Source organism: Diuraphis noxia, unplaced genomic scaffold, assembly GCF_037042655.1.
Source record: "Diuraphis noxia isolate RWA-SAM2 unplaced genomic scaffold, SU_Dnox_SAM2 contig0003, whole genome shotgun sequence".
NCBI classification, from domain to species: domain Eukaryota; kingdom Metazoa; phylum Arthropoda; class Insecta; order Hemiptera; family Aphididae; genus Diuraphis; species Diuraphis noxia.
The window spans coordinates 8,458,451-8,530,539 of NW_028301713.1; the positions used below are offsets into that span (position 1 = coordinate 8,458,451).

General features: G+C 31.4%; 4 protein-coding genes and 1 long non-coding RNA gene across 8 annotated transcripts in view; 1 reads left to right on the forward strand and 4 right to left on the reverse strand.

Annotated features, from left to right (window-relative positions):
* Positions 1-12,886: 12,886 nt before the first annotated feature.
* On the forward strand, positions 12,887-21,771 carry LOC107163512 (uncharacterized). Its single transcript, XM_015510976.2, has 3 exons — positions 12,887-13,338; positions 16,485-16,543; positions 21,029-21,771. The coding sequence occupies exons 1-3, from the start codon at positions 13,177-13,179 to the stop codon at positions 21,543-21,545; spliced, it is 738 nt and encodes a 245-aa protein (XP_015366462.1). The 5' UTR covers positions 12,887-13,176; the 3' UTR covers positions 21,546-21,771.
* A 5,878-nt stretch (positions 21,772-27,649) lies between these two features.
* LOC107170613 (uncharacterized) lies at positions 27,650-29,491 on the reverse strand. The gene is made up of 4 exons (XM_089223144.1): positions 29,150-29,491; positions 28,842-29,088; positions 28,297-28,769; positions 27,650-28,180 (listed from the first exon to the last, which is right to left on the reverse strand). Exons 1-4 carry the CDS (start codon positions 29,489-29,491, stop codon positions 27,650-27,652), a joined length of 1,593 nt encoding a protein of 530 aa, XP_089079270.1.
* Positions 29,492-41,583: 12,092 nt separating this feature from the next.
* On the reverse strand, positions 41,584-50,286 carry LOC107163520 (uncharacterized). 2 transcript variants are annotated; one of them, XR_016191135.1, is made up of 4 exons: positions 50,097-50,286; positions 49,972-49,986; positions 42,803-42,841; positions 41,584-41,837 (listed from the first exon to the last, which is right to left on the reverse strand). It is a non-coding gene; the product is annotated as an uncharacterized LOC107163520 (long non-coding RNA). The 2 variants fall into 2 exon arrangements; XR_001506014.2 differs by having other exon boundaries at positions 41,587-41,837; positions 49,972-50,286.
* A 3,581-nt stretch (positions 50,287-53,867) lies between these two features.
* LOC149056664 (uncharacterized) lies at positions 53,868-58,963 on the reverse strand. Of its 2 annotated transcripts, XM_089224665.1 has the most exons (4): positions 58,918-58,963; positions 54,382-54,434; positions 54,215-54,325; positions 53,868-54,132 (listed from the first exon to the last, which is right to left on the reverse strand). In XM_089224665.1, exons 1-4 carry the CDS (start codon positions 58,922-58,924, stop codon positions 53,905-53,907), a joined length of 399 nt encoding a protein of 132 aa, XP_089080791.1. In that variant the 5' UTR covers positions 58,925-58,963; the 3' UTR covers positions 53,868-53,904. The 2 variants fall into 2 exon arrangements, with proteins under 2 accessions (XP_089080791.1, XP_089080790.1); XM_089224664.1 differs by lacking the exon at positions 58,918-58,963 and having other exon boundaries at positions 54,382-58,056.
* A 10,613-nt stretch (positions 58,964-69,576) lies between these two features.
* Positions 69,577-72,089, reverse strand: part of LOC149056665 (uncharacterized) — a 6,202-nt gene continuing 3,689 nt past the window's right edge. For both annotated transcript variants that reach the window (XM_089222055.1, XM_089222054.1), the window contains one exon: positions 69,577-72,058. In XM_089222055.1, the coding sequence (XP_089078181.1) occupies positions 70,602-72,058 (1,457 nt within the window). In that variant the 3' untranslated portion in view covers positions 69,577-70,601. The remainder of the gene's footprint in view (positions 72,059-72,089) is intronic.

Here is a 72,089-nt window from a genome sequence, read left to right on the forward strand (position 1 = left end):
AGCATGTGTCGTCACTGTTATTATCGCACACGAATTATACATTTTATAAAGATTATATTCTTATTTTCTTTATATACATACTCTACCGATATAATAATAATAATAATAATAATAATAATATTGTAAAGCGAATAAACGACGACATGACTGCGGATGGTGAGCGATTCTCTGAGTAAACGCGTGTAGTTTTATATATTATATCAACCCCTATTTTTTACAAAAATTCGTACAACACATATTTTAATGTATACCATGAAATAATGCAGAACCGTGGGGAGCTAAAAAAAATATTATTTAAAAAAAATGTGTATAATGTATTCTGTACTGCCTATTACTATCTATCTAGCAAGTAGTCTTATTTTATTAGTATTCAGTAGGTACTCACTTCTCGAATCCGTAGTGCACACATTTAATTTCGGATTACACACTTTGTGTCGGGGTTCACTAAAAAATAAGGCCGGTATTATATTTTACGTATCTTCGCGGTGGACTTAACGTTATTAATATTATTTTATTTAAATAATATATTATGTGATGTGTACGAATTGATTTCTATTGTAAGGGGGGAGGGGGTCAAGTTAAAATAAGTGGTAAAGTGGATATCAGATTACAGTATAGGTTACAAGTGGGTAACTGTAATGGATGTCCTAATTAAATTTGAATCCAACAATATTATATCATTGTATACGAAAAACGATTCTGAGCAGAGACGGTTTATCTGTCTGGGATATATTATTATAGATATAAAATATACTTATTAAAATATTTGACTTTCCGATGGATATTTTTTTATTTATTTTTTTCGATAAAGGTAAACAAACTTATAAGGAATCTTGTATTTAATTTTCAAATTTTAGATTTAAAAAGAAAATTTTTTATGAATTTCTATCTAAGATAATTTGAACTTGGCCGTAATTTTTACGTATTTAGTCAAAACATGAACTTTAAATGTTTATATATAAAAAAAAAAAAAAAAAAAAACGTGCCTTTGTATCTTTAATATTTTTCAATTGCTATTGAAATAATATATTATGTTTGAACCCTTATGTTAAATTTTGAAGCTTTTTGATCCAACCAATAAGATTTTATTGACATTAATAGAAAAAAAAAACTAAAAAAGTTTAAAAATTAAAATGCCAGTAAACAGCTCAAAACTAATCAAAACAATTTAGAAATCTTATCAAATATATAAAATGCCTATACATTCAGTGGAAATTTCAAGTATCTGCGGTCATTTGTTTTAGAGTTACACCGAAATAAGAAATGTCCCGTATGATACAGGAATTGATTAAGTGGACTGTATATATAGCACATTCCGTTAAGTAAAAGAGGGTTGTTATAAGTTCGTGTTTGACTAGGTACACATATAATCACATGTTATGTACTATATGCTTGCATTTTTTTTTTTTACTTATAATATACCTATGTAGGATAATATGCAATTTTTTATAAAATAACAATTTTTTAAATGATATGCAACATTATTTTTATTTCTATTATATTATAAAATATGTTGGGGATATTTTTGCCGCAATTCACGCCTCCCAACGTCAAACGTGCCCGCCTCGTAGCGTTTATTCGTGACGATCGACCAGTCAGAGTGCCGATCGACTATTTTCCGTGTCTCACGCTGTTATGCAACGTATTTTGGCCAACGGTCCCATACACAACATATTATATTTGATTAGTAATATACATCACGTTAAAACAGACCGTGACAACGGCACCGGAAAATACTTCGCGAACACTTAGATTTAATTCCGGTGTAAAAAGAAAACCTTGTCTATATATGTTACACTTCATTGTTGTAATATGATTTAACGGAGTAGCGATGATAAGTTTCTGAATATATTACGTACGCCGCAGCCACCGTACAGCACAGACTCTCGTAGGTGCATAAATAATAATAATAATAATAGGGATATTGATGAATTTGTCATTTTTATGGAGTCAAAAAAATGTTTCGGAAATAAAACGAACTTTTCATCATTTGCATAATAGTATATATAACATACATACTAATTAGGTGATAATTCTATAAATATATGAAACAGAGGTGTGCTCTAATAAATCGCTTTTATACAGTTACATCGTTTTTAGCGAATTTCAACCATCCCCACACCAGCTCTATACGTATACATTTTCATAAAAACAATAATTATTGTAATACAACGTTCGTAAATTAAATCCAAATAATATTTTTGCCTTTGTGTTAAAACAAATAACACACAATGAATAATATATTCTATGTTTTATACAATAAAGAAACCTAATTTTGTCGCGTGAATTGTATACACTTATACAATGATGTCACAATTCGACAAAATACATAAATAATGTAGAGGAAATATAATACAAAACATATAATGTGAAAATATGTATGCTAAAATAAATACATATCACTTAGGTGCTATATTTAAATTTAAATTTAAAATTATAACGTGGCGAAATAATCTAAGTACCTACATACGAGTATCATAAACATGAGTGTCTCGTGAGGATACACCCATTAGTGGAGGACTTGCCGCCCGGACAGAAACCAGTTGTTCGCTGTTTTATCCATAAACTATGAAAACTATTGAAACCATGAGATTAATGAAAATACAATTTTGAAAGGTCAACATTTTCAGCAAAACAAACCCTATAAAATACCTATTTAGGTATCTTTAATTTTTCAAAAATTAAAAAATCAGAAAACAATATTTTTTTTTACAAAAATGTTACAAAGAGACATTTTTTTAAATGAAGTCGCATAGAAATACATTTACAGCTTCTCTTAAGATTCTCTCGTAGTTCGCGCTTTTTAGCTGATATAATTACAAGTTGAATACAGTATGCACACGAGCTCGAGTCTGCCTTGTAATTTAAATTATAATGATTAAACGCATGGACTTACCTAGATTTGTTTTATAGTGAAGATTTGATAAACATAGGCTGAACAACGCATATAATGTCAACAGTGTTTAATAATTTGCAACAAACAGGTGGACATCAATTTATTTAAACGTGTAGGTATACCTGTGTGAATGGTAGTTTTTTTTAAATAAAAAATATGAATGTTCTTCTGAGAGTTTCAAGAGTTACAACACTACAGCAGTTGAACATAGAGTTATTTATTTATTTATTAATTTATTATATAGTTAGTATTTATGTAAAATGTAATATGAACGTTCATATTATTTTTTTATTTTTTCTAGAATTATGTGTTTGATGTAACTTAAGAGGACGTTTCACCCGCATGTGTTGTCTCCGTCTTACAAGTGCGTAACATTGCAAAAACTGTTTCGCGCGGGAAAGAACCGAGAATGATATAGTTATAACTAAGAAATGAAATTTTCATCACATAAAAAGGAGAATTTTGTCTGTGCAATATCGTTTTTATTTTTTCGATATCAGAACTACAAAAAAAGTTATTCATGCTTAAAAAACGCAAAATTAATGTATTATAAAACAATAAGAATTTTTTTTGTATAAGTGATATCGAAAAAATAAAAACGATATTGCACAGAAAAAAATCTCCTTTTTATGTGGTGAAAATTTCGTTTCTTAGTTATAACTGTATCTTTCTCGGTTCTTTCCCGCGTAAAACAGTTTTTGCAATGTTACGCACTTGTAAGACGGAGACAACACATGCGGGTGAAACGTCCTCTTAAGTTTCAACAATTATACTAATTTGATATACACTACAGAATGCTCGTACAGCATACGTGTCAATCGACAAATGATATTATATTTCGATTTGTTGTTGTTTTTTTATTTGAAATATATTCTTTTTTTTCACTTATTTAAAAAAATTGTTAGTCAATAAAAAGCTATCAAATTATTAAAAGAAATCACAGAAATCAACAAATGTTCGACACTTATAATAATTGAAATTCATAGGGTTTAGTGATATCAATACATTTACATATATTTATATTACACAATGTCACGACAATTTTAAGATGTAAAAATAATTAGTTATTATATTTATAGCTTATAAGGTATTTGCTATAGTTAGTTTAAATAAAATTCTTTTTAACTGACCATCATAATTTAAGTAATTGAAAGTAGATTCAATAATATTTTATAGATTAAAAGAAAAACAGATTTCCTACAAAAATGTGTGATACATATAAAAATTCAACAAGACAGTAATATATTTATGTATTAAATTAAATATGTTTATAAAGTTTTCATACCCTTAGAGACATTATTATTGCATATTATATTAATTTATTTTTTTTCGTTGTTATTATTCTATTTTTAAATTAAACTAATATAATTTTGAATAGCTGGGATTTATTGTTAAAAGAATCTTGTTTTGATTAAATAGTACAATGCATGAAGAATTTATAAAATTATGTTACTCATAATTGGCTATGTATAATATATTATTTTATGTAAGAACAATTTGATTGGAAGATAATTCTTATTCATGCAAAATTATGCCAGTGATATCAGTATAATCTGAAATCTTGATGTAAAATATTAAGTAAATGAAATGACTTGGTTGTATAGTTATGTAATACAATATATGACAAAAAAAATTCAAAGCAACTCATATATGAATACAGATTTGTCTGTGTTTAAAAAATAGATACCATCTTTTTCAATACACATTAAAAACTAATTATTAAAAAAATAGTATTTTTATTTTATTATTATTATTAATTTAGAAAACTATACAATCTATAATGGTTCAATAATCATAATGAATGTTTTAAACAGCGTGGTTTGAATGATGCTAGTGAAAAACCATCATGTGAGCCGTGAGGTAGGTATTTCAACATGAACTTACAAATTATTTATGAAATTTGTGTGTTAAGTCTCGAGGATATTAAAATAGAATAGTATGATAATGTTGTTCGAAAAGTTTAGTCAGCGACTTTAAATTACGAATCATTAAATTTCATATTTAATTGTCCAATATCCTAATTATAAAAAATAAAATAAATAAACTCAAACACTAACTTCTTGTCAGGTGGCACTGCTGGGAGCCTTCCTTCTCTGTAATAAATGTTATTTTTTTTCTTTTTAAGTCACCACACTTACTTATTATACACTGTATGTATAGATTGTAAATAAACTTTTATCTTCAATAAAAAAAAAAAAAAAAAATTGTCCAATAAGAAAATTGTTTGTGACCGTGAAAATAAAATACATAAAGATTCCATTTTAAAAGCTATTTCATTACCGACATCGACAAATGTTTAATATCAATGTTTTTCGTTTCTATATCAGTATCAATTCCAGTAAACTTCTAATAGCGATACAATAAATCCAAACTTTTAGATAAGTAAGAAAAAATGTAGGTACGTATAACACAATACATAAAATACAAAAATATTGTTGGATACGGTTTTGTAAAAGTGACTCAAGTGAATAATCATTATTTAAGTATACAATTGCGATTAATAAGTGTATTTGGTTGTCAACAAAATAAAATAATACGCTTAATATTGCCTTGAGTGAAGTTCGATTAAATATTTTTTTTCGTATAGTGTTGCAGTTTCTTATATTCCTAAAGGGGATGAAAAATGTTTATCAAACAAAATAGTTGGAGAATTGTTCGTATTGGCGTTGGCGGCGGCAATTCATAGGTTTATAGGTACATAAAAATACTCTGCTATTATACGGTTAAGGATTTCAATAAAAGTTCTAAATGGAAATAAAAATAAAACTAAATACAACTAAAATCGGTTTAACGAACACTAATTATCATTATTATTATTATTCTATCGAACTTTCCATTAACTAAATATTGTCCTATACAGGGTCTCCACAGAGATCTGACATTCTGACAAATGAAATAACTTTTGTTCTAATCAATATTTTTAAAAAATTTCTTTTAAATATAATTCATAGACACTTGCGCTACATTTTTAGAATACATTTTTTATTTTTTAATACTGAAAATAAAAAACTTAAAAATTGATAAAATTTTTTTTCAAAATATTCAATATAGCCAATTTGTAAATCTGATTTTTAGAAAAATGTATATGGTAAAAACACTTATTTAAGTCAAATAGCTGATTTTTTACAATTTTTAACGTGACGATTAATATTGGCTGTTAATATTTATTGATAAGGTATAACAATAATTTTGCGCCGGGAACGGCTGCGACGTTTGAAACATCCCCATAATACCATGTCGTTTGTCCTGGACTGGACCGTAACCATTGTTGCAGACGTCCGAGGTAACCGTCGCAAATGTCCAGCCATCTAAATTAATAACAGTAGGTACCTATATCGTAGGTACCTATCCATCGCCACCGCGCTAATTGGACGACGACGCGGTCCTGGGAGACCCACGGGATCATTACTCACACTCATGTTTAATGCCCACCGGTAAGTCATGGTGGTCCGCAGTACAGTCGTGTATTGTCAGGATTATTATTATTATTATTATTATTATTAATAATAATAACGAGGATAAGAAACTTGATGTGCGGGCGTGGTGAAAGGAGGGAGTGAAGGGGGGTACGCACGACGGCGGTCGACTTAATGTTTAGCCCGCGTGACGATTGTGGTGCGACGGCGGAAAAGGAATACGGGCCCTCGGGGAATTGTTTTTCGTTTCTTTTCCTACCCAACGGACGCATCGAAATGTTTTTCGAATCTTTTTATCCTTGTAGATTGCGCAACCATTTTATACACTCGCGTACTTTGTATAAATCGAAAAAAGTTATACGATTTTCGAACGGTTATCGTGATGTGCAACAGCAGCAGTAGTTGGAAGTTGTGCTCGGCTGTATATACATAAGACTTGCAGTTATTTATTGATCAGCACTGAGTGAACGCCGCAGTTATATATACGGTCCAATTAAAATCTTATTCGATCAAGTTCTTAAAAAGAGTCGACGACGAGATTGAAATTCAAAAAGTTATCCAAAGTTTCGACGCAACGGGATGGATAAACGTCAACACCATTCGAAAAAAATCAGAAATCTATAACTTATAGATTTCTATATCAACGGGCTTAAGGGATGAACGACAAGAGAAATGAAAAACAAAAATATTCGTTTTAATTATTATATATTACGTCAAAATGCCATGTGTCGCGTTTCACGTTTGTATTCGTCTGATAAAAAATAAGTGTCATCTTATTTTACCGTAAAGATATTATCGAACTGCACAACTGGCGTTGCAGGTATATATGTGACCTTTAATGTGTGTTTCTGAAGATTTCGAACTTTTATCTAACGTACAGTTTTGTACGATACTTATATAGAAATAATATATTAGTATATATATATTATATATATAGTGTGTTTTGTTGGTTTCCCTCGTAAACGTATAGTTTTATAAGTATATATATATATATATATATACTAATATATTATTTCTATTATATATATATATATATATATACTTATAAAACTATACGTTTACGAGGGAAACCAACAAAAACACACTGCCTATACTACTGATAAACTATTTTACTCTACGAGCGTGTTGTTAAACTTTAAATAAAAATGGCGAGTAAAATACACAGGATAGGTGCACGCACTTACCGTCTGTGTGGCGTAATAGCTATAGTATACCGGATGATCGATTTAAAACGAGACATTATACTCATCGTTTCATTAATATCCGATTGATAGTTTTGAAAATATATTTTTTTACATAATTTTTAGTCATTTAGTAAGTATAATAACACAATTTAATTACAAAATGCATTTTTAATTCGTTTTCCCTAAGCAAAATATTTTGTGGAGTACTTCAACCTATAACCTGCTGAAATAGATATTTCGATATTTATTATTATGAAAATCAAATTTTTTGACGAATGGGTACCTATGCTTTTGATTTATAATTAGTATTTAAAGAGTTTTGATGAGCAGAGAAGATTGGTATAGTTGGTATACTGCTAAACTTAAAAATTAAAATACTTGAATAGTTTTTGGTTTTATAACTTATATAACCATGATAAACTGTTACTCGTCAGAAATGTGGTTTTTATATATCAAAATACTCCAAAGAATATATTCTAATTTTGAATATGAAATCAAAAATATAATACGTTGTTATTAAAATAGTAAAAATTTGTCAGATTATTATACGATATGAAATAGTAAAATATAATTTTTTTCAAAAATGTCATTTTGTAATGAATAAAATTTAAAAAAAAGCATTTTCAAATGCGTTTGTGTTTTCTGAAATAATGGCATAGTGTGTCATGTATATATATATGTATATATGATATGTATTTACATATATCAATGACGTAGAGCGCCATGTATGGTAGTGTTGCTGAAGTTGGCCGACGAATCGGAAGACCGAAACGACCGTAGAGTGCGAGAGCTGCAAGAATAATATAGATGAAAACCACGCGGGCGAGATCGGAAAACTTGTTAATCCGCCGGGATACAGACATACAGCTATAAAGGAATAGTAGGCTTAAACTTGTTCGTCAAGTACATGTTCGAAGTCTGTTCTTTCCGGCGCTGCTACACCATATCCGGGCCCCTCTCCACAATGGCATTATCTGTGCTATACATAAGTTGCAAATCTCGTCGTGGCATTATCGCGTGTTTCGCTGTAAATCCGACGTCAATAATTCGCGTGTGCCAATGCTTCAGACGTTTCCGTCATACATATTGTTATTGTTATTACCTTTACAGTCTTACACACGGTGATGACCTACCGACAGTTTATTCTATACGCGGTTATCTCCTTATTGTCACTGAAAGAAAAAAAAAATCCCAAACAAATCGACTTGATAATACCTATTATTCATGTTCCGATAAACGGGGCACCAGGGGAGGGGGAAGGGGTTGTTACACTTATCCCACATATACATACCTACCTACAATCCGTGTGTTACGGCGATGAGGTGCCTATAATATTATATAAGACGTACCGCAGCTATACAGTCGATATAATATATTATACAGTCATCGGCGCGTGCCGATAATAAGGGTGGGTTTGTAGTTTGTGTGTGCTCACCAATTTAACGTCATCGTTGATTCGTTTATGTTCTCCTTAACTATCTGCCTGATAACACATCGTTAGGTGATATGTTTCGCTGCAAATGACGTATAAATTATTATTGTTATAGAGCGTGGCAATTACGATGTCGTGTGACAAACGACGGCAAAACGATTTGAAAAACACTCGACTGGATTTTTTTCTCAATCTGAAATTCCAAGTGTACAATTTTTCTAATACAATCATTGATTACAATTTATATTATATACGTATAGTATGAGAGTAAAAGGTTTGAACGTTTTTTTTTTTTTAAATTAATTAATATACGTTTTTATTATAGGCGTATAATAATCATATCAAATGGCCACTGCGTACTTTTTTCTACAACGCAATCAACTAATTGTGTTACTTCGTCCTTTAGTTTTACTAAATGAGCAGACACAATAAAGTCGAAAATGCGTCACGCTTTGTACGGTGTATTGAACTTGCATCAGCTTGAAATGTGTTCGGCGGAAATATCCCAAGTTCGGTGAATTTATTAAACCAAATGTTGTGTATAAAATACTAATTATGTTTGTTCGTAACATTTCATTAATAATATTTATGATTATTTGTTTTTACGATTTGTTGGAATATTTTTAGTATGATGAATTTTTTTCGTACATAGTTGTTAAAAAAAGGTTCTAGTGTTCGAATAAATATATTATAATTTGAAATATATACACTTATGTAATGTAATGTAAACTGTGTTTATACCGATTGTGTGTTGTACATAAAATAAACATTTCATATTATATACAGTATAATATAATGAAGTAATGCATACGCTTTTGATAACAAATGGGCTAATAATAATTATTGAAGCATACTTAAAAATGTGTAATGCAATATAATATGACTGTATTATCTCCATCATGGAATTCAATAGGTTTTAAATTTAATTTAGTGCTTTATTCATTCAAACAAATAATTATTTTTTCACATGGTTTTTGTTCTTGTGTAATTACAGTAAACAAAATTAACATATTGCAATGATTTTATTACCATAAATAAATATAAATGATGAACATTATCATATTTGTTAAGGAAAATAAATATGTAAGTATAGGTACTTGTTACTTTTAAATATATTAGACAAACAACTTTTTATGTTAAAATACTTAAATTTGTAATAAACTACATCTTTAAGTTTCTTTAAAACTTCAGTTTATATTGACTTTTGAAGAAAGTTGATGTATAAAAACATAATCACCTCCATACATATTTTGTCAAGAAAGTTTTCATGTAAACGAAATTGTGGTCGAGAGTTTTTAATTTTAATAGTTTGCAATTTGGGCGGCGTGCAATTACAAAAATAACTTTTTTATATATGAAAGATATTATGTGTATACAGTATACCGTATAGGGTATATAGACAGTAGATAATACTCAAAATTCGATCGTTAAAATATTTTCAGCCACAAGTATTCATAGTTTAATCAACGTTTTCTTAATGTAATTTTCAAATCCACCAACCCTTCCCCTTCAGTTCAAGCAGCTGTCGAATCGAAAAGGGCGCTTATATGATTTAATCTGACAGTGTTCACCCCTCTCCTATGCACCATGTTAGAGACCAACAAAAAGGTGCTCGCCAGAACGAGAAACGTCATAAAAGAGACGAGGAATAAAAATGAAAAAGCTGGCATTTCCAATTTTGTTTGCTGCTTTGAATAATTCATAAGAGGATTTTTTTGTAATCAATTGTTACCGGTCTGCATGTTAATGAAATTCAAGTAATTTCATCTTTTTTTTGTTTATTTCGGTGTGTTTTTGGCGTCATTTTGCAAAAATTTGCCAATAAATTACGAGTCGAGGCTCGATGAAACCGTGCAGGTCAGGCTCACCCGGATGTCCGGTTTCTCGTATAAGTTATTGCCCTGTCAGAGGTTTACGTTACAGACCGGGAGAATTCCAATTTTCACGTTTATATAATTTTCATAATTTTCGCACGGGAAACTAAAACGCAATATGTAACTGTTTTGGAATTGTTATTTATTTTACAATTATTGCGAAAATGGCTCAAAGCCCAAAGCTTTGACAATATATCCAACTATAATTAACAATAATTAATAATAGTATTGTTTCATTGTAATATGTGTTGAGTAGGTATTACGCGTAATATTGTTTGTGTGTTTTAAAAACAGCCTGTTTGTCTCGTAAACCGCAAAAATTTACAAAAATTTTGGAAATTTTAAACGTATATGCATATTTTATTTATCTGACTGCAACGTGTGGATAATGAAATTATAACTGTAATCTTTACACGCGATTCGCAAGTTTCGTATTGTTTATGAATAATGATGATGATGTTCGAATCATAGACATATAAAACAACTAGATATAGCCGACTGTGAATTACATTCCCATAAGAACGTTGAAGTCAGTCCACCATATACCAACAGGGCAATGTTTACATAAAAACTCAATAGATAAGATACCTATATTGATAAGTGATAATAAATAATAATTCAAATAATGAAAAAACGAATTTCTTTTCATATTCTATAGTCAAAATGTCAACTACAAATTAAATTACATAAAGTAGTGTTAAGTACATAATATACTACAGTAAAAATATTTATATTAATTTTGTTATCATTAATAAATATTCTTATCAACCATGCGATTTTGTAAACATTGCCCTGTTGGCATATGGCGGTTGACTTCAATATTATCCCGTAGTCGGCTATCTAGTTGTTTTATATGTCTATGGTTCGAATATAATGCAGTGTAATAAATGAATGCCTATATATCATTATTATCCTTTTCAAGGAACGTTAATATTATTTTATGGTAACAACAATAATATTATATATTATTACGTAAGTATTATACTTAATATAATACTATAATACGATGAGCGTAAAAACTTGCCGTAATTTCACGTGTGATCGGGAAAAAAGGAACACCACGGCGAGCACAGAGTTTTCAATCGAATCCTTTAAATTGATTTATTCGCGCGCGATTGTTGACGGAAACTCTTGAATTGAATACAAGATAATAATATACATATATATATATATATATATTATTATTAGTCGAGGACACATCGATTTTATACCCTAGCAAACGGGTATATATAGTGTGTACACACATTCCAATTTACAACGCGCATCGTGTACAGCCACCGCCGTGCTTTCAGTGAGGGTGGGTGTGTGGGACGGAGAGAGTGAGTGAGAGGGTGATGGTAGGGAGGTATACCGTAATTCGTTTAAATTCGGATGGACGTTTGAGGAGAACACCGCCGCATTGGGCACCCATACACAAACGTATAATATGCAGGCCCGTCGCTAGGGTACAAGCAAGCCATGCGTTGCTTTGGGGCGGCATAACATTTAAAAAAATTGAGGCGGCAAATTGTAATATTAAATTTCCAAAAAAGACAGAAATTTAATTATTATTTTTATTCGCTTTAGGGCGGAAAATGTCTTACGACGGACCTGATAATATGTATATAATTAAGGGCGATCGTGATGGAGGGGGACGAGGGGGTGTTACGGAAATCGTGGTCAGAATCACGTCCGCGTTAGCCGCGAGTCGTCGCATCGTGTTTATTCATTACGACTGTGCCTCAGCCAGCTTGACATATTATGATGTGTATAAAGACATAATAATGCGAGCGATCGGCGTGTGTATAGTTATCTGCTGTGTGCCTATACTATACACCTACGCACGAGGAGTACGCCGGCAAAAATATAAAAATAAAAGGAAATCGTGCAATACGTCGTTGCAATATTGGTTAAAATAAATAAAACAGCATCCCGTATGATGCATATAATATATGTATACTGTATAGGTGTGATATATTGTGGTACCTGCACGGTCCGCGACGCTCGAGAGACCGCGGTCGCGGTTACGGCGGTAGACAAGACATGGTGGGAGACGGCGAACGTGTACGCATATGCCTACTTAACATAATGTATAATTATATTGTGTTATAAAATCATACAACCGCCGCATCAATCCGTCCGTTCGGTCGTCGGTAAATGTTGTGGTTGTTGTTGCGCCGTTGTTTGTCCGCTGTTCTCCTTCGTCCCGGAAGTCCGACGCGTGCACTCTTGCAGATTGATAATAATCGTAATTATATATGTACTAATAACAATAATCATAACGATGTGTAGCTTTAAAGTATTATTGTATTCACATATTAATATATAACATTATATATTCTCGAGAACACGATAATTATTATATTATATTCACCCTCCGGCGATCGGCGTGTATATGGTCCGGGACAGCGGTTGCAGCAAACTTCTCGAACAGTGTTTTCCGTTCGAAATGGGCAGCGGTCTTTGCAGGAGTAGAGACGAAACACCGAGGGCTGCACGTCGGGCGCGGGGGTTTGATGGATTGTACCGGAAGATCGTTTTCAATTACGCCAAACAGGTAAATGCTCATTGGTTTGGATTGTTATCAACACGTCGAGTCTTTGAAAAAACAAAAAAAAAAAACAAACGATTAATATTCATTATGTTACGAACATGATTAAGTAGCAAAATAATTAACCAGCAATACAGGCAATGTAGACAATACGATTCATAAATTTAATGATTTATCATAATAAACTCTTAGGTATCTAAAATCATGTAGTTGTAGATTTTAAAACAAACCTACAAATGGCTGTTGTTAATTTTATTGATATCACACTATCCAAACAATATATTATTATCTATTTAAAAATATAACGAACTAATACCTTAAAACGAGTTAAACTATTTTGCATAACATTTTTTTTCAACTATAATCACTGTTAATATGTTGTATTTTATTTAAATATATATATATATATATATATATACAGAGTGTAACAGGAAGACCTGATCAAAAAAAAAAAATATATATATATGCTAATAATTATGATGAAATATGAATATATGAAAATATATATGAATATAATAAAAATATGAATTATTCATCGTATGAAAATTTTTTTGATATTATATGATTAGTAAATAATTTTTAGAAATATACTCATGTCAGCAAATTATCAAAAATCATTATTTCTAAAAAAGTTTTTGCGTTGCATGCAAATTAATTTAAACCAAAAAATTTTTTTTAGTTTTTAGAATCAGATTCACAAATAGGCTATTTTAAATTTATCCAAATGATTTTTATTAAATTAAAATTGTTTTTTATTTTAAATACTAAAAAATGCATCATATATATAGCGATGGGTGACATAATGAAAAAAAAATAATATTAATTCGATTATTTGGAATTTGAATTGGAATAAAAGTTATTCCAAAAGTCAGTTCTATCTGTTACACTTTGTATATATATATATTAGATAACGTTATAATATTATTAATATTTTAGTAAACACAATAAATTACATTACTATCAATTTAAAATATGTTTAGTACCTGCGACCTGCCAATAAAAATGTAACTATGAAACATAATATATCATAATATATTATAATGCACTACTAAGCTTTACATCTGAATTCATCTATAATGAACTAGTCAAAATGTACTTGAATTTTCAATAATCATTGTCTATTATGTACACTGTTTAATAATCACTCATATTGTATAGACTGCTATAGATGAACTATGACGTTTACATTATCTTAAAACTATATAATTGATTGTTTTCATTAGATTTGCTCAATTATCTACTTTTTGCTACTTATATTAACTTAGCATGGAGAGTAAGAACAAAATTATTAATTTTTATAAATAAATATACTTACATATTTTATGCGGTAAAAATATGAATTATTAAATACTTACAAGTATTTTGACAAATCTCAGTAGGTACCTATATGATATATCAAAATAGAGTAAGTGTTATAGATAAACCTGAATGAATAATATTATTGTTCACGATTTTACAAAAGCATAATGTTAAATTTGAACATGTAACTACACTATCAAGATTTTGAATAACAGTTTAGCAATGATATTTTTAGTAATTTTGAAGTTATTGCCTATTGTATAAATTATTTTCGATCATAACTTTAAATGTGAAATATAATAATAATAATTTGTTAAATTAACGTATCTATTATAAAATATATTTTTACTTATATGTGTATTTCACCTAAATAAATTATGTTAAATTGTTTAACGTCATTCAGACTTGGTAAATAATTAATCTTTGTAGTTTACAAATGTAAATTCGAAAACGAAAAATACAAATTGTAAGTTTAAATTTATCGCGTAAAGATATACCTAAATATAATATTTTTTTAACATATTATTTATATTAATACTAATTTTATTTATAAAATATGAAATTATGTTTGAACCATAATAGTAAAACGTAACTAGTTTTGACATTTAATACGAGTGAACAAGTCCTAATTAAAAATTCTAACAAATAATAAATAAAAATCATGTTTAATAAAATTGGTGTTCAATTAAATTTCAATATGCTAATTACACTTACACCTACACGGCAACACACAATGAAAAATTTAATAATTTAATAAATTCAGTAAATCTAAATTTAATTTATATTTAATTAACTATAGTGACATTCATTTATAATATTATACATAATAATAATAATATATCAATTCACGATAGTGTATTCATACGTTTATTGTAATGTGTAAATAAAGTTTTTAATATTATTTCATTTTAACGTATTAAGTAATATATAAATTGAAGAAAAAAAAGTGAGTAAAAATGTGTCTGGAAATTAATGGGTATATTATTATTATCGTCATTATTGTGCGTTCACAAATTATTTACGTCATGTTAAATTATTTAAATTGGTTACGCTTGTATGAAATTTTACAAGAATACAAAAAAATTAGTGTTACTGATTTTTGGTGATGAATATAGTTACGAAAACCTTGAATCTTTATAGACGGACTCTTGAATGTGAATTTCCATTAAAAGAAACTTCTCTGATGTTACGCGTATAAAATATAAAATATATGTATATAATATATAATATATATATATATATATTTTTTATTGTAAACCCCTCGGTGCGATTATTTAATATGGAACATCTGCCAAAAAAAAATTAATCTCCCGCTTAGACTCCTAATGACGCATAGTCTAAGGTCAATTGATATTAATGCACTCGTGTAACAATGCAATATATTATTATGACACTATATAATATGCACATTACATTATTACATATGTGTATAACTATAACATATAATAATATTCTGTCGAAATAATAGCACTAACTATTGTAAACTATACCATATTTTAATTCTATATATTATAAATTATATCTTTACATAATATTATTATTATCATGATGACTTATGGTGTTCGATGTGTCGGATTCAGATATTTTTTTTTACAGTTACTTATTGTAATTAATATGCATTACTTATAAATTTACAAAACAAATAATTATACATAACGCGAGTGTGAGCTAAATATAATATATCGATATAAAAATTATGTTTCTTAAATGGTTGGTAATAATACCTTTAATAATATGTTAATTAATATAATAATACAATATATACATTTGTTATACCTAATTAACATAAGGTAAAATAAAAAAAAATAATGTCTGTTCAATGTATTAATCTCATTGCTTATCATGTTTTTCAGTGGACTCAATATTCAGACAAACACAAGAAGAGTGAAAAAAAAAATAACAAACACATTAAGTAAGTTGAATGTTATATTTTTGTAGACGAAAATGAAAGGAATATAAGTTTATTTATATTGCAAATTACCTATAAGTATTGGTACAATTTCGTTGAAATATTACTGATCGAGGCTATGCATAGAACCATAGAAAAATGTAGAATTATAACCTATGTTATAGAATTTGACGGTATTTTAAAGTTTACCGGCGAATAAATATATTTAGTATACAGTAATGTAAACAAAAATCCCAGAATTATATTATTACAATGTATACATTTGCTTTACCTACAAGTTGATCCATTAAATGTCTCCTCTAATTATTTTGAAAAGTTTAAATTTATTTTGAAAATATTTTTTCTTACATTATTTTACGTAATTGAAAACAACATTATTGAAAAATTTGTATTTGTTAATTATCGTTTTTATTTTAATGATAATATGTGTTTTTAATTTCACATTTTCAAGCAAAATAATAATCTTGGAGTATTTCGATGCATAAAAATCGAATTTCAAATGGATATATACCTATTTAAGTAGTTGTAAATTGATAACTGATAGGTATTTCAAGATTAGATGAGCTGAGTAATTTTTTGTTGATAGTACCACACCTATGGTTGCAATTTACTCTGCGTCAATAATTTCTAAATACTTATAATCAGTTAACTAGTTGTTCAAAATTCGATCAATTTATGTATAGAAATAATAATTTCAATAAAATTAAAACTGAAATATTTGGTAGATATTCTAGCTGGTATTTGCTCAACTTTTTTCCTGGTCACATTTCACCACTATGCGCAAACATTGTTGAATCAGATCATTTTTTGTACATTCAAATTCTACCAATGAATCCTTTACCCTATAGTATTTAGAAAACGACGACGTCGATAGAAAATCTCGTATTACGTATAATAATATTCATTGGAAAACGTATGAATTGTTTATATTCATAAAAATGTAATTTTAATAATAATATGTTACTCATTATTTGCTCAGAATTTAAAACTTTAAAACCGCATTATGTATAGAGATGATTTGTATAGAGATCATGTAGTGCGATACAATAAACAGTTAAATTAGTATTGAGTTTTATTTTTTTTATGGTCACGCTATTTGAAAAATATTAATTTCTTTGTTATAACTTATAAAAAATGTGTTAAAATATATACGGGCAGTACAGGATGTAAAAAAACTTTTCGAACGTACCAGAAAACTTTTTTTTTGAGTATTTTTTTTGCAAAAGTTTTTATAGTACTTCTATCCGAAAACGTGATGGTGAACATACTAGAAAAAAAAAATAACGTACACATCATTGTAATCACCAATAGATTCTGAGAAGCACTCGGAATCTAAAATTGAACACGTACAGAGTTAAATGTAATCATAAAATCCATATTCTGGAAGAAACAAAATTCAACAAGAAATCGCTATAAATACAATATTATACGAAGCGGCAAGCTACACATTTATGGTCCATAAAATGTTCATAGGATTTATTATTTGTGTCAATAGGTGTGAAAAAATAAATAAATTGAGATAATAGGATTTGTTATTCTAAAAAAAATGTATTCATATAAAATGTCAATTGTCATTAAAATAGTAAACTTTAAAGACTACATAGATTTAGTAGGTATTTTTGCTGTCTTGCGATAATAGTTTATGTTTAGGTGACTATACAAAAATAAATTCAAATTATATGATCAATAGCCGTATTCGATATAATACCTATAAAACATATAATTTAATCAATTGCGTATAGTTTACATCGCATTATAAAAAATATGCTACTGGGAATTTTCATAGATTCATAAATATAAAATTAATAAACGATAGAAAGAAACAGATAAAAATTACTTAAAGAGTAAACAGATAAAAAAGAAATCAGGAAAGTTGTAGCGTTTACTATAGGAGGTAGGTACGTTTAACAAATCTAATGGATAAGCGAGGGATTAAATTATTATTGTTTCGTGAGATACGTCTTATTATTAAACAGCGAACAGTGTAATACGACATGCAGTGATATATTTTGTTATTACTTATTTCAGTGGCTCACTTACGGGGAAGGGGTGAATGGAGTGAATTCTACCAAATGGTAAAATTTCAACAGTTTTAGGGGCGCAATTTTTTTGAGATTATTTATTATTTTTTTAAACAATATTTATGATTCACTGGAATAGAAGGTTAAACTCCTTATAGCCATACTTATAGAGTCAAAGTTAGCAAATTAACTCCAATATGACGAAGATATGATTGAGTTTGATTTAAAAGTTTGCCCACAAGGTAACAGGCAAGAAAAAAATTGTTTAATAAAATTTATTCATGTTATTATTATATGTATGATTTTTTAATTGAATAAAACGTTTTAAAATTTATACTGTTAAACCCTGGGATATACATTTTAAAATTTTATTTAAAACATGCTAAGGACACATTTTTCATTAATTGAGGGTGGAGACAGAAAGGGAAAGTCTAAGGTTGTAAAGAGTAATGAAAAGTTGGTGTGTGTGGGGGGAGGGGGGCTAATATAGGTCCAATGAACACAATTTAATGGATGTCATGCGATAACTAAAAAATAGGTGTGCAACTATGCAAATAATCTAACGTATTTAACGGATTGGCATAAAATCTTCTTCTTCTTCCTGTCCGCCTCTGTAACCTTCGAATCGAAGCGAGGAATTTTTTGTGAGATACTTCTTGACATTAAAAAGCGACCAGTGTAACACGAAAGTGATATTATAGTATGTTATTTCAACCAATATTACAAACTATACTTTGTATAGTGTATAGAAGACAACAACTATTGGACAGCCAGCAGTGAATAGGTCCGAAGAATGCAATACTACGATGGGTGTCCTGCGAGAACGACAAAATTAAATCCATAAAACTACGCGTGACACGGTTTAGTCATATAATATAATAAGACGCGCTGTAGTCAATAAACTCCGAACCTTTCCGTGAAACCTTCATCTGCGCGTTTTATTATGGACGATCGTTTGCAAAACTTTATGCAGGTATCTTGGGGCTGGGGCTGTTTATTGGGGAATTAAAAGAGAAAAAAAACACAAAGTAAACGTAAAACCACGCACGGGCCTGGTATATATAATATATTATAGGTATTCCCAGAGCTGTTAAAATGTATTAAAAATGTTACAAAGGTATATAACCTCGGCGCGGTATCACATATACTCTTATATATTGACACAACAATAAACTTCATCACTATTATATTATGCTTTATGTCCATTCGGTCGTACGCTTCGTGAAATCGAATACGTCCCGACGGCGGACACGGCTATAATGTATAGCCGAGTACATAGGATGGTTGAAATTTGCAAAAAAATATCATATTATTGTACATGAATATTATATTTCACGACAGAAAGATAATGATATATATGACTATAGACGAACTCACAATGTCAAATTTACACGAAGAGTAATATTTTCAAACCCTACAATAATATTGTTTACATTAGAGCCGAGTAAATACTATACATTATGGGAATTCAGTATTATACGGAACAAATAATTTGTTCCTGATCGGAACTTTATACTATTAACAGTTTTGACTATTTGCCCCGGAACGAAACTTTACTGTAACTTGACTCAAGTTAATTATAAATCCGTATAATTTTGTCTGCTCGTTTACCTAGCCTATACAGTATCGTATATAAAGAAATTCAACATCCATATAAACTGTATAGATATATAGTTCCGTATAGTAGGCACTTTACAGCTGTGTAAACACCTAACGTAGATGGACGAATATTAAAATATTTTATTATTTTAACGATTATTAATATAACGATTTTGAAAGCGACAGATACCGGGGTGTAACCGTGAACATTTGGGCTCTATTGAATTGGCTCCCAATTTTGGGCAAATATGAATTCGAGTCTTGAATTGGCTCCTGAAAAATGTATATTTGAATTGGCTCCCTAAACTGTAAATTATTATTATTTAACCAGGGGTTCTCATATTATACGCGTTTATTTTTAAGACGTCAACCTAACAAAGTCTGGAAATTTCCACTCAAATGTAGTAGTATAGCGCAGGATATACCTATATTATTATATTTATACCTATACATATAATTACATAATGAACTTCAATAATATGCATAAAAATATAATTAAAATTTAATAAATTACTATTATAATATTATTCTACATTACATAAACTTTTATAAAAATGTGCTATACTACTCTAGGACATAATGTCTACCTAGCATTAATATATATAAGTATATAACCTAGCCATTTTGGTAACCAATATATTTTTGAAAAAAAAAATAGTAGGCAGCCAATTCAAAGGTACTTACTAAGGGTAAAATATTGACTGCTTGTATTGGGGAGCCAATTAAATTGCGTCGGAAAATACCTCAATGATATTTTATCTCCGATAAAATTTAATTGGGTCGAAATACACGGTTAGGTTAGGCTAGGTATGTATAGGTAGTTCTTGTGTTCTCAAACCACGTCTATTTTGTTTGATTGCATATGCAGGAGCAGAAGGAAGAAACCTATAATCAGTGGACCGTTTCCGGCAGATCCGGACCGATTGCAAGGCGACAAGTGGCAATACGTGATACTGACGCGGTTGGACACAGAACCGCCACCCGAACGACCGCCGCGAACCAAACGACGCCGCCGGCAGGAGACGGAGACCATCAGTGGCGTCAGTAGCATCGTCCGTTGGGGATCGGAGCGGCGGCGGCGGCGGTCGTTCGGTCGCAGACGGCAGCCGAAGCCGCCGCTGTCCACGGACGAGCCGACTACGGAACCAGTGGCGTCAGGACGGTTCGACGTTGGCGGCGGCGGTGGAAATGTCGAAAGAGCGTTATCGATGGTCGCGAAGAATAAAGCGTCGCCGGCTTTCGACGCGGCCATCAAAAAGTCTTCGATGTGGGTCGTTTTGTGGTCGGGTGCCGTCGTCGTCGGTCGGACGTACGCCGCCCGACAAAACGGTCTGCTCGAATCCGTCGCTCGCGCCTACGCGATGGCCAACGATTTGTCGTCGTAACGTTGACAAATCGGGGGTGCAAGTACCTATACGGTTGTGTATTATAATAGCCAATAGTGTTTATGATACATTTTTGCATAGAAATAATAATATTGTTACCGATATTTTGTACACCACTCATACACAAAATACTATTATGATAATAACATTTTATTGTAAGTAACTTATATATAGGTAATTACTGTAATTCTTTAGTGTACTTTTCTAAAATCCACTGCGAAAAATCTATTTTGTTTCATATATTTACCAGGTATCGCAATTACGTCTTCATTGGTGTATCGTATGAGACCATAGGTACCTATAAACGGCTATAACAAAACGAAATCAAGTGGTTGTCCAAAATCCGTAGTTATTCTATTCAGTTTGCCAGCTATATATATTTCACTTATTAAATCAGCATTCGAAAATACGTCCGATGTTAATTTGATTGTCTGTAGATAATCAGATCTAACAACGGGTTGTATACAAAGAGCACTGCATTAGGTACTATCGTATACAATTATATACAATAATGGTAGGGAATGGGTTCCCGTTATTATAATAAAAATAATTAAACGCCTTATGACTTATACGGTTTTGCCTAAAATTATTTCATTATATTGTTTTGATTTCAAAATTCCAACTATAGGTTTGACATTCGAAAAAAATATTTTACAATAATAATAAAAGGATAAGGAAAACCGTATAACTCTCCTGTCACATTATAAAACTACAGCTTGCCTAACTTGCCGATTTTATGCCACCCAAATTCACGTCGAAGAAGTCGTCTTACTATCGAGTTCAATTTAAGTGCACACTCGACGCATTTGAATGCCATAAAAGCTGAACTTAAAACAGTTCAACGATTTATCCGGTAATAACACGGAGAATGAAATATATATATATATATAAATAAAGTGGCTGTGTAATGCCGAAAATCCTCCTTGTGCAGTGTTTATGACTTCCGCGGCTCGACGGATGATACTTCCGGTGTGTTAAAGGCAAGTCGCCTTGTCATCATTTCAGAAACAGGTCGTTCGATTCGAGCAAAAAGGCAAAGAGAGGGAGATGAAAATAAATATATTTGAAGGTTCGACGTTATGTAATGGTCCCATTCGATATGCGTTTATACTATATATATAGTATATATACGAGTTATATACTATTTTATATGGATCGTAGATTTTCGTTTTCCAATTTTATTCACCATTCTACATGTCCGGTTACTATTGCGACGTCGATAAAAATGGTCCGGTACAATCTGGTAATAATTAGATTATAGTAAGTATACGGTTTGCCGAAGAACATTTTTCATACGAAAAAATTATTGTTGGGTAAATTTTTTTGAATCCACCCGCCATATTATATAAATGGTCGTTACTCGCATACAGTAACAGTCAAAACTTAAGAATGTCTATCTCAGTTTAGTTTATTTTTTCTATTGTATTAAACGAGATGATATTTTTTGTTAACTCAATCAATTTGTAAATTACGTATTTTTCAACAATTTATACGTGTGTGCATATGTAAAAGTTTAATTGGTTTTAAGTTTTAACTGGTGAAAGAATAATATATAATTCAATTTTGATTGTTAAACAAAAATTGAATTGAACTATATTATAATGAAACAGTTTTTAAACTTAGACGATAAACATATTTAATATTATATTACCTACATTTTAAATGTATTGATGTGTTTTTGAATATGTTATTATAATAAAAAAAATATTCTTAGTATATTTGTATAAATGTATACTTTTGTATTTAGGTGGGTACATCCGCTACATTGCTAACTAAATGTATAATTATATTATTGACAATTATTGAGAATAATAATTAAATATAACATTATTTTATTAAATAAATAACATTAATTTCTATGTCAATTATTATGGTGCTAATATTACTATAGTATATTAAGTACATAAATACTTAAAGAGAACAGAATACTTCACTATTACATAGCAGTGTGTCCAATAAGATTTGTCTAAGTATTCATTTGTCCATAAAAATTAATAAAAATACACTTAAAAACTCAAAAAGGCTTCATCATAATTTGCTTCTGGAATTAATGGAATAATAAATGTTATACAATCGTTTGAAATTTTTTTGGATATTATAATAATAATTATACATTACTATATTATAATACGTTATTTTTTGAAATGAAACTTCTTTACGGATGGTACAAGGCCAAAAGCTTGGCAACAAAATTATGCTCACGACACGAAGTTTCCATGATGACAAAATATAAAAATCATATTATAAATGATCTATAAGTTCAATAATAATAATTATTTTTTATCTATTTTCATATTTAATAATTAATGTGAAATAATAAGACAAAGCATATTTTTAATATTATATATTAAGATAAACTACACTTCACGTCGATGGCGACCTCCTGGATGGTAGAAAAAAAACATTTATAATGAAAACAATAATTTTATACTTTATACAGTTTGTAGCCTTGCAGGGTAAAAGTTTCTTTCCGCACCGAAGCCAAATATTTATACGCCGGAAATCCATCGTGTACACGCACAGTGTTTTTTATTTTTATATATATAACGTTATAATTAGGTATTAATGAGAGTTTTTTCATCCTTCAATGACCACTATATAATAATAATAATAATGATAATTATTAACAATATTATGTAATGAATTTAATAGACCCTAAAATAACTGTGGATTGTTATATGTCTTTAAATCAAATTACTCATTAACTATTATATTATAAATTAAATGATATTACCCCTCTGATCCTTGTCTGTTGAAACCGTAGTCAATATCTGAGGTATTAAATGATATGACCAATAAAAACACTTTTTTCTTTAAATTTACAATAATACTTATTAATTAATTTAACCTTTTTAATACACCTTAAGGTATATATATTTTAAAAATTTACAACTAATATATCTTTTTTGTATGGACGATCTGCGTAGTCTTTTAATGCTCGCTTTTGACCGTCTATACAAATAGACAACAATAACGCGTCTGTTCAGTGACTAAAGACGGATCTCTTTATATCTAATATTGTATGTGTGTGTATGTATGTATCTTATCTTATTCTTAATGACTAATAATTATTATATATAATATATTGAATATAAAAAGATATGATGACTTAAGCGCACATCATTACAATTATTATTATGTATATAATATATATGTGTGTATGTATTGGCAGTTTCTTAAAGAGTTTATACGGCGCTTTTGTTTTTGGGGAAGACGTAAAATTCTTATTGAATAATATAACAAAAATTGTTGAATATGCAAAAATATTTACATCGACTCCACGTCCGCTTAATTCAGAATGGGTTTCCATTGTTTTTCCTTTCCATCACCATTTTTCTCCGGCTTTCCCACAGCGAGTGTCCGTCGACGGGTCTCTCGTTTTCGGTCTTCTTCGCATACCTACGTCTAAAACACTTTCCTCATTATCACAACCTCTACAATGGGTCTCAACGAGTTGAAATTATCTTAATTCTCTTTGGATTTTTTTCTGTCTCTCCTACCTTACTCTGTATGTCTGTCTCTTTTTCTTTGTCTGTCTCCCCCCTCCGTCTGTCGGTATGTCTGTCTCTCACTCCTTCTCGCTTACGCTGTATAGTATATACATTATAATTTATAATACAACTGCACTCACTTTACACCGTAAGTACACACTACACACTCTTCAGTAAAGTCGTTATCTCGTTAAACACATACCCTCTACGAGACCGAATACATAAAAATGTTTAACGAAAACTATTTAAAAAAAACTTAACTGATACGATATTAATTGAGAAAACAAACAAAAATATATATAATTATGAATGTTACTAAACAAATAAATAAATGAATAAAAAACATTTTTTTTTTTTTTTTTTTTTTTTAATTTTGATTGTTGTCAAATGGTAACGGACAAAGTAGACGGACTGCCCTTGTAATTTCCCCAAAGTTAGTTTTTACGGAAGCCGACCGACCTACTCCGTCACTTCCCGCATGGATTTGGAGGACCCGACCGAGAAGCCACTGCAAAAGAGGCAAATTGGTATCTCGTATTAGCATCACAGATCCTACCTCTAAGTTTGGCACTTTAGATAGAGTCCATTTTGCACGCTCTTGAAGTTGACTCAAATACTCTGTACTCCAGCGCTTCCATAGAATTTGTGAATATTGAGTTACTCTTCTCCAACGCTCCAACGGAGTCACTGACGTAGTCGTTTCATCCCTTTCGGGTAACGAAGTAATTGCATCACCAATTAAAAAATGACCAGGCGTTAAATAAGGAAGATCGCGTGGATCGGACGACAAGGAGGTAATGGGACGAGAATTTAAACAGGCTTCAACCCGGGGTCAGTACAGTACTCATCTTTTCGTAAGTTAGGCTTGATTCACCTAGCACCTTAAATAATACATTTTTCATGGACTTAACCACCGCCTCCCATAAGCCGCCGAAATGTGGAGACCGTGGCGGTATTAACTTCCACTCAACCCCTTTCTCCGCAAGTGCTGCAAAAACTGCGTTTTGGTGTTGATCGGATTGAAATAAATTGTATACGTCCTGAAGCTGTCTGCGGGCGCCAACGAAGTTTGTCGCGTTGTCTGAAGATATAACCGCACTCCTTCCGCGACGGTCGAAAAACCGATTTAGTGTTTCTAAAAACGTTTTTGTCGTTAGATCACTGACTAACTCTATATGTATTGCTTTAGTAGCAAAGCACACACATATAGATATATATTATATACTATATATTATATAGCCTTTATCGCACGGCGCGTTTCGCCGTAAACTTGATTTTATCATTATGGGCCCGGCAAAATCGACTCCGCATCTCGAGATTGGTCGGCTGCACGTAATTCGATCGGTAAGTTACCCATTATCGGCTGTACTATTATAGGTTTTTGTTTAAAACACGTGATGCAACTATGCACAATCTTTCGTGCTATACTGCGTGCTCCCAAAGGCCAATACCGTTGCCGAATAGACGCCACGAGGGCCTGTGGCCCACTATGTAATACATTTTCATGTTCACTTTGAAACAATAACCGTGTATACTTACTGTCACGGGGAAGTACTATTGGGTGCCGCTGAAATTCACTTAACACAATCGCATTTGCCAACCGTCCTCCGACGCGTAATAGGCCTTTCTCGTCACAAAAGGATCGTATCGTACCAGCACATTGTTACCAGCTACTTGTGCCTTCTGTGATGTAAGATCATTTATTTCTTTTTGGATATGTTTTCTCTGGACCATTTTAATTAGGTGACGCCAAATTGGCGTACTCCAATTCGTTTACGTCTAATTGCCCCACGACACTTGTACGACTCTTTAGCCCGCTATTTCGCCAACGTAAACAATACGCCGTTATTCGGATAATTTGTTTTAATGACGAATGAGTAGTTAACAGTGAAAAATCCGATGATCGGTGATGTAGTGGAGGGTATGCGTGAGTATGCGGCGCATACCGACTTTTCAAATTTTTAAAAGAGAGCATACTAAAGAAAAAAACTTGAGACCAGAAGTATGCGCTGAAAAACATGCGTATACCTACTTCACAAAAATTGTTTTTAACTAGCTGGCAGAAGTATTATTATATTATGTATTAGGTAAATAAATATACTTTATAATAATATTAATTACATTGTTAAAGTTATTATAATTTAAAATCAACTTAATAAAATAATAACTAATTATATGTTATTAATTTATATAATTGAAAGGAGGTGGATGTGGGGGGGGGTTGATGCAGGCCGTAGCCAGACCAAATTTTCTGGTGGGGCAAAGCAAACTTTAGGGGGGGGATGTTATACATAAAACAATGTCTGTCTAATATTTTTAAGGGGGCAACGCCCTTTCCCACCGTGGTTACGGGACTGGGTTGATGACAAAAGCTGCCACATATGTAGCATACTCACAAATAACTTTAGGACTACATGCCTGCCGATGATAATGTGCATATGAAATTAAACGTATTTGATATTACGTTACTCTTTTCTTCGGGCATTTTTTCGATTTCAAATTTATCAGCTTTTGTCGGGTTTGACCACATATCGGCGTCTTTAATTAACCATTCCGGACCGAACCACCAAATTGATTTTTTCCCGATGTCCTCGGCATTACATCCACGCGAAATTATACGTCCGCCGCGTTGTCATGAGTGGGAACGTGTGACCATTCGCTGCACGCTGCCAACTCTTGTATTTCACAAACACGGTGCGCGACAAATGTCTTCCATCGACCTGATGGTGATGTTATCCAAGCCAAGACCACTTTAGAATCGGTCCAAAATCGACGTCGATTAATTTTTAAATTTAATTTTGGTATTAGTTTATTACGCAATCGGGATAGCAGCAAGGCGGCACACAGTTCTAACCGCGGCAAAGACACTATTTTTAACGGAGCAACGTTTGACTTTGCGCATATTAATTTTACATCTATATTTTTGTGTACGCCCGTAGTTCTTAAGTATAAACATGCACCATACGCCTTCTCGGATGCATCCACGAAACCGTGTATTTCAGTAATGACTACTATCTTGTTTGAAATTATTTTTCGTGGTATTCTTAAATTATTTAACGATGGTAACCCGTCTCGGTACCTTTGCCATTCGGCACAAATGTTGTCGGGTAATACATCATCCCAATTAACCTTTATTTGCCATAACTTTTGCATAATAATTTTCGCGATTATAATAACAGGTCCGAATAACCCTAATGGATCAAATATTGTCGCGATCTCGGATAATATTTTCGCTTGGCTATCGGGGCATTGACCTCTACCTGTACTGTATAGAATAACATATCATCATCTGATTTCCAATGCAAACCTAGTATTTTTGTCATTACCTCACCCATACCTCTTATGTTATTGTTATCGGAATGCACGTTGACTATTAACTCTGGGTCATTAGATAACCATTTGCGAAGTTCTAAACCGGCTTTGCTCATAATTGAAATTAGATCATCTCGTAATTGTATTGCACCGGCCTTCGACATTGCACCACCTAGATAGTCGTCCATATAAAAATCTCTAATAATTAATTCGCCAACCTCCGGACAACTATCACATTCCGTATTTGCCAAATTTTCGAGACACGCTGTTGCCAAGTACGACGCCGGCACGGTGCCGTAGGTCAGTGTATTTAGTCGATATACATGTATCGGTTGTGTCGGTTCAGGTCGCCATAACACATGTTGAAAATCTCGCCGATCTTCGGCAACTAAAAATTGGCGATACATTTTCGTGATATCTGCTGTAAACACGTAATAATTATAAGTACGAAATCATATTAATATATATATTAAATCGTCTTGAATAGACGGACCTTTAAGTAAAATATCATTGAGACTAACGCCCGTATTGGTTTTACTTAAGGCGTCAAACACGACCCGTAGTTTCGTTGTAGTACTACTGTCATTACGCACGGCGTGGTGTGGAATATAATATTTTCCTTCTCTGTCTTTGTTTTCGATTTCGTTATCTACGCGTTCCATATGCTCCAATGCTTCGTATTCCGACATACATTTTATATAATCTTGTTTTAACTGTGTATCTCTTTTGTAGTCGTTTTTCTAATAATAAAAATCGCCATTCAGCAATATTGTATGAATTACCCAATTTTGGCGCATTTACTTTAAACGGAAGTCGAACTCTAAATCGACCGCTTTCATCACGATTTATATTGTTATCAAAATGTGATTCGCATTCCTTTTCTTCTTTTGTATACACTGATTTTGATTCGTATTCTTCTAATTTCCAAAATGTTGTAATCGACTGTTCTAAATCTGTTTCTGTATTCTCAGTTATCGATAGATTTACCGCACTCGCGGCCCATCCACCTGAATTAATTACGTTATCTGCGGGACCCGATACTACCCATCCAAAACGAGTTTCTTGGAATATCGGTTGACCAGCTACCGGCTTTAATTGTCCCGTACATAATAATTCGAAAAAATAACCAGCACCAATTAACATGTCAATTTTTCGTGGTGTATTAAACCACGGATCCAGGGCCGTATTAAGGGACAATGTATGGGGGAGCAAACATAAATATGACGTCCCTAATTCAGTATACGCCTTTTTTTACAAGTAAATAACCAAAAAAAAATTTTCTCGCTACGCTCGAACAAACATTAATACTTACAAAAAACTTTATGCTTACCTAATAATTAGTCATCTACTCTTCCTATTGTCTTATACTATATATTTAAACACATGAACCAGATACAATTTATACATATTAATACATTATTACATATACTACATGTCTACATATCATTATTAATTTCAAACTAGGCTGCCGCCTGGAGCATCTGCTCCTTTTGCCCCCCCCCCCCCCCTTGATGCGCCCCTGCACGGATCAGCCAATTTTATATCACGCAGAATCAAAATATTATTTTTTATTAATTTTGACGGCAAATTATTAGTTATACGCTTCACTACCAAACACGTAGCTGTAAATGTAAATTTTCTGTCTTCAGCCGCAATTGTTGTAACTACCGCTGACGATGTCTTTTTTGGCTACCACCTATTCCGCATAAATCATGCTTCACGTGTTTTTTTTTAACTTTAATAGTTGTACCATTTGCTCTGTTATCAAATTACTTTGAGATCCAGAATTTAATAGTACTACGCGACCAGTACGCGTCCCGGGACCCATTGCCCGACTCTCTGCGCAATGACACCATCGCCGTCGACAGTAATACCTTGTCGTCTTGTATTCCCGATGTATGTGCGCTTAACGATGTTGATGCTTCAATAACTTCACTTGTCGATACATTTGCAACTGTTGACTGAACTGCCGTACTATCTTCGATTACTGTATTTCTCCCACCTGGCAAGTGTAATAGTGCGTTACAGTGGCGTAGATACGATTTTTTTCTGGGGGGGGTTTTTAAATATTATATTAATGATACAAAATTACAAGTTATTAGTTAAACTAAAAGTCATTTTTATTGAAAATGCACTAAAATCGTCGAAAAATGCAAAAAAAAAATATTGCTTTAAAATAATCAGTACCTATCACAAATGATAAAATGCCAATATAAAAAGACTTTCGTTTTTGGTGGTTGGGGGGGGGGGGGGGAAACCCCTTACACCCCCCCCCCCCCCCCCCCGTAACTACGCCACTGGTGCGTTATGCGCCTTTGCGCATTTGAAACAAAATTTAGCATTGCATTTTTTACTCTCGTGTTGGCGTAGACAAATCTTACATAACTTCAACTGACCGTTACACGTTTTATTCGCTCTGGTACGGTCAAACTATACAATTTAGGACATTTATAAATCGTATGTGCTGATTTACAAACATAGCATTCTAAATTTGACGTCGACGCAAATAATTGTGATGCTCCTATTTTTTCAAAATATATTTATCGTTTGATGTCATAATTGCACTACCTTTAATATTTATATTTTTTACGGTTTCAATTGATTCTAAAATTTTATACCTTGGCTTTAAAAATGTAATTAATTCTGCAACCTTTGGCACTTCAGTACATTGCGCTCTCGATTCCCCACTCTTTTAATGTAGTTTTATCTAATTTAATTGATATTAAGTGTATTAGTAGTGGTCCCCAATTTGTGGGTTCTTGACCTAGCGCCTCTAACGCACGCATATGTCCATTCGGTGCATCCGTGAACTGTCTTAATTTTTTCGCCGACTCACCGCCCACCGTTTCGAGATCATATATTGCTTTTACATGTGCTTGAACCAACACCTTTTTATTATTGTAACGCGTGATTAATGATTGCTATGCTATGGTATAATTATTAGATGTTGTTTCTAAACATTTAATAGAGCTTAATGCCTCACCAGATAATGATTCGCGATGCAAGAAAAAATTAATTACCCTGGCTCAAAAACATCAGTAAAACGTATTTTACACAATTTTGCACAAGAAGTGTAATGATGGGCGTAGGTTTCTGATGAAGAGAAATGATATCGTTGCTTGCCGGGTAAAATTTTTAAGAAAAATGTACGAATTGAGACAGAATAATGACACAAGGCCGGTAGTTTACCTGGATGAAACGTGGGTAAACTAGAATCATACGCAAGGTTACATATGGCAAAATCCAAAAAACACCGAATGACTCAAAGTACCAATTGGAAAGGGTGCTCGACTCATAGTATGCCACGCTGGTTCACCTTCATTTGGATTTGTGAACAATTCGAAATTAGTCTTTCGATGTAAATCGGGTAGTACGGAAGACTACCATTCGCAAATGAAAGCGGACATTTTTGAAAAATGGTTTGTTGAAATGTTGGCCAATTTAGAAGAACCATGTGTTGTGGTAATGGACAATGCTTCCTGCCATTCTGTTTTAGTCGAAGTTTACCCTAGGGCAAACGCGTGAAAGGCAGACGTTCAAATATGGCTTGAAAAAAAATGTATTCCATATTCATCGGTAGAAACATTGTGTGAACTTCGAGAAAAAGTTAAAATGGCCATACCTAAAGAAAAAAATATAAACTTGATGAAATCGCATTACAAATTGGTCATGAAGTGATAAGACTCCCACCTTACCACTTTCAGTACAACCCAATTGAGTTGATTTGGGCGCAAGTCAAGGGTGAAGTCGCCAAAAAAAACAGCACCTTCAAAATGACAGATGTCGAAGTGTTGGTAAATAATGCCTTAGATGAGATCACTAAAGAGGCTTGGATAAAATGTGGCGCACATTGCAATAAACTCCAAGATGCAGATTACATAAAGGAAGGGTTAAGGGATGAAATATTAGAGCCCATAATACTTACAATAAATCCCGATGACAGTTCGACTGATGAAGACGAAATCGACGAAGACGAATAAATTACGTAATTAATTTTTATTACTACGGTGACTTTGTAACTATTTGTAAATATATATTTTTATTATTATATTTGACTTTTCTTATTATAAAAAGAGTAAAAAAAACAAAAAATATGATAATAGTCTTATGTTTACTTTATTATTATATTTTTTTTTTCGATTATACCGTATGTTCAGCAATTTAGGTAACACTAAATTTCTCGGCCGGAGACTGTTGGAATAAATCGATTATTTTTACAAGCTAATGGTATATAAATACAAATTTTCAAATTTTTAAATTTTTAACCCTCTCGATACGTGCATGTGCAACGCAACTTATTTTTTTTTAATAGCAACTGGTATTCGGATAGACTGAATTTTTTTAAGTCATTTTGACCACTTAACCATGTCTTTAAAACCAAAATTGGCTGAATGAGAGCCATTCAAATTTTAATAAATAATACATTTTTAAAATTCATTATAATATGCATAAAACCATTTATAATTATTTATTATTGGTTACTTTTTGAATATTTTTACGTATACAGTTGTAATCAATTTTAATCAAATAATTTTATATCCATATTATGTTAAAATTATAACACGTATAAAAGAAATATTCAAAAAGTAAGCAATAATAAATAATTGTAAATGATTTTATGCATTTTATAATACATTGTAAAAATGTATTATTTATTAAAATTTGAATGGCTCTCATTCCGTTAATTTTGGTTTTAGAGCCATGGTCAAAAATACCAGTTTCTATTAAAAAATAAGGAGTTGCTTTGCGCATGCATGTACTGAGAGGCTTAAAAATTTGAAATTTATCTGAAAATGTGTATTTATACATATACCACTTGCTTGTAAAAAAATGTCGATTTATTCCAACATAATCCGGCCGAGAAATTCAGTGTTCCCTAAATTGGTTAACACACGGTTACACGATTTGAAATTATATTAGGCGGTAAAACGTTTGAAGACCCATACCGTAAAACAGTCGGTAGGCGCGTGACGATCGCGGCCTACTTTTCGTGGACCGCACTATAGGATTAAATTTAGGAATAAAATGGGAACGCTGGTATATTTCTACTTTACGGGGCACCTTTTTTTTCATAATTTTCATTATTGAAACATATGTAGTTAAGTACACTAAAAACGATGGTGAAGTCAGCATTTGACGCTCGGACATAGTTACGAAGTTATGACACTCCGAAATTAGTAGATATTATGTTAAATAACTTTAAAAATTACTCATTTTGACAGGAAGTCGTAGTCAGCTCAAATAAATTATACGTTGTCATGGTATATGTTCCGAGTTCGATACCGGTGTCAGGAAATTTTTTTTGCACTTTTCCCATTATATTATTACTGTACCTAATAAAATTATATTCTGTGCTAATAATTAATAAATGTCATTATAGTTTATTATATTATTTATTTATTATTATTATTATTATAATCATAGCCCGTGACCTAAACTTATCTTATCACTAAATCTAAATGACACTAGAGTACTATCATAGAATACTATAGAAACGATACTCCCCCCACCACTTCACTTTTTTTCATTTTGGCAGCGGACTGATTGATGTTGTAAGCATAGCGGGTGAACATGAAGTTATAAACAGTCGGTTGCTCTATTATCACTGCAAACTGCGGATAGCACTTATCACTTGCATGATATTACTCGCTATTCGTTGAATTGTTTTGAGCCTATTACATTTTTAAATTCGAATTATTCGATATTAAGTTTGTTTTTTATTGTAATTGTAATTTGTAATTTGTATTGAGTATTTTGATTTCAACTGACTTGTACTTGAAATGCCTAGCTTGTGTTGTTTCTGTACAAAAACACAAGGGAACCTTTATCATGCTGTATCTTTCCATCGATTTCCCAAAGATCCAATTCAGTAAGTATATACTTAAAGTTTATTTTTTCAACCATTTAGAATGATAAATATTGTATTGTACTTTCTTTTCTTGATATCCCATTAAATAGACAAACTAAAGTTATTCAAATTATTTTGAATGGCGGGAAATTATATGAAAGGTTTGATAATATTCTATGATTGATGTTGTGAACACAGTGGGAGAACATGAAGTTATGCACCTTATCAAGTTGATTCAGGCAGAACAAAGGATCTTGGGAGAGTGTCGTTTCTATAGTATTCTATGGTACTATACTATATCAACCACAAATAAATAAACTATAAATAAATAATAATAATAATAAATAAAATTAATAATAATAATAAATAAATAATATAATAAACTATAATGACATTAATTAATTATTAGCCCATATAATATATTATTATTTATATCACAAATCATAATAATAACTTTGGATTGGTGGCGGTGATTAGCTGTCTGTCTAACACACGCGCAACATATTATTATGAATTTAGACATGTTTTTTGTACAACGTACCGATTTATACTGTTATGCGATAATAACTCTGAAAACATATTTGAATTTTTCGTCAAGTCTACTTGAGATCGTCTAGTCCACTTTTCCCAATTTTACGCCCCAACTCCTGTGAATTTGGTTTCAATATTTTAAAATTTAGGAATTTTCCAACGTTAATTATTTACAATTAAAATCAGAAACCTTAAAATGTGGACTGGCCAATATATAATATTATATTATTGGCTAACTTATTGTCTACTATTGGCTACTTACGAAAATAATACTGAATATATTGCCACATTTAAAGAAAACAAAATGTTATAGATACATAAAGTTAAAAAACACAAAGTAAAATACTGTTTTAAAATCAATCAATGTAGGAAAATTACAAGGTTAGGTTATTAGGTACATAAATGTTATGTGGGTCACATATTATACAACTATATAAAATAAAATTGCCTAATAATCTTTATCATAATAATAATAAAATATGCACCGATATTGTATCGTTATTTCATATAATGTGCACCAACACAAAATTGTTTTGAGATAGACAAGGATTAAGTCTTAATTCTATTCATACCCGTCATTGTGCACCTTTTTGAAAAAAAAAAATTTATAACAGTTTTGCACCTATGACTGAATGCGCTAGTATTATATTTATTTTATTTTCGCAAAAGGTAAATAATATAATACGGACAATAGCGATATTTAGCTTATAGAAATACATCCATACACACAAAATATGATACAAACAAAATTCAGACATTTTAACATATCATGAATTATAATTTATATTATTAGGTATATATTATATTATAAATTGTAATATTTTTATATAGTTTTTCGGAGTGGATGTTATTTATAGTTTTATTAGTCTGTCCTGGAAGTGAGTTAAATTTAAATATGTTCAATATATTATCATTTATCATTATATAATAATATTATAATTTATAATAATCCAACTGCAGACAACTATTATATGGTATACCGTATACGAGGGTGTAACTACCTATATATACGACCACAGAATAATGGATTGCATCGATTAGACTTAGATTTAATCTATTTTGTAATACGACCACGTGCATAATAAGTAATCATACATACCTAACATATTATATTATATTAAAAGTTTCCTCTACCATTTTTTTTTATTTATGTATTTGTCAGTCGGGTTTTTACTTAGGTACCGGACCGTTTCTTCATCAAACGTTTTGGTTTAGGCCACGATTTAAGATATACAGGTTGCACAACGAAGACAAATATTGTGACTCAAGAATTGACACTTCAAAAAAATTAACTCTCAACGCTCCTTGCGGGGAAAATTGTATTTCAGTGTCGCCACATGTAGGGAAAATTTTTATTATTATCTAAGGAAATTAGTTTTATTTTAAATTATTATATAAGATTATGTCTTTTACTTATTATTATACATAAAATAAAGTATTCAAGTCCAAGTTCAAGTATAATAATAGAATAAATAGTATAAAATCAGAAGCTGTATTCGTGCAACACTGTCGCTGCGCCGACGTACGTCACGGCGAGTGTCGAACATCCGCGATGTCCGACCTCGCCCCCCACCCTTCTCGCGATTGTGGTACGCCACCAGCCGCGGGTCATCTCCATCAATGGTCAACCAGTTCAGGTTCTGACTTCCGTCTCTACACACGTACGCTCTGTTGTCGATTGGCCATCTTGTTTTGTTTTGCGGATTGTTCGCCTGTTGGATTTTGAGCGTCCGCTATCCGTGGCTCATCGCGTCGACAAACTAGAAAAACGCCACTCGTCCGTTGTACCAATCCGTGACAGCTTGTGCCGTCGTGCCGTTTTTTGGTGTTCGTGTCTGACCACGTTTTGTTACTGCACCCTCCGTCGCGCCACCCCGAAGTTATTCGGCTATTGCGTTTTCGCATTTCCTGCCTTAGTGCTGCTGCTGTGGTTGAGCGCAGCCTAGTCGCTAATCCCCCGTGATTCGCGACCGTTCGGGATAGAACCACGTGGTGTCCCATTGTGGATATCGTTTGTACGCTTGTACGCTGTTACGGAGCGTCGTACTAGTCAGGGGTACCAACACCCTGCTCCCGGCGATACGCCGGTTGGTGATATCAGGGGGTGGACACTTTTGGGCGGCAGGCCGATAACAGATAATCATTCGCCATTTTATTTGAGGTTATTTTTATCAGTTTTAATTCGAGATAAGAAATGTATTCCAAACAACATTACTGTTTACAAAATACAAATTTCTCTTAACGGAAATCTGCATATTTTACTTTTTGTGTTTTCGTATTTTTTATACTTAATTGTGTTTACCGTTTACATTGTACGTTCTGTGTTTAAAATGGTGTTCGTTTGTATTGTAAAAGTGTGTAGGAATTCAAAAGTCAGTACCAAAGTGAAGGGTTGTAAGCTATTCAGTATCCCTGATCAGATCTGTGTGTTAAACCGATAAATATTCTGAACAAGAACTATCGTGTTTGTAATGATCATTTTGAAAATACAATGTTTTCAAATGCTGAAAGGACAAGACTTTTGCCTACTGCTATGCCTACAGAATTTGGTAGCTACATTGAAACAACTGCGCAAGATAGTGCAAACCAGACTATTGCCGATGATTCATTAACTGATGAAATCATTGTTACAAGCACACCGTTAAAACAAGATCAATCAGTGTCTGTTGCCAGTAAGTAATTTTGATAGATTAAGGAATTATTAAATTAATTACATTTAAATGAAATTAAATTGTTAATATAAGTATGGATCTCAATTTAGTAATTAATTTTATGTTTGTAATAGGCAACGCGTTGTCGCCGTGTTCATTGTTTGAATCATCTTCATCATCAACTGCAACACAAACTACTCAAGTTCTTTCTGTAAATACACCAAGAAAACGAAAGTTTAGAGTTGAAGTTCGAGAACTAAGGACAAAATGCGACAAACTGGAGCAAAAGGTTGAACATTTGTCTCAAGAATTAGTTTTCCTGCAATGAATGCACTTGCATATGTGTGTGGATATTTAATAAAAAAATGCATTGAAAAACATTCCTGTGATTTATGTCTAAAGTATGCTAAGCATCAAGATCAATTAGATCAATCATTTATATTTATATTCATTATTCTTAGGCATACCAAAATACAGAAAATTCAACCTATGGAAATTTAAATGTACCTCCCGATCAGTTTATTAATTATATTAACATGTTTATCACAATTCCCCGTACTTACTAGGTCTATGATTGATGTTAAGGTGTGATCACATCCCCCTACTACATATTTGTTGTTAACTGATTTATTCGTGTACAATTAGGTACATTTTGATATAGGTATTAATATAATTTAATAATATTATACAATATTAATTATATATCCACGCTATAATAACATTTTACTTTTATAATATATAAAATAAATAATAATAAAATAATATTATTGATTATAATAGGTTTGAATTATAAAAATAAAAACTTCCTTCACATAGATATATATAATGGAGGGATCCAGATAGGGTCTAAAAAAATTTTCTCGCTTCGCTCGAACTATGACTTTTATTTATCTTTTTGCAATATACTAAATTAAAAACAATTAATTATTTTAACATTTAATAGTCTAATAGCACATCTATTTTACATTTTTTTAAAATTTGTTTTAAGTATTTTCCAAAGGTTGGATTTGTTTTCACTATTTGCAGCAATAGCTGGTTTACATAATTTGGTTCTAGTATCTTCTGCAGATCTATGATTAACCATCCAGGATTTCACATAGTCTTTGGGGTCCCATTTTTCTAGTGGAGGACCATTAATATTAACAAACATTAAATTGGAAATATTCTTCATGGTAAGCCTTGCTCTTAGTTTAGTACATATGTTGTTCATTAAGCTGAACCCTCTTTCACATTCCGCTGTTGAAACAGGAAATGTTTTATAAAAATTATCAAATTCTGGCATAATATCTTTTGGTAAAACTGTTGGATCATGAATTAGTTGCCTGATTCCATTTATTGCATTTTCTTGGTTGAGCATAAAGCGTTTACATAAACGTTTAACCTCGGTTTCTCCAAATCGTATGTCAATATTTTCTGGCCAGTTGGTTATATCCATTATTTGCATAATAATTATCTTGAATAATCATATCATCTTGTTAATTTTCGAGCAATCTAGATTTTAAGTTGTTAATTAGACTAGTAAGAAATTGACTTTGATTAATTCTAATAATTTTTGTATTAGTGAAAAGATGAATATTTTTGAATTTCATAGTATCTTTAATTTTTAAAACTTCAGACATAGTTCTCCTGGTACATTTTTAAAAGAATCTAATACTCTAATTGTTCTATTGATATGTTTTTTTACAAGGCTGATAAGTGATAACCTTGATTTTTAAATGATAATAATTGTTCATAAAAATATAAAATATTCGTTACGTCTTATATTAGGTACAATTCACGCTCAAAATATAGGTATTTTACAATAATTCATATATCATTTAAAATTTCCATCTAGGGTTTACGGTAGATACGGCCGTATACCAGCGTATCATTAATTTGTCATAAGCTATACGCCATGGATACAAATAGCGTATTGGGTATACGCCGTATACCCCCGTATACCCCCCAATACACCACTGATTATATGGTTTGAACTTTTTTTTGATATTTTACGTAATACTTAACTACATACGCGTATATTAACAACAAACAACAACACTATATAATATAGTTTAAAATCCACAAATTATAAAATATCAATGAATAATGAATATCCAAAAAATCCACTGTGGCTTATCTTCTATAACAACTATTACCACTTACTTATTCTATGAATACATGTCATAATAGATATGAAAGATGATATAATCATCTACATAATGTCACAAATGTACTGCAGTACCTACATAAAATTAATATGTAGAGATGTATATAGGTATAGCTAGGTATAATAATTAAATATATTATATTACATATTATGCCCAATGGATGAGTTGTGTTATATAATGGGTATTTTTATATATATTATCATGAACAGAAAAAACTAATAATAAAGTTAAACTTTAAATCTAATCTTAATATCATTTTTTTTTATAATATTAAATTTCTTATAATATAGGTAGTACAATAATATTAGGTTATCAAGTTAATATAACGTTATTTTAAAATATTCTTTAAATATTTTTCATAAATATAATTATAATATTGGAAATATAACCAATTCTAAACATACAAAGAATATGTTCAAAAAAATATTATATTAAGTTGATTACATAATCGTCTTACAATATTATTGTGGAATTATAAATATAATATTATAAAAAAAACATTGAGAGCACATTTTTGTTTATAACATTTCATTTTTAATTCTACAATAATATTATAATAACATTAGGTAATCAAATTAATATAACATTATTTTGAAAATATTTTTTAAATGTTTTTTTATAATTATTGTTGTCGCCAACATTGGTTTTTGAATGTTATTCGTTTGGCGGGTTTTTCGTTTTGTGAATTTCGTGTTGAGGTACCGGTTCGTATCGTGCGCCACCGCGGTGCGGTTGACAACAGCTGTTGTGTGATAACCGTCCGGTGCGTGCGTGCAGCCGTTATCTCATTTTTCGTTTAAAATGTTTTCGTTATTTCGTATCGTGTGTGTGCGGTCGAAATAAATTCGGTTATGTTGTAATGTTTCATGTATTCTTAAAAGTCATTCTCCTCAGTGTCTCCGACAGGTCCATAAGTTCGCGTGTTTTCATTTGTGTAGGTGGCACTGAGCTTTCGTTTCGTACTTCATACTTTTGTTTTTGTCGTAGTGCTCACATTGTCGTTCGTTTTTCTTGTTCTTCTTTTTCCGCCTCTCGAGCTGCACGGTTATAATTCCCAGCCAGTGGTGTTACATTATATACCATTCGTGTTACTACATTAATTAAAAATTCTTTTTAATATACTCATATTTGTTCATCGTTTGTTCATTTTTTGTTGTTAGTCATCATAGTATCAGCGGTTCTGTGAGTATCACAATCATATTATACAAAAATTCTAATTATTATTCCCCAATTCAGGGCGGTCAAGTCACACGGACTTACAGAACCACGTGATCGTCAAGTGTATAATTTATTGTTTTTGGTGTCAAGTTGTTTTTGAGTTATTCGTTGAACTGGTGGCCCGTTGGTCGTACGTTCTCGGGATTGTCACACACTTTATTTTCTATTGTATTATTTTTATTGTACAAGTGTGGGCGTCCCGAGACGGTAGCGTTCTGGTTCGAAGCCGCCAACGGACACCAGTTCCCAGGTAACAGGCTGACGAGCCTCAGTATTATTATTATTATTATTATTATTATTACACTTTTGTATAGCCAACTTAGGCAATCTTATTATATTATACGGTTGGATTGAGCCAGCTTAGGCCAATTATTATATATTTTTCTTTGTATAGCCAGATTAGGCAAAACATATCATATATTTATTGTCAGCCGACTTAGGCCAATCTTTATATTTATATCTTGTTGCATTAAGCCATCAGGCTCAAATTTACATTATTATACTGTCTTATGTATTGATGAGCCAGCAGGGCTACTATTTATTACTTATATTATTGTTAAAATAAAACTCAATTATTACTATACATACTATATTAATTATATCATCCTCTTATTTTTGGTTGGTAGTGCAGCACTTTGGGTAGCCTGCCTTTCTGCCGTAAAGGCGTTTTAATATATTATTCAAGCAATCCATATTAAAGCCGAGTGCGGCTACAATTATAGTTATAATATTGTAAATATAACCAATTCAAAACATACAAATAATATTTCCAATATAATATTATTTGAAGTTGATTTTCTAATCTTATTATAATATTATTCTGGAATTGGAAATTTAATATTTAAAAAAAAACATTTGGAGCATATTTAAGAAATATTTAAATTTTAATGTTACTTTTATAAGATCAGAATAATGTTGTAATTATGTTAAAAATATAACATTTATTATTTAATCAAGTTTTAAAGTTATTATAATATTGATGATATAGAATTGCTGTCTGTATTTTTATTATTTTTATTTTTTTATTTTAAAACTTGGAACATGAGTATAACGTTGACAGTAGAGTTGAAACATATCTCCCGATACATGATTACCTAAAACATGAAGATAAATTATTATTAGAATGGTTGATTGAGTTTATTAGCTAGCCTCACAACAAACCCCCTAGGTCTCGATTGTATATGAAATATGAATACTAATTTTGACCTTTAACAATGCAACATTTTAATCAACACAGACTGATTATAAATATTTTCTATTGGCATAATTTAAAAATTTATTATTAAATATTTTGACCCGATCTGCATTTATAGCATTCAATTGTTGGGTTATACCAGTAATAAGTCTAACATCAATTTAATACAACGTCATCAAAACATCGCACTTCAGACCATCACTGTGAATCCTACCGGTTCGAAATAAACAAAATAATTCGCCGTGATATGATACTGCCAACAATAGCAGATGAAATGAAAATAATGCAAATTTGTAATATTATCATAAAATAAAAAATTATTTTAAATCTCTTGAATTTTAATAATTCTATCAATACTTTTTACCGAGCTGAAAAGATTTTGTTGAACAAAATTTTAAAAAACCAAAAATATATAGAATAATCTATAGTTTCCAATACACGACACCCCAGATTTCTGAATTAATATATTATTATGTCCACATCGGAAATAACCTGTTCTTGATGTGCAATTTATTTAAGCTGGAAAATCTATGAAGATATTTTCTTCCAATAAATTGTTTTTTTTTTTACGTAGGACTGTTACCCATTGATGTTAAATTAATGTTACAACAAATGCCTTGAAATTTGCTACAGTCAAGCATTTATTAGATCCCCAAATAAATATTTTGCATTAAATACAATACATAATATTATGACTGCAGTAATCCAATAACACCATATTCTTATTTTATTATAAGTCATGGCCTCTATGTAACATTGATAATGTAAACACACTAGATAATTAAGTACTATTACGGTATTAAAAATAAAATTTAATTTTCAACACAACTTCATTAGCTATTAGTTATTAATTATCATACGTACTTGGTTTTTCAACATATTCACAATAGGACTCTGTTATGTCTGTAAACATAAATACCTTGTGAGAGTTTTCAATTGTGCTTGGACTAACTATATGACGCGGTCCCGCGTAATAGCCGTTTGAATTCAAACGGCCTGTGCGCGGAAATCCGCGCCGTCTATTCTCTCTGTCAACCGCCAATCGACGGCGGTCGACACCAACACGCGATAAGCGCGCCTGGAGATGTCGACCGCCGGTACCGCGAACCGGCTTGTAGCAAGTTAGTTTTACGACCGCGCTTGAGTGACAAACACCACGCACCGATCGTCCTCGCCCGTGTCATATCCTCATCACACATATCTTTTTTTTTTTGTTTTTTTTTTTGTTTTGTTGTCTCTACTTGTTATACCAATAAACGACAACCACCGCACATCTGCAATAAAGCGAACGTGTTTTCTTTTCTCCCTAACGCACTATCATCACTATCTTTGTGGGATCCGTCCAGGACCGCCACATGTATTCTACATCATAGAAGTCAGAAACACTTTGGATTAAATATTCAATTGAATCAATAAATTAATCATAAGTTGAAACATTTTAATTAAAATTTTATATTTATTCTATATTTAAAACCTACAGGATTTTCCTAAACTATGTCTTTGTTATAAAATACAATTTAAATTAATAAAGAATATATTATTAACAATAATTGTTTCTGTATTTCACCAACAAACTAATATTGTTTTATTTTTTCACGTCGACTGGTAATCATTTATAAAATCGATAATGCTATAATTTATTGTTCTGTAACCGATCATAGTTTAATCACCTCAATATTTAGCATCATTTGTAACATTTGCACCAAATCTGATTTTTTATTTTTCACTGGTTAGACTCAAAATAGAAAAAAAAATAGGAAAGCCATACAATTGCAGGGGTTACCGTCACTCTTCACCAATAATTAAGATCATTCAATTTTCAAGTTTGAGAATAGATTCTGGTAGCAAATGGAGTTTAATTATTATTTTTAGAAGGTTAAAGTAAAATATTATGGTTAAAGCTAATATTTATAAGCAACACTAGTTTTTGGTCAATGGTTTACGCATGTAAATTGTAACGTCACAGAATTTTAGGCCTCTATAATATCATTATCCATTAAACCCACCTTTCCCTACAACAATTAAATTATCATACCTATCGGTCTGCGACCATTACTTTAATGGTCTTTCTATTATCACAATAGCGCGTTGCAATTAAGACGAACAATAGTCATGTTATATCCTCACTTATCCCCCCAACCCCTCCTGAACATAGTGTCCGGCGAACTGTCTCCGCGGATGTGGTTACCTGCGCTGTCGGCGATACGATCGTCTCCACCGGTAAACGCTGACAAGACAGCTGAAGCCCAATAATTATGTAAAATCCCCGCGAAAAGCAACACTGTCCCCGCCCCACTCCATCACATTTTCAACAACGGTCACCATCAAGACGAGCCGTCCGGCGCCCGTTGACTTCTCTCGGCATATTTTTTCTTCTTCTTGTCACGACCGCTGCCCGGTACACCGGTATATGTAAACTTGTCGTCCAGTCTGTCGATCCGTCCATCAACAACCACGCGGTCAATGTTTTATTCATGTATCTCGTCGACGCCATGATGGGCTAATTCTACCATCTGGGGCTGTGGAGGGCCCAGCGACCAATATCCACAACAGTATCCAACGTAACCGGTGCAGATGGGCCGTGCCGATCACGAGTTAAGTTATCGCGCCAAGCAATTAAGCTTATCGCAGGACGCTATCTGCGCGCCGGCGACATCTCCGTTAATATCTACACACCACTCCGTCCTATAATTATTTAAATTATTATAATTTTTATGTGCATTTAGTCTCTTTGTTTTTGTGTGCTGTGTGGATGATTATTGGTCGGCCTGTTGCCTCATTGTTATCATTTTCTTCGTATCACTACATTATGTTATTTTTGTAGTTTTTCTTTGTGTGGTCAACGCTCTTTGTTTTTGTTTTTTTTGTTGTTTGCATGTATATCGTTCTCCCGCTATTCTAGCGAACATTTTTTTTGTCGGTCATAAATTATTATTATTATTATTTAAAATATTGTGTTTTATTAAGTCACATCGTGCGGAACCTATTTACGTTGATTATTTTGTACTACTATATTTTTTGAAGTCACATTGTGCGATCAGTCAACAATAAACTTACCAACCACAAAATCGTGAGTAAATTCTTAGTCTTCTATATTTCTGCACTCATGTCAATCCAGCGTGGATGTATATACCAACAATTTGTTTGTCAGTGAGAGCTAATAGTCACAATCTACTGTGCACACCATTCTCGCCAGTAAGGCAGAATTCGGCTGGTTGCGGGAACTTATCCGATATCGGATTTGGTGACAGCCGTCTTGCGTAAGTCCGCCAGCCACTCAAACGAGTGGTGTATCGACGGCCCACGAGGCCAGCCTATCACAGCCACCGGTTACCAACACCTCAAGACACCAGCTGCAGTCGCCAAGTATTATTATTTCCCCCAAATACCCCTTATTTTTGTCCGATTATATATGCATCTATAATTTTTCTCGTATACTCATTTTTTTTCTTTCTTTCTTCTTTCTCTTTTTAAAGAAATGCCCCGGTAACCGTCATGCGGAGCCGTTGGTCCTCTCCGTTAATTAAATAATGAATATGTATCAATGTATGATGCGTCATATCGATATATGAATATGATTCCTTGGCCGGTAACCGCGTGTCGGAGCCGTAGCTTTATATTTTTTGTTGCAGTATTACATATTATATAATATTATACGAGTATTATATTTCTTCCCTGTATTATGCACTCTGCCATGTGCCAAATTATAATATTATATTATATTTTTTTCCTGTATCATCATGCACTTTACAATGTGCTAAATTATTCTAAAATATATCTTGTTTTTGAGTTGTAATTGCCATGTAAAATACAATCATATCATTACCTTACATGTTGCCACATATTTTCTTTTATTAATATTATTTTTATTTACTGTTTTCCCTTTTAAATAAATCTTTGGGATTCATTTCCCACTGTGTGTATCAAAACCCATAGATTCTACCGACATGTCCAAAAGACACCACGCGGTTCGGTCTATGGGTCATCACATAAGTGTTCCCCTTGTGTGATGGGTGGTCAGTAAGCCCTTAAAAAGGCCGAAAGCTCACAAAATATATCTATTGTATGAATAGTTACACAATTCTGCAGTACTCCTTGAATCCGATATGTAACCGGTTAATTTATTGTTGTTGAGGATTTAAGGTTTAAGTGAGGGGTGTCCAACCTTTTGTGAAGACTGGGCCACATCATATAGGTAGAAGTTTACTTACTTTTTTTAATAATAATACATTAAATTTAACGATTAAATTAAATTCTATAATACAACAATACATTTCTTATAATTTTACTATATCGAATAATAAACAGAAATATTTTTACAAGTATTAATTATTTATATTTCATTATAAGTACACAGAAAAATATATTTGTTGATAATAAACATGTGCATCGGCCTTTACAGTTTATTTGATGTTTTATAATTTTTTATTCTTAAAATAAATTTGTTCTCGTTATATTAATATATTATATACAATTAATTCATGGTTTTTAAATTGAAGTGAGGGCAGCATAAAAATCTACAATGGGCTGCATGCGGCAGGGGTTGGATACCCCTGGTTTAAACGGTGAAGGTAGTCCTACGTTAATTGTATTCTTTCAATCTGATCTAAAACCGGTTGATTTATAGTTGTTGAGGATTGAAAGTCTAAGCAGTAAGGTAGCGATATCGACTTTTTGAGATTCGAACTGTAACTGGCTAATTTATCGTATTATGGTTACTCAAGTGTCAATAGAGGTATACCACCTGAAAGGTGCGTATACGATATTTTCAATGTAATATTAAATAATAAAAATGTAAAAAATGTGGGAATATTTTAATGTTGAGATGGATTAGGTCAGCGAAGGTAAATGTGCTGAGATTACAATAATATTTTACTATGTATTTTAATACAATTAGCTGTGAGTAGCAGTAGGTATCGCAGCTGGCGGCTACAATCATTGAGCGTTAAACGTTTGGAGCGTATAATATGAGCAGACCATGTGATCCGGCGGTCTAAGGTTAGTCCAAGATATTTGACGTTTTGAGAGCAGGGTAGAATTTTAATATTGAAGAATATTTGTGGATTGTTTCTGGGGTGTAGTGTGAAGGTTAGGGTGCCCGTTATTTTTGAAGTCTTAAAATTCGAGTAGTGCAGACCGGGAAACTTTTCCTATGGGTCTAAAAATAAAATCTGCACAGTTTTCGATTTATATAACATGATTAACAGGGCGCGCTTTAAGCTCAAAGTTTAGAGAAAATGTAAATTTTTTTAGTTTTTTTAAATATTTTTGCGCAAGATTTGGTTTTTCCTTAAAAGTTATTAAGAACTTTTTTATAGAATTCGTTATTTACTAAAAAATGTTTTCTTACAAATTTTTCTTACACTCAATATTTTTTTGAAAAAACTAAAAAAACTAGATAAAATCAACATTTTGTGAAAAAATCCCGTTTTAATGTTTTTTGCAATAATTATATCTCTCTAAATATTAAAGATACACAAAAATCGTATATAACTAAAATTTAACCCAATTTATTTTTACTAAAATATATGTAACCATACACTTTTGCGTTAGGCAAACTCTTTTGATTAAATTGAAAAAACATATAAAAATAACTAATTTTTCTGAAAAACAAATTTTATAATATTAAAAAAATTATAACAATAGTTTTATTACAGTGAAAATAAAATATGTTTAAGTTAACAAATATTCTAGTGATAGTTTTATTTTAAATTTAACATGATAATTGAAATAAAAATGATATACCTTGGATTAGACGCTATTAAGTTTATTTTTAGATTAGAAAATCCTTTTTTTTATATCGGCAATGTAATCGCGTTAATTAAATAGATATAATTTAATGTTATCTGTAATAGTTTCGTTTTAACCGAGCATCGTTCAGTATGTCAATATTTGCTTTTTACTTCATTATAAATATTATAGTAGTTTTAAATAGTTACCTATTAGTTATATTATATTATTCATAATGTCATAATCTCGACAAGAAATTTATCTCGTAGGGCATCATAAGCACCAAATAACAGGTAGTAAACTACCATCAAATGGAGATTGTTTACAGGTTTTGTTTTATAACATGCGAATTGTTGGTTTTAACTTAGACACTAGTGCAAATTTAGTCATTGAAGAGTGTAATATTTTTTGGAAAAAAGCTCGGATTCCAACACAAGAGCCCCATAAATGTAAGTCAAAGCCACTTAAAAAGTTGTACGAATTATGGCAAAATTTATCTAAGAGTATTAATAAAACGAGGAGTTTTTAAACTCTATGAATGATTTATTTGATATATCACATCAAAATTCCTTAATAATAATGACCGTTGAAGAAGATAAACAGTTTTTAATCAAACAGTGCGAGAAGGACGTACGGGTTGCATGATTGATATTGATAAAAAAAAGAGACAATTCTGAAAAAATATGACTACAACGATTAGATAGATAAAAAGAGAGAAAACGTAAGCATTCAGACGATCCGACTACTTCAGCTACTGACAGTAAGTTTTTAACATAGCTAAAATAAAATAAACTATTCATTTGATTATAATATTTTTTCTATTTATTTTAGTGAAGTTCAAGATAACAAATTCTGATTCTCAAGAAGATAACAGTCAAAATGAGTACATTCAAGAGCAAGAAACTAATATTTCGAACCCCAAAAAAAGAGCTCGTAAACAATTGTTGACTCCACATTTAGCTGCAGCATTAGATAAATGTAAAATCAGCGAACGAGATTGTTTACACTTAATTATAGCATTCATGGAAGCTGTTTCTTTAGATCCGTCGAATTATGTTATAAATAGAACGTCTATCTATAAGAAACCAACGTAATATTTTTCAAAAAAAAATATACTGAAAAAATTAAAGAAAATTTCAGTAAGCTGAATGCCCAAGTAATCACTGTACATTGGGATACTAAATTACCACATGATATAACAGGCAGACCAGTAGAAAGACTGTCAATAATTGGAACAAGTACAAATATTGAACAATTGTTAGGAGTTCCAGAATAACCAGCTGCAACTGGAAATGACGTTGCGTCAGCTATATACTACACATTAGAAGACTGGAATTTAATAGAAAATGTTCAAGATTTTAGTTTTGACACAACAGCGTCAAACACTGGCAGATTGAAAGGAGCTTGTACTATACTAGAGCAGAAAATAGAAAGGGACGTATTATACTTTGGATGTTGACATCACGTTTTCGAAATTATACTAGCAGCAGTTTTTACAAAATGTAGGAATATTTGTGGACAGTTTCTGGGGCGAAGTGTGAAGGTAGAGTTGAACGAATTCGTTTGGTTTAATTTCAGGCCCCGTTCTGTGACCCCACTCTTAGCTTGTAGGTCAAGATGGGTTTGCATAAAAGAGGCAGCTATGTCTGGGTCAGACTGGCATGCAAGTAGTGCTTTGTTGTCCGCAAAGTCGGCTACTAGTTGGTTGGTCCGCGGTGTAGATGTTAAAAAGGTGTGGTGCAATAACTGCACCTTGCTGAACACAGGCTTCTATTTTAGAAATATTCTAAAAAGTTGTTCCTGAGCGCAAAGATAAGTAGCGAACACTAAGATATGATTTTATAAGTAGGTACAAGTATAGGAGGGAAATTTCTTTAATTTTGTGGAGGAGCCCTTGGTGGCATTGCCATACTCAATAAAATGCCTGTTCAACGTCCTAGTGCACATGAGATTTTCTTCAAGAGAAAAAGAGATCTTATCTACAAGACGGTAGATATGATATATTGTTAAATGATTGTGCCTAAATACGAATTGGAAAGGTATTTTCACAAAATTGACATTTATTTTTTTTATACAATTTGAAATTGTATATTTGAAACATTTTTGTTGTATTTTGTATTGTTTTCATAAATTAAAATTTCCATTTTTACTTCTAATTTAATTCTATAGTTTTATCAATTATTATAATTTAAATAGGTCATCAAAAGCATATTTCAATAATTTTTACTGTGAAAAATTAAACTCGATGATTATGATTATATAACTATTTGACATTGAATTAATTGAATATAATATATACGTACTTTTGAGTATTCTTTCTGTAAAAAGACAAATCATAATAATTAGTTTTGCATCTGATATTATTTTAAATAATGAATGTAAATTCCTACACGGCGAAACAATTATGTTGTACATAGATTATACAAACTTTTTTAAAGTTTTAAAAACTGCATAAAATTTTTAATTTTGACCACTTAAATTCATCAACTAGATTCGCTGTCCTTTCAGGAAAAATACTGAAAACGAAAATCGGAACATTTTTACTACACCAAAAGTTGATGACAGAGAGAAAAAATATGCATATTATCATTTCAAAAGCAAACAATTCACTGAACATTCAGAATAACAGAATCTAATACAATAAAAATAGTTCAAAATACTATATTTTTCTCAATCACTTATAATAATTATAGTTGTACGCATCATTGAATGTAAATATACTGTTCCCTTGTTAGTTATTTTTTATAATATGCTTCAGCTTCAGTTGTCTGGGGCCTTTTTACAGCTGTGGAATTCCCACATATTGAACTGACCCTAAGACGAGCTTAAGCTCTGTATTGTCCATAATTAATAAGCATTTACCGTCATCGGTACAAATACTATCCAACTATATTCATCCTTGGTTTTGTCCCCTTAGTAGTGTGGTAATATAAAGTAACAGTGGTAAGGCTAACTTTTAGATTATGAACGGAGTGATGAATGTATTGATTTTACAATTATGTGTGTTCTTTTTTTTTTTGTGTGTCTGTATACAGCATAACTAGTCGAAATAATGCTTCGATTTCAAACTTTGGGGTGGTTTCCGATGTAAAATTGAAGATCCTTGGTGCATTATAGAGGTCAAAAGTAAACATTTTCCAACAGTTTTCAAAAAAATCGAGGAGAACAAAAAAAAGTGACAGAAAAACGGAAATTTTTACGCAAAACCAGTTTTCGACCAAATTGATTTTTTTTATATGGTTGTAATTCAAAAAATAATCACTGTCAATAGTTGAAATTTTTACCGAATGTTTATGTTAGTGTTATCTATATACAGTTTAATTTTTAAAAAATTTTGAGTTTTTTATAGACCACTGAAATTTTCGATTTTTATGAGAATTTTTTTTGAAGTGTCGGTAAAAAAATTTTGGATGACCAATAGTAGCTATAGAGAAAACTCGAAGCATCACTATAAGAAAAATTTTAAGTGCGTTTGAATTTCAAATTTTTACGAAATAGCGTAACGATAACGATTTATCCTCAAACCAGGCATATGTATATATCTATGATAATATAAGGTATTATGAATTATGATAACTACATGCAATGTTTTTGGAAAAATTGATTAACCATGTCTTATGCAAAATGCGTCCTAATTGAAAAATAAAATATTGGTTTCAAAATAGAATAATATATGACAATATTTAAATTTAATATATCCTAGACTGACAAATCATCTCCGTTCAGAATCGTTTTTCGTATACAATGATGCCTATCATCGCATTCAAATCTAACCTACCCTAGTCAGAGGTCCACCCCACCACCTAATGTACAGCAGAGTGATACCCACTTTCCCGCTTTTTTTTAATACAATGATACCTATCATTGCATTCTAATTTAACCTACCCTACTCAGAGGTCCATCACACTCCATAATGTACAGCAGAGCGATACCCACTTACCCGTTTTTTTTTTTTTTATTTAGATTAATGGACATATTGATCCACTCACATTACCTTCCAATAAAAAATGAAATAAAATAAAAAATACGTACTAGCTTCATCTGAAATAAAATAAAAATTATAGTTTTTAAACATGAAATATTAACAACTGTTCGTACCAAGCAATTAAGCTTCATCTGAGGGTCTACTAGGAGAGCAGTCTTCCGTAGAAATAAGTTAGTTTTAAGTACTGTCCTGGTGTTTTTTGTGAGCTCTGTGGTCATTGCACCAAATCGATTCCACCACAGAGAACCCCTCCCACAACATTAACCGGCATTTTCCTTTTTCCCCATGTACTCCTCCACCCATCCTCTCCGACGTGTGATACGTTGGTTAGTGTCGTTGTGGTTAAGTGAAAGTAAGGTGGCTTTGTCTTGATTCTCAGCGATTGGTTTTTCAGTTGCCCTCCCCTTTTGTGGGAGCATACACGCATCATTGAATGTAAATATACTTTTCCTTTGTTAGTTCTTTTTGATAATATGCTTCAGTGGTTTAGCACCTTTTTACAGCAGTGGAATAATTTCCCATATTAAACTGACCTTAAGCTCTATATTATCCATATTTAATTATCATCGACCACCATCGGCACAATTACTGTCCAACTATACCTAATTTCGGTTTTGTCCCCTTAGTATTGTGGTAATAATAAAGTAACAGTGGTAAGGCAATTTTTTTATTTTTGAGTTTAAATTAATGGACGTATTGATCCACTTTACCTTACAATAAAAAATAAACTAAAATAGAAAGTACGTACCAGGTGTAACTGAAATAAAATAAAAATTATAGTTTTTAAACATGAAATATTACAACTGTTATCGCGCCAAGCAATTAAGCTTATCGCAGGACGCTATCTGCGCGCCGGCGACATCTCCGTTAATATCTACACACCACTCCGTCCTATAATTATTTAAATTATTATAATTTTTATGTGCATTTAGTCTCTTTGTTTTTGTGTGCTGTGTGGATGATTATTGGTCGGCCTGTTGCCTCATTGTTATCATTTTCTTCGTATCACTACATTATGTTATTTTTGTAGTTTTTCTTTGTGTGACCAACGCTCTTTGTTTTTGTTTTTTTTCTTGTTCGCATGTATATCATTCTCCCGATATTTTAGCGAACATTTTTTTTCTGTCGTAAATTATTATTATTATTTAAAATATTATGTTCTCCGCTGGACAGTGGACATCCTAGCGCAAGGGTGGTAAAACCACGGCACGCGTGCCAAAAAATGTTGCTTGTATAAAATCAAAGAAACAAATTATATACATTTTAAAAATTATAATATTCCTATGTATAATCATTGATTATAAATACTATAGATTGCTCACTGGCCGGTTTTTCGGTGGCGTAAAATATTGCTCCCAATAGATGACGATATAGTCGCGCACCCCTGAAAGAATAGTGACACAAATAAAAAAATAAAAATGTTGGGAAATTGACTTCTAATGTTTTATTATGCCACTATAAATAGAATTTTCGTGACCTGTGTATGAGGGCGTACAACCTGGACGCTGCCCATTACTACACCACCCCAGGACTTAGTTTCGATGCGATGTTGAAGTTTACGAGACAAAAGTTGGAGCTGTTGAGTGAATACGACATGTTATTAATGTATGAGAATGGTTAGTATATATTTTTTTTTAAATGTACATAATATAATAATAATCTTATTTACTTCGCATTCGTGGAAAGTAAAGACTTCTAAAAAATTAGAAAAACCTAGATATGTCATAATCGGCTTTCAGACCGATAGGAAAAATAGTTCGACTAAAGCAATGTCTTATTTCGATCATTGCAAAATTAAAAACATAAAGGTTTATTTAAACTCTGAAGTATTTCCCTATGAAGATTTTCAAAGCGACTTCACCAAGAATAAGATTTCGACATTATACCGTGCGTATGCCGAGTTCCAAAAGTCTTACTACGGCCATGAAGATGTCACACCCCTATTGAACCGATCAGATTTAAAAAATAACTCACCAATCATAGTTGTTGACATGAGCAGGCAAAACGACAATGTGAAAATGTCGACTGTGGACCTCAGAATTGAACTTGAAGCCGACGAAGCATTTCCAGCTTCCACTTCAGCATATTGTTTAATATTACACGACCAAATAATAACTCATAATCCATTTAATGGAGAAGTAAGAACTTTGTAAATATTTATTGTAAACCTTAATGTTAATAAATAAAAATACTTTTTTTATATATCATGTTTATTTTTATTTGACATAAATTAATTAATTTCCTACAAATATTAGAATAACCTACGCTTTACATTACGTATTGGCGTTGGGTGTTCGGTGAATGTTGATTGAGATCGTTTGTGTGATGGCGCAGGATGTTCGATGTAAGTTGGTGGTGAGTAAAATCGATTGAAGAAATCCGGTCCGTCGTTTACGTCGCATGACTGTGGAATCTCTTTGGTTGACTGTGGGCCGTTATTTTTGACCATTGCCGGTGGGCCGTCATTTCCGTCTATCGTCTGTAAAAATAAGTAAAATTATTAATATGTTTTATTAGAAAAAAAAAATAAAATAAAAATAAAATATGTTTATATAAATTACCTCTGATTGTCTAAGTGAATCGTATGTATGTGGATCGTCATGCACGGTTGATATAGTGGGTATCGGTGAATAGCTTGGCGATGTCGGTGAATCCATTTCATCATTCTGTAACTATAAAAATTATATTAAATATTTTTTCTACATGTAATAATATATTTATGAATTACCTTATTTAACACAGATTCTGCTAGCTGCTTAGTTGAACACATTTGTATTTGACCTGAAAGGTTTGGAAAAGATTTGATATCTTGATCGTCTTGCATGTTTTTAACGAATGTTGACATTTCGTCCAAATTTACCGGTGGTGACCATCTGTACGCATTTCTCATGTAGGTTTGCCACAAACTCCTTGGTTTGACATTGAATTAATGACACGATGTAAACTTCTTTTCGTATTATAGTTTCTATAATACTCCGCTCTTGAGAAGGGTGGGATAACAATTCCTTATTATGTCAGAGAGGCGCAGTGACATAATGGACTTCTTAGATCGTCCTCGTATCGTGAGAACTATATGGATTTAAAAAGTGCTAACGTAGAGATTAAAGATAATGGAAAGTAACAAAATGGACAATTGGTAGAAAGGAAGAGGGAGAAATCTCCCATCATCTGCGGAACTCTTGGTGAGGAAATTCCCAGGAAGGCCAACAAGCGGATGAGGGATGAAGAGGGTGAGGGCGTTGACCGGTTCACCTACGGCGCGGGGTCCATCATAGACACCATAGAGTTGCGGGATTACACCTGTAACTTGGGTCGTCGTGGGAGAGAACACTCGGACAAGCTTGGTGCACTCATTACGGCGATGAGGGGAGACAAGTCGACAATGACGAAACCCCGGGAAGAAGCCTTCAAGAAGATCAGAACTGATCTCATGAGCGTTGTGGATGAACTCATCTACGCGCAAATGATGATGCAGGGACGACTTTTAGAGGCCAGATACCAACGGACAAGTCAGTCGGTCTCGTGTAAGACCCCGAATAGAGAAAAGACTCGGACGGAAAAGCCCATGGAGTTGCCTGCATCTCCTGGGGACTATCTGTTCGGTGAAGATATCGAAAGGGTGATTGCGGAGATAAACATGGAAATTAGGGAAGAGAAACAGGAGGAAAACAGGCTGAAAAAGAAGTCGAAGAAGCGGAAAAAGAAGAATAGGAAAGAGGGTCCGGAGATTATAGATCTTGTGTCGGAACCGGAGGGCTTGACTTCGAAAGAAGTAAAGTCGGCCAAGAGGAAAAAATCCGAGACGACTGGGGCCGTTGAAAAACGGATGAGGGGGTCGCTGCGTTATTGGAGGAGCAGAACGAAGGTTCTGTGAATCTGAGACCGGGGTGGAACCTAAGTCTGGAGCTAGTCCCACGAAGAGGTAGAGGCAAAACGACGAGACGGGGACGAGATGTGGAGTTCGCGGTAACACCAGAGGTTGCTGGCGAGATCGTTAGCCAGACTTTGTTTGTTGGGCTGTCGCGGTGTCGGGTGGGTCCCAGCGTGGAAGTGCGAAGGTGTCATAGATGTCAACGTTACGGACACATTGGTGCACTCTGCAAGGCGCCGTCGGTGGTCTGCGGGCGATGTTCGGGCCGGCATCACGCTGCGCACTGTGTCGCGGACCTTGCTGCTCACAGGTGCACATGTTGTGCCTCGAGTGGCTGGGCCTGTGACCATGTCTCGGGTGATACTGCGAGGTTTCGGACGTGGGAGGTGAATTTCCGGAGGGAAGTCCGGAAATTTAAATGGATGGTGTGAGAATAGGACAGGTTAATCTGGGACGGGGGAGACTGGCAACAGACGACCTGCTGTCCGAGGTAAGGGAGAGAGGTCTGGATGTTGTTTTGATCCAGGAGCCCCATGTGACGAAGAGCGGGACATTTGCCAACCTTGGTAAATCACCGCTCAGAATCATAGCGGGTAACTCGCCAGGTGAAAAACTAGCGGCTGCGGTGTTAGTTGTTAACCCGTTATTGGGCGCAACACTAGTAACGCAGTTTAGCGGGACTCACTTGGTGATAGTGGAAATCCGAAGCGGAAATCGGAGCCTATACGTGGGAAGTACGTATTTCCAGTTTTCAGAGAGAACCGAGCTCCACGTCGAAAGACTGGAGACGGCTATCCGGGGACTTGGAAATACGGACTGGATCATCGGTGGCGATGTGAACGCGAGGTCTACACTATGGAACGACATACATACAGACGGGAAAGGAGAGTTGGTGGAGGATATGATAATGTCAGGTGAAATGATCTGTTGTAATACAGGATCGGTACCGACCTGATACACCAGCACGGGCTCGGCGATACTTGACTTGACGCTTGCGTCAACGAAAGTCGCCGCGTCCATCGGTAACTGGAAGGTACACGAGAATGCGATTACGAGTGATCACAGATTTATCACATTCGACTACAACGACGAAACGGAGGGAAAGGAAAAGGGAGAAAGAGGTAGTAAAAGGTTCAATGTCCGGAAAGTCGACTGGGATAAGTTCCGACAAAGACTGTCGGAGAGACTGTTTGACGGTCAATCCTGCTGGTTGGAGGAGGACTTACATTCCAGAGCGGATTACCTAACCTCGGCGATCAGTGAAGCTTGCCAGAAGTCGATGCCCTTGATGAAGTCGCGCGGGTTAGAGGCTCCATCGTGGTTCACGGGGGAACTCGACACCCAGCGAAGATGTGTCAAGAGGCTGAGGCGGATGGTGAGCAAATCACGCGCCGGGGGATGCGAGGAAAGGACAGACGCATTAGAAGAGAAGTATAGGAGAGAGAGAGAAACAAGTATCTAACAGTAGGTAGGACCTAGTCCAAAATGGAACTTCAGTACTCTACATCTGTCTCGAGTTTTAGATTCAATAACTAGAACGTTTTACCCGCTATATACCATGCTTGTTAGTTTCATCATATCGTCCTCAAAAAATATTACGCGTCTATACTTTTGTGGTGTGTCTAGTATAAAGGACAAGATATGCCCTATATACGAGAATATTTTTTTTTTAAATCCCGGTCTAATATGAACGTATCTCGACGAAGTTAATATATTTACAACGACCTGGTATTTTTTATCTGGTAGAATACCGATATGAATAAACTTACGGGCCGCAAAGTCGAGTGTGTAGCTTGTAGCTTCAACGAGATCAGCCGGGGGTGATGGCGGAACATAAGTGTATGTCTACTTGTATAACGCTGCGTTGGCTTCGATTGAACCGGCCATATTAAATCACTTGTTTTTAAAATAATAAACGTTGAAAAATTATAAAGACTTGAAGTATCGCGGAGGAGAACTAAAAGTGTGTAAGGCTGAAAACAGACTAACTCTATCTCAGTGGACATCAGAGCAAGTGTCTATCGATTTGAGACAGTATTAGGTGGGAGAAAAGATTTTAGACAGGGATGAATTCCTCAATGACAAAGGATGAGAACATCTGCTCATGTGACTCATGATTTAAGGTTTAAAAGTATACAATGAACTATAAGAGTTTCTATAAAAGTCTCACTATGGAACGTGTTGACGACAAGCATTTTGGGATTAAAATATACAAAGGGTTTACAACATAATACTCGGTTAACAAAAGGTATGGTCTGTCGAGACACGCGTGTCGTAGCATGTATGTACTTAAGGAATGTTGTTTTTCTCTCAAGTATGTTATATATAAATTTTACAAGACGTTGTAAGTATAATAATTAAGCGTTGTACGCATGCGCTGATATAACATTATAAGTTATGTCTGAGACGAATACGATAATATGGTGTGTACAATAATATGCTGTGTACAATAATATGGTGTACAGTAATTAAGGTATGTGTATGATAATAATAGTGATAACTCGGTGGCTGTTGTTCCCATACATTGTATATATTTACTGTATTAAAGAAAAGAAATTAATACTACCCGTTATTGAAATTGTTGTTTGTATATGTACGATGTACCTATAATCAGGGATGTTGGTTGTGTCTATAAATCTTTGGCAAGTTAATGAAAATAATTAACTTAAGTTAACTTAAGAGTATATAAGATCAATAAGTTAAAAGTTAAAATGGAAAAAATATATTAACTTAGTTAAAAAAAGTTAATCTATTTTTTTTTTAAATTAGTATGTAAATCACATAAAGAATGAATGTTATTTCCTTTCTAATCTAATAAAATATATTAATACAACAAACAAAATTATGTTATCAAGATAAAGAATAGAAAATATGTTTGTGTTATTATAGTATTGGATTATTTTTATTTTATACTAATAAAGCAATATTTTTTTAAGTCAACTAGGAAAAACTAAGTTATTTCAACTGTAAATTAAACTAGTCAAGTTCATAAGCTGAAAATTTGGCAGCAGGGAGAGTCCCTAAATGGAAACGTGTTACTGAACATGGGTACACACAAAAACCATCTTCAAGTAAGCTACCTAGGACAAAACTTAATATAAAATCATTCAATCCATCAGAGTTGCCATCAAAAATATCAAAAGCCCCTCATAAACTATCTCATTGTGTTGAACAAAATAAATCATTAGGATCCAATCATTAAGCAAAATTATTATTATACTTATTATACTTATTATTATATATTAATTTATTATACGATTTTTAATTTTAATTTTAATTTTGAGTTCCTATAATATAATATATTAAAAATTGAAAAATTAAACAATAAATAAATTGTAGTACTCTTACAAAAATAGAATATATATAAAAAAAAATAACAATATATATACTTACTACTCATTTATTTACCTATTTCCATTTTCCATTTTTCAAATTTTGCCGTCAAATATTGTATTATACTATATTGTTATTAGTTAATCATAAGCTTTATTAATTCTTGAGTAATATACTAATATTTAATATTTATATTTTTTAATAAAAATTAAAAGAACATATTGTACATTTGTACCTAATATAAAATCATTAAAATCATTAAAATTAAATTATCGTCGTTATCATGATTCACGGCACTTATCACAGAACATATCGACATATCAAACATGAACTCTGATAAAGATTACATGTTAAATTGGTGGAGTGGTGGGAGGTATATTAGGAGCCGCGATGGCACGATTTAAAATTTCGCTTCCCATACGCTGATAAAGAATGTTGATAACGATATAAGTGTTGTCGCATGCGCGCTATGTGTTGGTTACGAGTCGGGCGACCTCGGTGGTGGTGGTTTGTTGCATTACATAAGTAATAGCTATATATGTTATGAATCACATGAAAAGGTATGACAGGTCTGTGGCCTAGTGGGTTAAAACGTCAATGTATGAGATGGGGACTGAGGTTCGAATCTCTCCAATCTTTTTTTCATTATTTTACGAAAAAAAACCATCAGATAATCATGATGCGCGTGCGTGCAAGCGTCTTCGTGGGCGGCTGTGAGAATATCAGTGTTGATCACGTGACAAGTCGGGCGGTAGATGTAGACCTAGGGGGTGCGGAGGGTGATGATCAGCTAGGATGAGCAAGGAGGTGGGGTGGGGAAAATATACGTCGCGTAAGTACGCGACCGGGCGGCGGGCTCTGGGAATGATGAGCAAGGATGAGCAAGGATGAGGGGATGAGGCAGCAGAATTATCCAAATCATACTACTACCATGCGTAGGATGCAACCACTATGGAGCGCTAGTGTAGTTGGGATGCAAGGAGGTGGTACCCCCATCATAGATGTTTGCCATGGATATGCGGGGAAGGGAAGAGGTGGCTTATCGCGAAGTGCCGATCTAAAAATAGAGTAATAATAAGAAACTGAAGATATACTGAAATGATTGGAAATAATAATTTTATTATATTATCATTTATTACTATCTTGTTCATTGTGGAGCAACCGCCTTCCGAATTTTCTTGTTTCTTGAGTTTTAAGTTGCATTTGCATTTACAATTAAAAATTCTTAAACATGTATGGAAACAAGTGCCAATATTTAAATTGTGGAAAATCAAAGAAAATGTTTCCAAATTTAAAAATGTATCGTTTTCCAAAAGATGATAGAAAAGAAGTATGGATAATACATTCAGGTGAGTAATTAATTTTAAATTTTAATTTTTCTGTACAATTGCAAATATTTATAATTTTTTTTACACATATTTTTTTATATCTACACAGGAAACACAAGTTTGTTTTATGTTGATCCAGATAAACTCCACAATAGGTACATTTGTCAAGAAAATTTCCCACCCGAAAGCTTTGTACAAAATTTTACTCAAAATCGTTTGATAGAATAAAATACTGCTACTCCCTATAATTATCAATCTAAAACACAGCCATCTACATCATCAGGCATTAACCAAAATGATGAATCTCAGCAGGAGTATAATATAATGTCAACCCCAACTAAAACATATACACACTAAAACCAGACATGGTAGAGTTAGTTTTTCCGAGCCCCCCTTCAACTTTTTCTACACCTCAAAAAATTAAAATAACAAATATAATTGACATGCCTAGCCTAAATTTAAAAAGGAAATCTGATTTGATAGAAATAGATACACCTAGAAAAACTAATTTAAAACAAAAATTAAAACTAAAAAACAAATTAATTCATAATAAAATAACTCAAATTAAAAAACTAAAAAAAGAGTTAAAACTTTTAAAACACATAATAATGCTAAGAATTCAATAAATATGCATAAGTTTCCATCAATTAATTCTAAGGCAATGGTAACGATGCAATTAAAAGATAGGAGTCGTTCGTGGACATTAAATGAAAAAAAAATTAGTTTTAAACTTATATTATAAATCACCAACAGCATATACATTTTTACGTTCACAAAAAGTTAATTTACCTGGGCCATCAACCATTCGTCGTTGGATTGGTCAATCAAAATTCTTACCAGGTTTTAGTAAATTATTTTTCAGTCTTATACAAAAAAAATTTGAGTCATCTGATTATAAAGAAAAAGCTTGCACTGTTTGTTTTGATGAAATGTATATAAAATAATTTATAGAATATTCCAAAGAATTTGATTTTATTGAAGGTTTTGAAGATTTAGGTCATTATGGGAGGACCAATAAAAGTGCTAACTGTGTTTTAGTATTTATGGCTCGAGGTTTTTACTCTACATGGAAATTTCCAATTGCATATTTTCTTGTTTATTCTGGAGTTAACAAAACAATTTAAAAAAATTTAATAATTGATGTTTTACAAAAGTTATTTGAGGTTGGGTTGTGTCCCAAAATTATAGTTTGCGATCAAGGCACAAACAACCAAAGCACTTTAAAATCATTAAATATTTCAGAAGATAATACATTTTTTTTTATCAACAACAATAAAATTTTTTCTTTGTTTGATGTTCCTCATTTACTTAAAAGTATTAGAAATAATTTAATTAATGTCTGTTATATAAAAGATAATAAAATAATCTCATTTGATGATATAAAAAAAACATATGAGTTGGACAAACAAAATCATAAAAGTAAGTCTCTCATCAAAATAACAAATGCACATATTTACCCTAATTCTTTTTAAAAAATGCGTGTTAAATTAGCAGTACAATTATTAAGCAATTCCATGGCCGCAGCAATCCGAACTTGTATACAAACAGGACAATTTCAAAGTAACACTTCATCAAATACTGCAGATTTTATTGAGTTTATTAATCATTTATTTGATTGTCTAAATTGTAAATCTTTATACAGCCATAATCCATACCTCTGTGCATTAACTGATCTAGGTACTGTAAAAATTTTTTTAATAGAAGCTTCACAATACTTCACAAATTTACAAAAATTAAAAAAAGGAAAATTATCTCAACTTCCCTGTTTTAAAGGGCTTACACAGACCATTAAAGGTGTATTGCAATTTTTTGAAGCAGATAAATCTAATGAAATTGTATTTTTAATGACTAATCGTTTAAATCATGATGTTTTAGAAAACCTCTTTAGTATTTTTCGATAAAATGGTGGTTATCACAAAAACCCAACAGCTAGAACAATCAGAACTTCCATAAGAAGTAATTGTATTTTTTCTTTATGTACATCAAAAGCGACAAATTGTGAGGAAACCCAAGAAGATGATAATCCAATTATAATTGACCCAGTTAGTTCACTAAATAAAATAAATTTTAACAGTTCGAAATTATCATCTGATTCTGACATAGAATGTAATTCTAATTTATCTCTCTGTTTTTTTTCATCTGACGAGGACTCAAATAATACTGATAGTAATAATGATGTCACTTTAGAAGACTGTTCTGTAACATATTTCGCAGGATATTTGGGCTATAAATGTATGAAAAAATTTAATTGTAACCAATGTCAACTTGAACTATTTGTTGATAAAAACTTAAATGATAAAAAGCAGTTGCATCTTCTTAATAAAAATTATACTTCAATTGATAATGAAAGTGGACTTAAAGCACCATCAAATAGCTTAAATAATGTAGTAAATAAAATTTTAAATATTTTTGAAAACAATTATAAAAACTATTTGCATAAAAATTAAATAAAATTTCAACTAACTGAGCGCTTAAAAAATAATAATACAATTAGAAAATGGCTTGATGAATCATTGACAAACTGCATATATCATAAAATGTACATAATTGAACAACTTTTAATTTGTAAAATATTTAATAAAACAAAATTATTTTCAACTACCTCAAAATTAGCAAAACTTTCTAAATAAAAAATATTAAACCATATTTAAATAAATTAAATTCATTTTTTCTTGTTCTGACCTTGTACCTATTTGCATAAAACAATATAGAAGCAGTCTTAACTGTCCTTTTTAGGACAATTCACATCAACTACATTAAACAGTTCTTTTCAGGATTAAGCGTTGATTTTTATTATATTAAACAGTTCTTTTCAGGACTTAGCATTAAATTTTTAAATAGTCTTTTTAAGACTATTTGTTTCAATTTTATTAAACGATTCTTTTCAGAACCAACAAACATCACTATTTACTTATATTCTAATAATTATGCTTCAATATAAATGTATAAATGTATTTTACCCTTATTTTGTGTTTTTTTAATAATAAAGAAATTTTTTTATTCTTTAAACCTAGTATTTTACTCAGAATCGTTTTTCATCATATTATATAGAATTATAGTTGGTTTCTAAACTTAACACATTCAGTATGTACTTTTAATAACAAAACACAACTATTATTTTATTTATAAATTATATAAATTATTTAACTATGTATATTATTTATGTTGTTGTTGAGTTTTTATTCATTTTAAAATTTGAACACAAAAATACAAAACAATGTATTTTATAAAGTATGGAAATACAATAAAATTAAAAATTACAATATGGTTAAAGATTCGCTTTATTTTTAAAACTTGATAAATCTAGTTTAGTATGTAATGTTCAATTAAATATTTCCGCCCAAAGCGGATTTTACTGAATCGTAACATTCCAAACATCCAAACAAAATTGATCTTTCGTAATGAAATTAATTAATTATTGCTTTCCGTAGTAGAATTCGACATAAAAATTAACAATTTTGTGAATATACTATTTAGCGAAAGTGGCAATCATAGCGCAATGCTCAGAAAATAATAAATATAGGTTTATCCATGATAAAGTCATTAATAGGCTTATCGCTTTTTCTGTCACTACCTCAAACCGGTCTAGGAATATGTTATTCGCCGTCAGTAGTAACAATATAAAATTAATTCATACAACGCTACCTACCGGCAGCTATCATAATTAAAATTGTAGTCGCCGAAAATCCCTATAGCATGGTTAACGTGACCACAATTTTTTTCCTTCAAAGCGGGACACCTGTACATTTTAATAAGAAAACTATATAATTTTGCGTAAAATAACAATTTTTTTTTATTGAATAAAAAACATTAATTGTTTATATGAAAAATGCGAATATTATATTAATCATAATAATCTCCCAACAATTATGGATTTTAGTTTTTCACATTTTATATATAATATGTAGGTATACGTCATATACTGTTAACTGTATAGATACAGTCAGGGGCGTCATTTGGGGGGCGGCAGGGTGTGCGGTTGCACCACTTACTTTTAAAATGTTACAATTGACCTGCGCCTTGCTGAAGCCTAAAATAATGCACGAGCCACGATTGCACAATTATTTATATGATTAAAATCAAATTGTGATAACCGGTCTATAATGTATGGAAATAATTGAATGCAGGATAATATACATATACAGGGTGATTTTTTTATCATGAACCACTCATTATTTCAAAAAGTATCAATGTTTTTTAAAATATTTTTTTACAAAGTTTCATATTGTTAAAAAAACAACGTTTTTATGAAAAAATTATATTTTTTAATATTTTTTATCCTTATAACTTTTTAAGTTTTTTACTTTTTTGAATGGCAACCTAGAGTTTTAATTTCATATTCCAAAGCAGAATATTTTTCTAAGTATTTTGATACGTAAAAATCGAATTTTGGACGAATAGTTCATGAGTTATAAGTATTTAAAGTTTAGATTGGCGGAGTGGAGTGGTACGGGGTTACCCCGCAAAATGTTTGTCCACTACTCCGCTTGTCTAAACTTTAAATACTTATAACTCATGAACTATTCGTCCAAAATTCGATTTTTACGTATCAAAATACTTAGAAAAATATTCTGCTTTGGAATATGAAATTAAAACTCTAGGTTGCCATTCAAAAAAGTAAAAAACTCCAAAAATTATAAGGATAAAAAATATTAAAAAATATAATTTTTTTATAAAAACGTTGTTTTTTTAACAACATGAAACTTTGTAAAAAAATATTTTCAAAAACATTGATACTTTTTGAAATAATGAGTGGTTCATGATAAAAAAATCGCCCTGTACTTATGTATATATATTTTTATATGGCCTGGTGAAATTTCAAAATGGCCTGCTTGAAACTTTGCACACCCGAAAAAAAATCTGAAATGACGCCCCTAGATACAGTATAAATGTATGATTGTGATATGTGATCAATAATTAATACCTACCACATGTCGACTTTTCTTAAAACGGGACATTTTTAGGTTCTTTGGGGACGGCGGGACACTTATCTCGAAAGCGGGACTGTCCCGCCCAAAGCGGGACGTATGGTCACGTTAAGCATGGTCTATCTGTCTATTCTATAATCAATGGTATTACTATAATGATCGAACTAATGTAAAACTAATATAATGGTTAAAATATTGGGAGTCGATTATGAACTGATGCGCCTCTCCTGAATACGCTAAGGAGTATGCCTACACCTGCCAGACGACGTGACAACTAGCGTTTACAACGTTATCTAACTATCCAAGCGTCCGCAGCGCATTGTAGCGGCATCCGATTATTATCAGGGGTATGACACTCTCACAATTCCTAATGTTATTTGAAAAAAAGTGGGGACATAGCCTTGAACTCCTGGGCACTGCCATTTTGTTATTTTTGAGAACAAGCTGATGGCTCATATCATATATTTCAATAATTGATCGTTGATACATGATATCACGGAAATGATAATAAATTATAATTACTAATAATAATTAAAATTAAAATAATTATTGAACGTGTAATGCAAAACAGTTGTTATTTCATACTTGTTGTTAGATAGCCGCAAGCACCTAACCTAACTTATAAGACTAACTTACGTAGACAAACAACAAACCGTTTATCGTAAAAAAAAATCGTTCGTAACAACACTTCTAAACCACCAGGTAATCATTTAGGTACAACTTCAACACTAAACCACCAGAGATCGACCACCAAGCAGAGTGTCGCCTCTATACTGTTCTATGTTATTATCGCGCCACTGAAAAACCGGTCAGTGAGAAATCTATAGTATTTATAATCAATGGTATAATTGAATAGGTATGTTACAATATTTATTATGTTCTATTTGCCATTTGGTGTGTACTAACTTTAGGCACGTGAACAATTTTTAATTTTTTTTTTTTTAATTTTAAAATGTAATATTTTATTTTGTACTTTTTCTATTATAACTCATAAGCTATTAATAACTAATGGAAACAACACAGACGTGCCGCATTGGGGCGAACAAGATAATAATAATTGTCATATTTGTATTTTAATATTGAACCAATAAATATAGTTATAAATTTATATTATAAAATATAAATAGAACAATAATCGTATTATCAATTAATATTTCGTAATACTGAGTGACTAATAGCATCGGGAGTTTTATTGATAAATTCAAACATTATATTATTTTCTTCGTAGAAAATACTCGATTTAACTAGAATTATAAATAATGGAATTAACTTAATAAAATTCGAAAAAACCGATATTAGTTTTGAATTTTAATCGGTTTTTCAAGAGCGGATCAAGAACGGTTTTCAATTCTATGGTTTTGGTTTAGGTTTTGTAAACGGTTTTCTGAAGATCTTGGTTTTCAGTTACGGTTTTTTAACTGGTGTTTTGAAGCTTTTGGTGTCGGTTCCTGACGTTCCTGTTACGGTGCTCAATGTTGAAAAAACCGCGGTTCTAACCGATTTTAACCGGTTTGTCAGAAACCGGTTTTGAACCCTGGGGTTTTGTTATATATAGGTATTATGATAGCCTCGAGAAGGACCTTGTTAGTATATGTGTTGCAATATAATATATAAAAGTGGAATTTAATCACAAATTATTTAATATTTTTTGGTTCAAAGCACACGAATATTTATTTTTATACACAAATAAAATTATGAAAATAGTAGTGCAGTATAGTTCAACTAAATAAGAATTACTTACATAAGCCAACTATAGAAAAATATATTTTAATGCCGTTGTTACTAATGTTAGATATAACACTTAATAAGTTATAGTTCATTATAAATTATAATGTTTTAAATATATAGTTTGAAATTATTTTTATAATTTAGAAACTGTTGATCAACCTACACAAATGTATTCCTATGTAAGAGATCAATTTACATTAACTGGAATCGAAAAAATATTTAATTTTGAATATGTCTTTCCAAATAATGAAAGCTATTTTTTTTTAGTTATCAAAAAAAACAAAAAAAAATGTATTAATCACACTACTATATAGTAAATTTCGAATGTAGGTACTTTATCATTTAGAATACACAAAATGCAAGTATTACAATAAAAAGTCCTACGTGTAATTTCTAATGCCCCATGGTTTGTCCGAAATGAAGCACTGCACACAGATTTCAAAATACCAACTATCAAAAACTACATAAAAGAATTATCGGTAAGCTTCTTTAACAAATTAATTAAAGCAAGTGGTCCACAGAACTTCAAGTTCAGCGATTTACCCGTCAAAACAGTCGTAGACTCCAACGTGGCCGTCCACACGACGTCCTAAATCTTTAATCTACTATTGTATTATGTAAATATTGTTTTCTATTTTATTATGTTTATTATCTGTTCATGTTTCACAATTTTATCCTATTCAGTATATTTTAAATCTTAGTTTTAACTATTTATACCATAATTGTGATCTAATTTAAAAATGTTAAAAAATAATTAATTCTTTACACCTAAGTTTAGATGATGTCGACTGTCAGAAAAACTTTATAAAAAAAAAAAATCATTTAGAATTTATATTTAGGTATTTATGATATATGATTTAATAGTTAATTGTTTAAATTTAAGATTTTGTGTTAGGTGCCAGTTTATATTAAAAATCATTTTATAAGGAAAGATATTTAATACATTTTTTTGATTAGTTTTTCAATGATTGGTAATACTTTTCAAATTCTGAAGATAAATATAAAGGTATTTATTTAACAAAGAGTTTTTGTTTTGTATGTATTTTTCTATATTATGAACATATATTATGTAACCTTATGTAATAGTAAACTTTTATGAAACACTAAACGGTATATGATCTTCGACGTTGAAATGTAGATGGTGATAGCGACACGTATACATATAAATGATAAAGAAAGTTTTCGAAAAAAACAATTATATTTTTTTGTTAAATACATAAAGTTTGCAAAATAAATGAATGTAGAGATTTGAAATCTTTACTAAATATTTATACAAACAATAACTGATATAAAATCGTCGTTTAAATCATAACTTTCATCATTACAAAATAAAATAGCTAAAAAAGTTGAAATATCAATTAAAATAATATATTAGATTAATTATTCAAATGTCTATAGTTCATATTTTTTTAACTGAATAGTATCAGTGGCTATTGATTATTAATTCACCCAAAATCCACATTCCATAATATTACCATCTAATCTTATTTCACTCAGAAAAAATCATTTTATAACAGATTACTGGTTTAAAAATTAAAATGTATAAAAAATCACTTGAATAACTAAAACATTTTCTTTGTTTTATAAATTCATCCTAAATATTTTGAATTATTTGTAGGCATTTTTTATTTTAAAAGCCAATCAACAAAAATTGATCAAATTTTCTACTAAAAATCTTTATTACTGGGAAAAAATGCAAATAGAAACATATTTACTGTTTCGAAACATGAAATACAAAAAAACTTATTATTGTAACTGATACTTCTCCCATCAGAATCCAAAATTTAAAAAAATAAATACTTTCCACAAAAAATACAATTATTTAACAATACGTACCTACATTTTCTGTAATCCATCATGATTAATTAATTTATAAAATATTTTACATAAATTATACTATTCATATTTTTATAAATAAACTTACTAATTTCCACTGCAAAAAATATATTATATACAATGTTTATTAATAATACAATTAAAAAAATAGGACATAGAGGTATTTCATGCGTTTGAATACAGTGGTTTTCTCTATTGCTAACGAAAATGTTCAAATTATTGTGGTGGGTGTTTATTAATAATATATATATTCATATACATGGTGATTTATTTAAGTGGGTACACTAATTATCTAGAAAAGTATTAACTTTTTTTGAATTTTTCTAAAACTATAATATTTTTTTTTTTTTTTAACCTTATATTTATTTGTGAAACTACTATCAACTTTTGATTTTCAAATGGTAACATATACTAAAAATGTCATGAATTAATAAAAGAATTTTTATTATGAATTTACGCGTTACCATTTATATTTTTCGTTGATGGGTTCGTAAGATATAGTCATATATTACCTATGTTATATATATTATACTATAATACTACTATGTGCATATTTGAGAGCATTGCAAAAATACTCTTATTATTTATGTGCCTCACATTGAAAGGTGTGTGCTCTATCACTTTATTCGTTTTCTATTATAATGTCATAAAACATTACAAATAACAATAAAATTGAAATTTTCGTTTTTCAGATGTATTTTTTGGAAAAATTCTAGTGTTTAAAAAAAAACTTTACGATTAAAATATAATCTAATGATTCTAATACTTGATCTTTTATGTCTTTTAGTTACTAAATAGATTTTGCAGCTACCTTTCGGAGAAAATAATTAAGAACAAAAACAATTCCACATTTTTTAATAACATAAAAACCAATAAAAACAAAATGTACATACCAACTTTTCCTGTAAAAAATATTATTATATAATGAATCACCATAGAAAATTTCAATATAAGAATTTTATTTTATTATTGAAAAAATAATGTTTTTTTTTCCGAAAACGAGGTGATAAAAAATAAATGCATAGCATTGGCAAATGTTAGTCATGAAATCTACATTTTTACTTGCTTTAGGCTATTTTCTGTATGTTGTTTGAAAGAAATTATAATACTTGAAATAGATACAATACAAGGGTTATGAAAATTATGTGATATATGGAATTATATATTATATATATATATATACTAGTTGACCCAGCAAATGTTGTTTTCCCATATAAATTATTTCTAAGAAATGTATAGTGTAGAAAAAATAACCAATTTATTGTAAGTGTGTAATGATGTGGTAAATAAGTGAAAGAGGCAAGGAGCGATGTGAACAATGAGGGAAGATAAAAATAACAAAACACCAAACATTTATTTTTAAATTTATTATAATTTATTCCTCAAAATTATATATATCATTCATTAATCACGACAGTAACACTAACAAAAAATATCAATTTCTTAATGTTATAGCGTGAACAATATTTTTTGTAAGCCCATCTTTATCTAACACAGACAGTGTTGAGCCCAGATAACAAAAAAATTATCTAGGTAAGATACAGATAATGTCATAAAAAATTATCTAGATACAGATAAAGATAAAAAATATTTTTTTTATCTAGATAAAGATAAATATTAAACGTTATTATCTAGATAATAAAATAGATAAATTCAATATGTTGCATATAAAAAACATAAAATAGAGATAGTTAATTTTTATACTCAATTGTGTAGGTGAATATGATAATTTGCATATAAATAAAATTTCCCAAGATCTCACCTAAAGTATCAAATTCTTTTTTTATACATACATTTGTTGATGTTTAGTCTGTAAAACTTCATAAAAACATTTTAACACTATAAATAAATGAATTGCACTTTAATATTTTATTAAATGATATTTTTTAACAAGACTTAAGTTATTATATTCTAAAATCATATATTAATATTGATTATTTGAACGGCAACATAACAACATCTCAAAAGTATGATCATCGAGGCGGTTTCGTCTGGCTGTAAATACTTGGATGGCTCCACTGAACAGCCTTTCAACAGGCGCAGAAGATGGGAGCGTGGTATTATATTTCAAAAAAATTTGTTTAATATTAGGGAAATCATCCAATAAATCTAATTCCTTCTTCTTGGAACTAAAATAAGTTAAGACTTGTAAATTTATAAGGTTCAACTGTCTTGATTCACTGGAATCTAATGCGTCTGATATGTCACTGGTGGTACTATATGTAGCTAGATTAGGCTTGTTGAAACTGGAATAGAAGTCATTGTCACTTCCATCACTTTCTCCATCATCAATGTTGATGGACACACAGTTTGATTTATTTAATACAAATATTTTACATTCATCCATAAATAGTTTACTGCACATATCTTTGAATCTAACTGGAATCCAATTTAATTTGAATTTTAGATTACTAATAGAAGCAATAATAAAGTCTTTGCTCTTGGGAGTAGTTAAATCAAATATAAAATGAAATCTTTTCTCCAATCCAGAAATAATGGCAATACTTAGTGGTTTACAATATTTCACTTCTGTTGAGGATTGAATTAACAAACGTCTTAATACTAAGATAGTTGGAGCAACAAAACCCAAAAAGCTTTTTTTTTCGCTTTGCAATTTATCCAAAGACGTGGCTAATGGCTGCATTATTTTGCAAAATTCTTCTAAGAACACCCACTCATTTGGTTTTAATTTGGTCAAATTTAGTTCACCAAATGTTGAAACTAATTTATCTTTGTGACTTAAGATTTTTTGTGCCGCATCAAATAAAGAATTCCATCTTGTAATCACAGGAACAGGAAACTTACATCTACAGTTTTCAAAAACTTTATCTGAAGCCACTGTGCTTCTGCTAACAAGGTTCCAAAAACTAGACAATTTATTAAATGTAGATTTTGAAACTTTAATATAGTTGGCATCTGTAATTTTTGAAACGTCAGTTGTTGCAATTAAACTAAGTGTATGAGCACAACATCTCATATTTTGTGGCAAACACATCTTATCATTGTTTTTCTCAATATTTGTTGAATTTGAAAACATTGAATCCATTTCGACTATTTCTATGTCTGAATCTTCACTGTCCATTGCATTGTCTGAGCTACAGGTACTTAAATCGTCTTCATGAAAATTTCCTACACTTGGCAAACACTTTTGCTGTATTGCAGGTAATGACGATGAAGAGAATATCTTAAACGATTTTCCAAAGTTACTTGCATTATCTGTTACGATGTGTGTAACTTTCGATACATCTATTTTGAATTTATCCATCATTTCTGTTAATACTTCCATAATATTTAAATAATTATGAACTCCTTTAACTTGTTGACAGCCAAGAACATATGATTTTCTATCATATGTATCTTCAATAAAATGGCATGTTATACCTAAAATACAATAAGACATAATTTGTTTATT

Bases quoted from the DNA above. Each gene is read 5' to 3' on its own strand.
- LOC107170613 (XM_089223144.1), bottom strand. From the start codon at position 29,491: ATGTTAATTGGTGCTGGTTATTTTTTCGAATTATTATGTACGGGACAA. The intron at 29,089-29,149 runs GTAAATGCGCCA...TTTTATTATTAG, and splicing joins GAGTTCGACTTCCGTTTAAA to AAAAACGACTACAAAAGAGA. The intron at 28,770-28,841 runs GTCCGTCTATTC...ACGTGTTTACAG, and splicing joins CAATGATATTTTACTTAAAG to CAGATATCACGAAAATGTAT.
- LOC149056664 (XM_089224664.1), bottom strand. From the start codon at position 54,543: ATGAGAAATGCGTACAGATGGTCACCACCGGTAAATTTGGACGAAATG. The intron at 54,326-54,381 runs GTAATTCATAAA...TAATTTTTATAG, and splicing joins CAGAATCTGTGTTAAATAAG to TTACAGAATGATGAAATGGA. The intron at 54,133-54,214 runs GTAATTTATATA...TTATTTTTACAG, and splicing joins ATTCACTTAGACAATCAGAG to ACGATAGACGGAAATGACGG.
- LOC107163512 (XM_015510976.2), top strand. From the start codon at position 13,177: ATGGTCCGGGACAGCGGTTGCAGCAAACTTCTCGAACAGTGTTTTCCG. The intron at 13,339-16,484 runs GTAAATGCTCAT...CATGTTTTTCAG, and splicing joins TTTTCAATTACGCCAAACAG to TGGACTCAATATTCAGACAA. The intron at 16,544-21,028 runs GTAAGTTGAATG...TTGCATATGCAG, and splicing joins AAAAATAACAAACACATTAA to GAGCAGAAGGAAGAAACCTA.